Source organism: Thamnophis sirtalis, unplaced genomic scaffold, assembly GCF_051295495.1.
Source record: "Thamnophis sirtalis isolate CommonGarterSnake01/CBP01778 unplaced genomic scaffold, rThaSir2_p1.2 scaffold_8, whole genome shotgun sequence".
Taxonomy (NCBI): domain Eukaryota; kingdom Metazoa; phylum Chordata; class Lepidosauria; order Squamata; family Natricidae; genus Thamnophis; species Thamnophis sirtalis.
In genome coordinates, this window is record NW_028261388.1 from 76,075,357 (window position 1) to 76,147,445 (window position 72,089).

Here is a 72,089-nt window from a genome sequence, read left to right on the forward strand (position 1 = left end):
ATCGTCAGATTGGCTGAAATTATTTTTGCTTCCCTTGAATTGCTCTTCTTGAAATTGAATTCCCTAATTCGATTATCCATATTGCTTTCTTTACCATCCATTAAAACCTTTCAACTTGTCCTTTTAAAATGTCTTCATAGCTTCTAAATTTTCCTAAAATACACAAGAATACTTCTAAATGCAGGTATGTGTATGTATGTAAAAAAATTGAGATAAAGATCATTTTTACAATATTGTTTTTTTCTTTCAAATCTAACCTTAATCACATTATTTTAATCTGATAGAAAGAATTTAATGTATTGACATCTATAAGCATAGAATCTCCTTGGAATAATTAACCCTAGATTTTAAGAGAATGCAAATGCTATCAACTCCAGTAGATAGACCAAACTATAAAATCAGCTTGACATTGTAGGAAGTTATCACCCAGCCCTCTCCCAGAAAAATGAAATATCCTAGGAAATATTGAAAAGGCAGAATATATCTCTGGATGTAAAAAGAAAGAAACATGTTTTAAAAGACAGAATACCTGCCTGTAGCTTCCTGCCCATCCCCACTTTATCAATGGGCCATTAAGAAGGTGAAGCTAGTCCCTTTACATAATAAAGACTTCTCCACTACAGTTGCAGGGGGATGGGATGAAAAGCATGATAATATTGGCCCTTTACTCAACTGACCACATGGCATCTGAGAACTCAACCAACTGGCTTTTCAGGAATGATTTTGTTGTAATTTAATGTATTCTTTGTAATTCTGATTTTTTTTTCCTATGCTTGATTATTATTTCACGATTGAATATAATAACAGAGCAAAGAACCTATTTGACCACTAGATGGCAGTAAACAGATTTTTGGTATCTCTGGCGCCCTTCAGTGATTACCCAGATACTTGCAACTCAGATTTGTCAAGCACATTATTAGAATGGGCATCTTCCCTGGACCCAGTGGTGGGCTTCTGCCGGTTCAGACCGGTTCATCCGAACTGGTAGTTCCAAGCACTGGCTGGCCCAGCCTGCCCACCCCGACGCTATCCAGTCCTAGATACCTCACTTTGTGACTTGCTCACCCTTCCCTGCAGCCCAGCTGATTTGTACGCCTCTTCCATTCTACTCACCATAGTTGACCTAGCAGGTGTGCAGGAAGCCGCATCTCCCCCCCCCCAATTGAAAAGCCTTGTTTTAGGTGTTGCGTGCAAAGCAGGCATGCATGTATGCTCACATTTTCGGCAGACTGGTTGTTAAAGTATGCGCAACCCACTTCTGCCTGGATCTCATCATATGTTATCTTTAAAAAAAGGGGGGCTGAAACATTTTTAAATCCAGAAGAAAGAGATAATATTTGGAGGTGTCTCATGTAGAAACCACCCTAATTTACTGAAGTATAGGAAGGAGAAGGAGGTATTACATGATCAGATTTACAAGATTCTGTTATTATCGCCAATATCAATAAACATTTTAGCCTTCATACTGATGAAAGAAATGTCCTTCTGGGTTCGGCTCCCAGTGGGGAAAAAAACACTGGAGACATGGAGGCGGCTTGGAAAGGTGGTTTATTGGTGGACGGGACCACATGGCTTGAGCCCTGAACAGAAAAGGTGATCACATGCTTCAATGTTGGTGGAGAAGAAGAGAAGGGCTGAGGGAGGAGCTTGCTAGGCTTTTTATAACCTGTTCAGTCCCACCTCTCTGTTTCCTGTTCCTGTGTAAGGAAATGTATTATGATTGGTTGTCAGGCTCCCATGGAGCCATGCAGGGGCAACTCTCTAGGCTGCGTTTTGAATCCAGGTTTGGTTAAGTTCTCAGATGCCATGTGGTCAGTTGAGTAAAGGGCCAATATTATCATGCTTTTCATCCCATCCCCCTGCAACTGTAGTGGAGAAGTCTTTATTATGTAAAGGGACTAGCTTGGCCTTCTTAATGGCCCATTGATAAAGTGGGGATGGGCAGGAAGCTACAGGCAGGTATTCTGTCTTTTAAAACATGTTTCTTTCTTTTCACATCCAGAGATATATTCTGCCTTTTCAATATTTCCTAGGATATTTTATTTTTCTGGGAGAGGGCTGGGTGATAACTTCCTACAATGTCAAGCTGATTTTATAGTTTGGTCTATCTACGGGGGTTGATAGCATTTGCATTCTCTTAAAATCTAGGGTTAATTATTCCAAGGAAATTCTATGCTTATAGATGTCAATACATTAAATTCTTTCTATCAGATTAAAATAATGTGATTAGGGTTAGATTTGAAAGGAAAAAAACAATATTGTAAAAATGATCTTTATCTCAATTTTTTTACATACATACACATACCTGCATTTAGAAGTATTCTTGTGTATTTTAGGAAAATTTAGAAGCTATGAAGACATTTTAAAAGGACAAGTTGAAAGCCCAGGTTTTAATTTTTATACTGTATGTTGATTGGGAAAAGGATCACTGACCCTTCAAATCCAAAGCCATTTGGAAATTTATTAAATGACCCTTTGGTAGCAGGAAGAAAATGTGGCTCCCTCTTCACTTAAAATCATTGTGTTTCTAACATTAAAATAGGCAGAACAGATTTGTTGGGAAAGAAGCATAATTTTAACCTTTAAGCACATGATACATTTATATATTTGGATAATTTCAATTTAATAATTGATGGTAAATGCTTTTTGAGATAGGGACATTCATGGGCTAATAAGATATTAATGCTTCAGACAGCTTTTTGCTGATCAAATCTTTCAACCATATCAATAAGCATACAGTGAGTGGAATTTGAATTGTCTACAATTGCAATATGGCTGAATATTCAATTAAATATGCACATTATCAGGATTAAAAATTGTCAGATTGTTCTGAATCCATAATTTATTTTACAGACAATTAAAAGGCGTTTTAAAGTGGATATTAACTTTTTGAAAGAACTTTCAAGGAAAGAGTAGGAACATACCATGGTAATAAATCAATGAGTAGGGGTTTTCAATGCTAATGTTACTAATACTATGTTATTATAACTAAGTATAACAGTGACTCAGTTAAGGTTGTCGAATGGATTAAACCCTTTCTTCCAATAACATTTTTTCTTAGGGCTATCAGATTTGGTTGGCAAATGTCTAGACCAGTATTTCTTAAGTTTTTTATTCTCGAGACCCATCAGAACCCCTTCCCACTTTCAAAAATTATGAAGAACACCAAAAAAGTCTTTGCTTGCTTGGGTTACATTTATCAAGGGAAATTAAAAAATTGATTGCTGCACAGTTATTGGGTCATATACAAATAGCAATATTAATACAATAGCAGAGTTGGAAGGGACCTTGGAGGTCTTCTAGTCCAACCCCCTGCCTAGGCAGGAAACCTTACACCATTTCAAACAAATGGCTATCCAGCATCTTCTTAAAGACTTCCAGTGTTGGGGCATTCACAACTTCTGGAGGCAAGCTGTTCCACTCATTAATTGTTCTGTCAGGAAATTTCTCCTCAGTTCTAAGTTGCTTCTCTCCTTGATTAGTTTCCACCCATCGCTTCTTGTCCTGCCCTCAGCTGCTTTGGAGAATAGCTTGATTCCATTTTTGTGGCAACCCCTGAGATATTGGAACACTGCTATCATGTCTGCCCTAGTCCTTCTTTTCATTAAACTAGACATACCCAGTTCCTGCAACCGTTCTTCATATGTTTTCATCTCCAGTCCCCTAATCATCTTTGTTGCTCTTCTCTGCACTCTTTCTAGAGTCTCTCAATATTGTTTAATACTAATATTAAACTCATTAGCTATTAATATAACTACAATAATTTTCATAAAAAGAACAGGGAGTGAGATTGCTTTAAATTTTTGAAAATACCTTTAAAATCTGGCATATATTTTTGATGTCATGGACCACTGAAAGGACCTTAGGGCAGTGGTGAAATTCAATTTTTTTACTACCAGCTCTATGGGTGTGGCTTGGTGGCCGTGGTTTAGTGAGTGTGGCGACAGATACTGCCAAATTCAAGGTACTAATTATGACCTTTAAAGCGCTCCATGGCTTAGGCCCAGGATACCTGCGAGACCACCTACTGCCACCAGTAGCCTCCCACCGTCCAGTGCGATCCCACAGAGTTGGCCTCCTCAGGGTGCCGTCAGCCAGACAGTGTCGGCTAGCGACCCCCAGGGGGAGAGCCTTCTCTGTGGGAGCGCCTTCCCTCTAGAATGAGCTGCCCCCCGGAGCTTCGTATAATCCATGACCTCCGGTCCTTCCGACGCACCCTAAAAAGTTGGCTTTTCCAGCAAGCCAGCCTGGCCTGAACAAAACAAAACAAATTATTGATCATTGTTAATTTTAATCGATTTTTTTTAAAAAAAATGTTATTGTTAATCCTAATTGGGTTTGTTTGGGGTATTCTATTTAATTTTTTTTAACTTTTGTATTATGTGTTTCTTTTTAATGTTGTACGCCGCCCTGAGTCCTTGGGAGAAGGGTGGCATATAAATCTAATAAACCAACCAACCAACTAAAATCTCCATTCCCACCCAACCCTGGGGCCAGCCAGAGATGGTATTTGCCGGTTCTCCAAACTACTCAACATTTCTGCTACCAGTTCTCCAGAACCTGTCAGAACCTGCTAGATTTCACCCAGAGGTGGGTTCCTACCAGTTCGCACCAGTTCGGTAGAACCGGTTCATCAAATCTACCGAACCGGTTAGAAGAGGTTCCACCAGTGGACCCGGAAAGCAGGCCACACCTACAGAAGAGGTTCCAAAAATTTTTGAAACCCACCACTCACACACACACACACACACACACACAGAGGAAGAGAAAGAAAGGAAGAAATAAATAAAAAAAGAAAAAATGAGAGAGAGATGAAAGAAAAAAAGGAAAAAGGGACAGAGAGACAAAAGGAAGGAAAGAGAGAGAGAGAGAGAGAGAAAGAAAGAAAGAAAGAAAGAAAAAAGAAAGAAAGAAAAAAGAAAGAAAAAGAAAGAAAGAAATAAAGAAAGAAGAAAGAAAGAAAGAAAGAAAGAAAGAAAAAAGAAAGAAAAAGAAAGAAAGAAAGAAAGACAGAAAGAAAGACAGAAAGAAAGAAAACACATGGCCAGCAAGCCGCTCCCACCAGGTCACATGGCCGGCAAGCCACTCCCACAAAGGAGGCCACACCCACAGAGTAGGTTCGAAATTTTTTTGAAACCCACCACTGATTTCACCCCATGTTAGGGATGCCCAGAGGGTCCTGGGACCATACTTTAAGAAACTCTAGCTTGGATTATCACTGTGGCAGCAAGGAGGTGCAAGAAAAAACAACACCCTCTCCTTTCTGCTATCTGTTAGTCACTCAGCTCTGCTCACCAAGTTCCCCATATCAGTTCTTTGCTTCCTCGTATTGCATTTCATAATGTGCCTGATGACTGACCCACTTTGTCAGTTACCTCCATGAAGAGAGATTGCTTAAACAAGCTGGCTTTCCCTAAGCTGCTTTCCTAAGCAGCATGCCATTTGTTTGCCAAGTGTGAGTCCTGAATGAACAAGCTCCCTTCTCTGACCTTAATAAGTTAATAGACATTTGTTTCGCCTTCCATGTAGTTTGCACCTCACCTCCACAAGGCTTAACGAAGCAAACAGCCTGTGCTACTATGTGGTTTTCTATGTGTATTCCCCATTGCCTGCCTACATGTCTTCTGTCGCTTCTTTAATGATAAAGACTAAATGCATCTAATGTTTAAGGACACGGAACATTTAGATCAGTGTTTCCCAACCTTGGCAACTTGAAGATGTCCGGACTTCAACTCCCAGAATTCCCCAGCCAGCGAATGCTGGCTGGGGAATTCTGGGAGTTGAAGTCCGGACATCTTCAAGTTGTCAAGGTTGGGAAACACTGATTTAGATGTTCCCTTCATGGTATTGGACCTGGGTACTTGAGAGACCGCCTGCTGCCAATTACCTCCCAAAGACCCGTTAGATCACACAGGGTCGGCCTCCTCTTGGTTCCGTCCACCAGCCAATGCCACCTGGCTACTACCCGGAGGAGGGCCTTCTCTGTGGCAGCTCCGGCCCTTTGGAACGAACTCCCCGTGGAGATTCGGACCCTCACCTCTCTCCAGGCCTTCTGGAAAGCCGTCAAAACCTGGCTGTGCCGGCAGGCCTGGGGTTGATGAGTTCCCCTCCCCTCTCAACGTGTATGGTTGTATATTCTTGCTTATTTTAATCATGTGTATTGTGTTTTATGTTTCCTTTCCCCCCCTCTGAGTTGTTCACCGCCCTGAGTCCCTCCCGGAGAAGGGCGGCATACAAATAAACTAAATCTTAATCTTAATCTTGGATCTCAAGGAGACCCTCATTCCAGTGAGCAGACCTGGAATTGAGAAGACTTACTTCTAGGGTCCTGATAGATGACATTGTGTAATCAAAGGAACTGAGTATGTGTGAAATCAAATCAGGCAGGCAGATACTATGGGAGACAGATGCCCCCTCAAGTAATCAGGCCCTATGCTATAAGAAGGGCTTCTTAGGTAACAATCAGTAATTTGAATTACCTCCAGAAACAAACTGCAACACTCAAAGCTGAAGTGTGACACAGGCACACCCATCATCGTCCACACTGCTGGATCGGTTGAAGCTTGTGGTGGTCTTTAATGTGATACATTGCAGAAGTTAAGATGTGAGCTATGGTCAGAGCATGAATGGCAGTCTGAATGACCCCTGATTTAAGAAAGATACAAGTGGTACACCACATGAAGTTGTGCAAAGGCCTTCCTGACCAAAGTTGAAGCACTATGAACAGACGCTATGAGTCTGTGAAGACACTCCGATTGTGTGCAACCCTTAAATTGGGTAAAAGATGGAGCATCCTCAAATCTGGGCATCCCAAACACCATTTGGCCTTGGTAGGACTGAGTGTGACCGTACTCAGAAATTTAATATAGATGTTGAAAATGAATGAAAAGAGACTAGAATCCTATGGCACCACATACAGGAAGGACTTAGGGAGTGATCCCTCAATTAACACCAATGGGGCCCTAGAGAAGAGTATTATTATAATAGCAATAGCAATAGCAGTTAGACTTATATACCGCTTCATAGGGCTTTCAGCCCTCTCTAAGCGGTTTACAGAGTCAGCATATTGCCCCCAACAACAATCCGGGTCCTCATTTTACCCACCTCGGAAGGATGGAAGGCTGAGTCAACCCTGAGCCAGTGAGATTTGAACAGCCGAACTGCAGAACTGCAGTCAGCTGAAGTAGCCTGCAGTGCTGCATTTAACCACTGCGCCACCTTGGCTCTCATAATGCCCCCAAGCCTCAGTCCAGAGGCCAGCTCAAAAGGATGTCATAATTGACGGTATCAAAAGCTGCTGAGAGCAAGGAGCAAAAAAAATATATGGGTTTATCACTTCCATCATGGCCCTATCAGAGATCATCAACAAGGGTAGCCAAGACTGCCTGAATCCCAACCTGACTGAAACAGGACTAGATAATCTGTTTCTTCCCGTTCAACAGCTTCCTCAAAAAGAAAAGATTGAAGACTGGTTGAGAGTTGTTGAAAACTGTTGGGCTACTGTTACAAGTCACACGGAACTCAGATAAAGGAAACAGGTGGCGGAGCTAAGATCACAGAGAAAACTGTCCGTTTCCTTAGGAGTCATTGCCTTAAACTCATCTTGGATCACATCATCAGACCTTCCCAAGTACCTTGGCCTGTCCTGCCCAGTTAGAGTCTTTGTTGGAGCCGTTTTATCCACTAGATTGCTGGAATAAACCTCACAGTGGCCCAGTAAGTGTCGTAAGTGTCCTCCCTCACCAATTGGACCAGATCACCTGGAACAGAGTCATCGTTGGCTATCCATGGACAGAATAAGGGCAGATAAAGATTGGTTGCTTACCCATGTCCAGCCAGACTTGTTTTGAATCTTCCTCCAGTGATGTTCCATGCATCCTTTCTGTTGCTTCATCTCTTGGAGCTCCTCAGTAAAACAAGGAATTTCACAGGATAAGCACACAGGGAGTGGCTGCATAGGATTGATTTGATCCAGGGCCCCAGCCACCCACCCACCTCAGATAACCTTAGCTGAACCTCCCACCAGTTAAATCCCATGTATTATTATTGTTATTGATTAATTTAAAACAAGAGAGCCGAGGTAGCGTAGTGGTTAGAGTGCAGCACTGCAGGATACTTCAGCTGACTGTTAGCTGCAGTTCGGCGGTTCAAATTTCACTGGCTCAGGGTTGACTCAGCCTTCCATCCTTCCGAGGTGGGTAAAATGAGGACCCAGAGTGTTGAGGGCGATATGCTGACTCTGTAAACCGCTTAGAGAGGGCTGAAAGCCCTATGAAGCGGTTTCCTTCCTGCCTTCCTTACAGGAATAGCCCTGTAAAGTGGGAAAAAACAAAAGGAGATTTCTTGCAACAATCGGTTCTCTGAACTACTTAGAAAGTTACCAACCGGCTCTCCCGAATAGGTGCTATATCAGTTAGTATATCTAACTGATATTGCTATTACTATTGCTATAAAAATGTGATTATTCTTATTCTTAAAAGGTGAATGAATTAGTCAACTGGATTTTGGTTGGATCATGCCATTATATTTTCTGATATTGTGACATAAATGAAATGCATGATTTGATAATAAAGTCTTTGAAGCTATATTTTGGAGTGCTAAGTTTCACGTCCATATATCCATCCATATCTCTCTGTATCAGTGGTGGGATTCAAATAATTTAACAACAGGTTCTCTGCCCTAATGACCATCTGGGTAAGTGGGGCTCGGTGGTCATGTGACTGGGTGGGTGTGGCCAACTTAAGGTTAATCAGGTTGATGGGCGCTTCACCTTAGCTGTTACAATGCAATAAGGGTTAACCGGAGAGGTAATTTCTGTAAGCAGGGCAATAAAGATGAGGCTAGAAACAACACCAGAATGTTTCCTTCCTGCCTTCCTTACAGGATTAGCCCTGTAAAGTGGAAAAAACAAAAGGAGATTTCTTCCAACAACCGGTTCTCTGAACTACTTAGAAAGTTACCAACCAGTTCTCCCGAATAGGTGCGAACTGGCTGAATCCCACCACTGCTCTGTATCTACCCTATTTAGTTACGGCAATTGAGATAAAGAATATCCTATGGAAAGTGTCCAATAGATTCATATTTTCAAGGTCACCTTTAACTCTCCTGTTGTAAGATTTCATCTGTAAAATATTATCAGTTCAACTTTTAAAATTGATGTGATTCTTTTAGAACTACGCATGTAACTCAATTTGGATTTGAGCCAGATCAAATCATCTGGAGGAAATGAATGGATGACCAAACAAACAAGCCAACCCACACATTTTAAAAAATCCGAAATTAATCCAGAGTGAAAAATGATCTTATTATTGGCCTCATTGCCATTGTTGGATTATTCATCATTTCAAATGTGTGACTGCATGCCTAAGAATTTAACACGTCTGAATAAAAAATGAATGTGGTTTAAAGAGCAGGAGCAGCCTAGGTGACACCAAATTATGAGCCTCAATTTGTATGAGCAGCTCCTGCTGAAGAAATGATAACATGAATGAGAATTGTGATATTACCTTGTAGTGTTGCAGATGTGGGCAACACCTGTTGACTCAGGCCTGGATGTGTTACAACAGGCTGTGGTTGGGGAACATGATGCATAAAATTCATACAATGTTTCAGTTGTTTACATGACCACACAATAATTGGCACTCATGCCCCACCCTGCTGGTCTAAGCAACTAGAACTAACAGCGCATTAATATCATTATTACTAGCATTTATTTTGAAATGTTCTTTTTCATGTTACAATAAAAGGCTACTCCTATTGCTACCAAACAGTACAATGCAATACAAAACAAACATAATGTTAAAATAACAAGTTTTAACTGGGAGAGACAGAGCATTCAAGGTTACTAGAAAGCATGAATACACAAAATTAAAAAAATGATTCAGTCTTTGTATGTGTATAATCGTTAAAAATATACTTTGTATTAAGGGCCAATTCAAGTATTTCTGTTTTCTTAGTGTTATTTAAAGCCTAATGGCCTGCGACATACTTCTGCCTGGACCTACATGGATCCAACACTAGCTTAAGTACAGCATTCAGTTTAGTTTAGTTTAGTTTTATTTGTTTTGTATGCCGCCCACTCCCGAAGGACTCAGGGCGGCTTACAATAAACAAGGGAGGGGATAAATAAACAAAACAATACTTTAAAATCCACAACAGTCACAGTTTCCGTGGGGCTGGATATTTCGAAAGCCCCCCGGCCTGCTGGAGCAGCCAGGACTTAACGGCTTTGCGGAAGGCCGGGAGGGTAGTAAGGGTCCGGATCTCCACAGGGAGGTCGTTCCAGAGGGCTGGAGCTGCGACAGAGAAGGCTCTCCCCCGGGGAGTCGCCAGCCGACATTGGCTGGCAGATGGAATCCGGAGGAGACCTAACCTGTGAGATCTAATCGGTCTATGGGAGGTAATCGGCAGGAGGCAGTCTCTCAGGTACCCAGGTCCGATGCCATGTAGGGCTTTATAGGTGACGACCAGCACCTTCAAGTAATGCAATACTTGTAGGTATCAAGATGCCCATCCCCAGGGGGGTGGGGTCTTCCTCGTCTTCCCGGATGGGCTCCGGAGTCATCGCCGGCCGCACAGAGCATCTTCCCGGCTCCACGCCGTGGAAAACATAGCCACAGACCTACCCTCCGTACAATTGCAACCTTGGAGACTTTGTAATGGTGGGAACTTGTTCTCACTCGTCCGTGACTCTTCAAATGATCAATTGTTTCATCCTTCTCTATTATATTTTATAAAGATGGTGTTTGCCGTTGATTTTACATGTAGCTAGTTTGCAATGCTTGTTCTTGAACCGTTAAAGTAAAGACTTCAGTTTCTTTCTTTAAGACTCCATATCTTAACCAAGACTATGTGTGGTATTTTACCACCTTTTGGTTCTATATCCTTCATGCATTGACTTGTTCTGGCAATTAACAAATCAGTTTCAACTGTTTCTTTTCTATATTCAGCCATGATATTGAACCTTTAAAAAGTTTCCCTTGATTGACTGCCTACAGCAAAATTCTTGGCTTTTCTTAATATAGTCGTTCAGAACTTTGTTTCCTTCCTCCACAATTTTTTCATCTGTGGGATCCTCTACCCCCTTCAGCTCTTGCTCAATGTAGCCAACCAATATAACTTTTTGGTACTAAGCATGCTGCACTATGATTCATTTTCTTGTATTCCAATCCAAATTATCAATTTTCATCTGGATCCCATCAACTATTTCTGCTGTACATTGAATAATAGGAACTGCCTAGGTATTAATTGCTTTAATGATGTTTCCACCATTCCACTTGAATTTCAAAAATTTTCTACAATTATTTGATATATTTGGTAGAAATATTTTTCTTTTTTTTTTAATTTTAAAATTTTTATTTCTCATATATACATTCACAATTATATAATCTCATAACTGTTGTTAATAATATGTATTTATAACAATTTTTCTCCCCTACAATTGACAATATAATTGAGATTGCTTTCTTACCATCCCATACACCCATCTTATTTTATAACAATCCTACTTCTTCTTCCTTCCCTCCCTCCTTCCTTCCTTTCTTCTCTCCTTCTCTCCTTCCTTCCCTCCTTCCTTCCCTCCTTCCTTCCCCCTTCCTTCCCTCCTTTCTTCTCTCCTTCTCTCCTTCCCTCCTTCCTTCCCTCCTTCTAAGAGTCCATTCATTTCTATGGGCATTCTTAACTGCAAACTGGCCGAACAGGAAACCAGCAGAGAAAAAATAAATCATGGTCATACAACCCAGAATGTTGCAACCAGCTGTAAAAGTGAACTAATTGTCCAATTAGTGGTCATGTGAATATGAAGAAGGTGTTGCCACTAGCATTCAAGAACTGGGTCGTAAGCAACTTTGGGAGGTAGTCTAGTGTAACTTGAATGATTGCTAAGTGAGGACTACGTATATGTATTCTCACCACATTGAATGGAAGGGCCACAGTCCAGTTGATGATTCCAGCTGAGTAGCGTATCACTGGAACTGTCCATGTATTAATGGCTTTCATTATGTTTCCAGCATTCAGCTTTGGTTTTAATATTTTGCGGACCCTCCTGATGTATTCCTTTTTCATTGCCTCTTTATAGCAATAGCAGTTAGACTTATATACCGCTTCATAGGGCTTTCAGCCCTCTCTAAGCGGTTTACAGAGTCAGCATACCGCCCCCAACAACAATCCGGGTCCTCATTTTACTCACCTCGGAAGGATGGAAGGCTGAGTCAACCTTGAACCGGTGAGATTAGAACCGCTGAACTGCAGATAACAGTCAGCTGAAGTGGCCTGCAGTACTGCACCCTAACCACTGCGCCACCTCGGCTCTCTTTGACTTTTCCATTCAAGATGTTATCTGCCTCCAATATGCCTAGGTATTTGTAATCATCATCATTTGCTAATGCTTTCAATATGCTTCCATTTCCCAGTTCTATTCGTCTATTCTTTCCATTTTTCCTCGCTTGCATGGATAATGTAGCACATTTTTCAAGTCCGAAGTTCATTTTGATGTCACTGCTGAATAGTTGAACTGTGTTGAGTATTGATTTAAGTTCAGTGGGGCTTTTCACATATATTTTTAAGTCATCCATGTATAGTAGATGGTTTATCTTGCCATGTTGGTTTGAGATTTGGTATCCCAGTTTTGTGTCTCATAGGATCATTGACAGTGGAATTAATGTGATGTTGAACAGTAGTGGTGAAAGCGAGTCCTCCTGGAAGATTCCTCGTTTGATGTTGCCTTCACCAATGTTCTCCTCATTTGCTGTTAGAACTGTTTTCCATTTTTGCATATTTGCTTTCAGAAATGCACAGATATTTTTGCTGATTCCAAAGTTTCCCACACAGGTGTTAATCCAGCTCTGGGATAATAATGCAAATGCCTTCTTGTAATCAATCCATGCCATATTTAAATTTGTTTTTCTTCATTTTGCATTTTTAGTACCATTTTGTTTATGAGCAGCTGATCTTTTGTTCCTCTTGATTTTTTTATAATTTCCTTTTTGTTCTACTGGATACAAACTGTTTTCCATCAGATAATTAAATACTGAATTTGCCAGTATTCTTGTAAAAAATTTGAATGTTGTTGGCAGACAAATAATTGGCCAATAGTTGCTTGGTTCTGTGCCCTTTTCTGGATCTTTCATTATCAAGGTTGTTGTTGTTGTTATTTAAATGTTTAGTTTGGATTTGGCATTTTATTCACCTACTGAGTGGTTAAAGTGCCAAATCTGAGATCTGGGATAGGCATATGTTATTATTTGATTGTATTAAAATATCATTGTAGGATGTAAATTGTTCTGAGTAAAGCTGCCTTTTGCAATTGTGATTTTTGTCAATGGAAATAATGTTCAAGTGATGCTCCAGCTGTTTTGGGATTGCACCAAAGGTACCTATTACTATTGATATTGGTATTGTCTTTGCTTTCTTTTGCCACAGTTGTTCTACTAATATTTACAGGTCTTTGCATTTTGTGATTTTCTCCAATTCTTTCTCTTCTCTTCTGCTGTCTCCAGGTATTGCCTCTTCCATTATTATTATTAGGCAATCTGTTTTCCATTGAGTCAGAGTTTCAGAGCTATAAAGAACAAAAACTTTAGTACTACATAAACGATTATATTATTACGCATACAATATAAAATCACAGCTTCCAGTTCTTTAGTTGCTGTTGGCTTTAATTTTCACCTAGTCCTTCTAGAATTTTGTTAAGTGTTGATGTAGCATATGTCCAAGCTGTGTAGCCTTTTCTAATTGACTGATGGAAATTTTGTCAATGTGCAGATTTTCTAAGTGTTGTCCAAGGCTTTTTGGGATGGCATCTAGAATGCCAATAACCACTGGGATTGCCACAGCTGGTGTATGCCATAATCTTTCAATTTTGATTTTCAGATCTTGATAGTTTGTGGTCCTTCCAATTTTTTTGCCTTCTGTTCTGTCATCCCCTGGCCCATCAATTATTCACACTTTGTTCTTTTCAATCACAAATCTGGCGTGTTATGTGCCAAGACATTATCAGTCTGTATTTGGAAATCCTACTATACTTTAACCTTCTCATTTTCAACTACTTTTTCAACTCTATATTCCCACCAACTTTTCATTATTGGCACATTAATTTTTATAGATGTCCCAGTGAATCATTTGACAACTGTATTATGTTGTTGTTTATAATCAGTTTGTATAATCTTCTTACACAAGCATTATTATAATTATTTTAAGTTATGACCTTGAGAATACTAAAGCTGTGAAGTAAATAGAAGTACTGATATAATGCCATGGGCATTTTACAGGTTCAGATCATTCCATTACTGTAATTAAGGATCTTATACAAAGTTATGGAAACAGTTCTGTATAGGTTTTTAGGGTATGTTTCAGAGGTGGGTTCCTCCTGGTCCTGTCCAGTATGCCAGAAGAGGTAGTGAAAATCTGGTGTACCGGACCGGGGCGGTAGTAATGGTGGCTTGGCCAGGCCCCAAAACCTCGGGCAGAAGTTTTTTTTTTTAAAGCCCTTTTTCCCTGCTGGTTCAGGCAAGGGAAAAGAGGTTTTAAAAAATAAAAGAGAAAGCGGGGGGGGGGGGGGAGAGGGAGGAAGGAAGGAAAGAGAGAAAGAAAAAAATAAAAAGAAAGAAGGAATCTCACTTTTCAACCAGGATTCAGTAAAGTAGAAAAAACATTGCTGTTGCTTTAAATTGGAACTGAGCATGCCTGGCTGTAGAATTCTGGGAGTTGAAGTCCGCAAGTCTTAATGCTGCAAATCTTAAATTGAAACCTGCTTTAAATTGAAAAAGGAAGTTTGCAACGTGACATTCAGCAGTTTGATTCTAGGGCAACTGAACAACAAATTGGATAAAAGGTAGGATTCTTATATGGTTCTATGTTTTTGAAGTTTTGGGGTTTGTGCAATATGGGCTTTGTGTTTCTAAAAAATTTTGGATCATTCCCTGCTTGTGAATGGAGCCAAACTTTCTATAGGCTCATTGTCTCATTATCTATCTGGCAGGCATGTGGAATGAGCCTTTCTGGGAGTAATATTTTATTTGGGGAGGGAGTGTTGGTTGCTTCCCACAGTGGGAAGGGAGAAAGAAAGAAGGAAGGAAGGAAGGAAGGAAGGAAGGAAGGAAGGAAGGAAGGAAGGAAGGAAAGAAAGAAAGAAAGAAAGAAAGAAAGAAAGAAAGAAAGAAAGAAAGAAAGAAAGAAAGAAAAACAACACAATAATTTAGGGCTAGAAGGCTACTCAGAGGTCATCTAGTCGAACCCCCTGCTGCAGCAGGAAACCTTACATTGTCTGGATTATTTTGGTGCCTCTAACAGAGAGGAAAATTGCTGGAAAAGAGAAGGAATTTACTAGGACAAGGCTGCCATGCAGTGGAAGGCAGAGCTAATCCTTGGCATATGACTACAATTGAGCCAAAAATTCTGGTTGCTAAGCAAGAACATTGTTAAGTGAGCTTCACCACATTTTACCCAATCCATGACATCTCCTAGTGAGTGACATCAATTTGGCCACACCCACCCAGTCACATGACCGCTAAGTCATGCCCACAAGATAGGCCACACCCACAAAATAGGTAGTAAAAGATTTTGAAACCCACCACTTGTATGTGGGTTGGGTAATACAACATGCTAGATCCCACAAGAGTGTGCCATGTATTGTGGTTACTCCTCATAAGTTCTTCCTGTGTGGTCCCATGATCTTCCAGTTACATACTGGAATCCAAAAAAACAGTCCTGAAGTCTCCCTTTCTACCAGACTAACATAAAATTCTTGTTTTAGTTCCACTGTACTATGATAATGTATCTCCACAATTTACCTTCCAACTTCTCATCCTGCAGAAGATCTAACTGCCAGTGCTAGTTCACTCCCAGTCATGTCAGTGCTCCAGTGGTGGGATTCAGCCAGTGCGCACCTATCCGGGAGAACCGGTTGGTAACTTTCTAAGCAGTTCAGAGAACCGGTTGTTGGAAGAAATCTCCTTTTGTTTCTTTCCACTTTACAGGGCTAATCCTGTAAGGAAGCAGGAAGGAAACATTCTAGTGTTGTTTCTAGCCTAATCTTTATTGCCCTGCTTACAGAAACTGCCTCTTCCGTTAATCCTTATTACATTGTAACTGCTACGGTGAAGGGCCCATTGACGTGAGTGACCTTGAGTTGGTCATGCCCACCCAGTCACATGACCACTGAGCCACGCCCACCCAGCCGTTCATTAGGGCAGAGAACCAGTTGTTAAATTGTTTGAATCCCACCACTGCAGTGCTCCTACTGAGACATGCTATGAACTTGTCATGGCTGCTTCGCTCAGTAACCAAGAAAGAAACTACTCAACTCCATTTTGCAGAATTAAGAGTACTTTTACTGGTCATGAGTAGATGGTAGCTAAGCAAAGCAGGATCTGAGGCAAAAGCGCGCGTAATCATAGATATCAATATGTGACCCAACCGCCTCCCCCTGGTAATCCAGGGGGTGCTAGTCATTACTTTTAAAGCCCTACATGGTATCGGACCTGGTTACTTGAGAGACCGCCTCCTGCCAGTCACCTCCCAAAGACCTATTAGATCCCACAGACTAGGCCTCCTCCGAATTCCATCTGCCGGCCGATGTCGGCTGGCGACTCCCTGGGGGAGGGCCTTCTCTGTGGCTGCTCCGGCCCTCTGGAACGATCTCCCCGTTGAGATCTGGACCCTTACTACCCTTCCGGCCTTCTGCAAAGCAACTAAGACCTGGCTGTTCTGGCAGGCCTGGGGCTGTTGAACTATCCAGCCCCCCTTCGAGGTTATGACTGTTGTTGTATTTTAAATTTCTGTTTTCTATTTTTATTTTTGTACCCCCTCCCCTTCTGATTGTTAGCCGCCCTGAGTCTTCCGGGAATAGGGCGGCATACAAGTCAAATAAAACCTAAACCTAAACCTAATCCCATCCCGTAGTCCAATCCAAACACTCCACAGGTGTCATGTGGAAGACATCTTCAAAAATCATCATCAGGTTGGTATGCCGGACAGTTGGCCTTGGCGGGAACTCCTCTCCCTGCCACATGCACAGTAGATGGTGAGAACCGTGACCCATCAAAACCGCGGAGGACAAAATCGCGCTCGACGAAAGCGCGCATGTGACGTCATCACAGCGCGATGAAAAAAATTAAAAATGGAAATAAAATTAAAATTAAAACAAGCCGATTCACATAAAGGTAAGGGTTAGGTTAAGGGTTAGGGTTAGGTTTAGAGCGTTAGGGTTACGTTTAGCGTTAGGTTAAGGGTTAGCGTTAGGTTTAGCATTACGTTAACGGTTAGGTTTAGGGTTAGATTTAGGGTTAGGTTAAGGGTTAGGTTTAGGGTTAGGTTTAGGGTTAGGTTTGGGGGGGTTAGGGTAAGGTTTTAGCTTTATTTTTACATTTTTCGATCACAGCGCGATGTTTTCGTCGTGCTGTGATGACGTCAAATGCGGGCTTTCGTCGAGCGCGATTTTGTCCTCCGCGATTTTGTGGTAGAACCAGTGAGAACAACTCCCTTCTTACAGTCACTCCTGCACAGAATATTTCCCTCACCCAAATACCATGCCCTCCCCTCCCTGTTTCAATGGCAGCCGAAAAGCAAGCAGCAAAACAGAGGCTGACAGGATTCTCTTAAGACCTCAGTCATTTGGGACACTCTAGTGCATTTATTGTTCCTGGGTTGCTGTAGCCCAAATTCATATCAGATAGTTTCACCTTTGAGAAACAGTAGAACACTAAAAAAAAATAAAAAAAAATTGGGTGAAATGCTGAGTTCCATTCTGTCCAAATAGTCATGTTGTTAAGTAGCGATTCAAAATATCAATCAGTGATAGGAAATATTTTAAAACTGTAGAATACACTTATCAGCTATTCAGAGAGCGTCTCATTTAGGCAAGAAAAATTAGAGAGTTGTGTGAGTACAGTTTTTCCAGCTCTAAAAAAGAAAAGGAAAAAAAAACTCAGAGAGAGAGAGGGATGAAAGGAGAGAGAGAGAGAGAGGGAGAGAGGGAGGGAGGGAGGGAGGGAGAGAGAGAGAGAGAGAGAGAGAGAGAGAGAGATTCTACTTCTGCTGTCCTTGCCACTTACGTATTTTGACCAACATACTTCAAGGAGGCCTATTAAAAATTAAAATAACTTTGGTTGCATGCTGAAGAGCTTCGGCTTAAGAGGGCTCCTTAGTGTAAATGGAGCATGCAAGCCAAAAACAATACTAATGTTTAGCTGCTGGCTCAATTCAGCCTTTTTCAACAGCAAATCGTAATTGCTTTAGGACTTCTGGAATCCACTTTTGAATTCAAAACATCAGACAAATAATTGGATTTCCTGCAAACATGCTGAGCTGTGTTCCTCTCCCTGTCTTGCTTTATGTCCTCGGGGTGGCAGCTTCTGTTTTATTTCAAGCCATACCCGGTAGGCTAATTGAAAGATGGGTAGATTGCTCTGCCTTAAAATGTCCATTCTTGTTAAGGAAGATTTCCTCCACTGTCTTTATCACCTCCCATGGAAATGATTCACATTAGAGGCCCCGAATCAAGAGATCAAGTCAAAATGATTTTGTAGTTTACCAGTCGCCCCTCGAATGTCTCCACCTCACAGCTTTGCAATCCAAGCCAATTACCTTCTGGCTGACTTATTTTTTTAACATTGTCTACTCACTCGATGTGTTGCATTGACTTCAGGGCAGCTCTAAATATGCTTTGGGCTATTTGCCTAGATTCTGCCTGCTGCAGGTTAAAGTCAAGCTGGAATACAGCTTCCCTTTGATTTGAGAGCATGTTTAAGTGTCTCGTATCAAAGACGAAGCACCAATTCCCATTCATAAACAAACAGAAACGCTCCAATAAAGAAGTATGTAGCTTTCAACAGCTGATTTAAATTAATGGGGAAGAATAGATTAAGGAAAGGAAGGGAAGGGAAGTGAAATTACCCATTATATTTACTAGTATCTGGATTATATCTTTGGTTTATATGGTTACCATTTAGCAAATATTCCCTAATTTACTGACAAAACAAAGCAACCAGATACAAATACAACATATACCGTAATTAAAAACAAACATTAAAAACATAGGGCAACAGCAAGACTGTTGGTGGCGCAATACTGGAAGAAGGAAGACTTGCCTACAACTCAAGAATGGACATTGAAAGTTACAAACTTAGCCGAGATGGCTAAAATATCGGCATATCTTAAAGATCACTCAAATGAGAGATATAAACGAGACTGGAAAAAATGGATTGACTATATACAAAATAAATACGGGACCAAGAAACTCCAGTTAGCCTATGCTTAAGATCAGAAATGATTTTAATTGTTTAAAGTTAGTTCAGCAAGAAAAAGCTAAGGTCAATGTAGAATGTCATTAATTTCTTTATTTCTTTTTTCTCAATAGATTTTAGACTGTGTTTGTTAAAAATCCATACCGTGTACGGGTTCTGGGGGGGGGGAAGGAGGAGGGGGGTTGGGGGGAGGGTGGAGGGAGGGAGGGGAATACATTAGGCTAGACAAGAATTTGGTGGTAAACTAGAACTATTTTGACACACAAAAATTGTACTTCGATGTCTTACTGATTGAGGAATGATGAAATGTTTGTTTTAAAAGAAATAAAACTTTTGAACCTAAAAATAAAATAAAATAAAAAAAACATAGGGCATTTTTTATTTTCTATGTAAAAAAAATATATTGACATCTCTGCTTAAATGATTTGTGTAGGGTTAGGTCGTTGCGTGGGTTAACAAGGGCCGCAGCGGATGTTGAGGTCCCTGGGTATCCGTCGACAAGTGGGCTACAAGTGGACCAGCCAACAAAACGACAAAAATATAGTGCAGATGAAAATCATGCCATAATGGCCTGTTATTACAACTCAGAGCCAGAAAAAAGAGGCTATTTAAGACGAATGTATGAATTGTGCAAACAACAATATCCAGATTCAAATGTTAGTGAACAATGGCTAGCAGATCAAAGGTGATTTATTATACGGAATAAAGTGTTTAGTGAAGTTGAACTTGAGAAAATTCAGGCAATTTGCAAAAATAAAAAAAACAACATCACAAGCAGAAACAACCAATACTCAAGACACAAATAAAGACATTGTAGTAGAACTCCCAGAAGAAGATGTTGGGGCAGAAATAACAACACTATCACCAGAACCAGATATCATTGAACCAACTGATGAACTAACTCAAAAACAAAAAGAATTGAAGGACAAGATCATGGAGCATTTTCTGTCTAATGAGGAAAGGCAATGTTTACCATCATTAAAAACTGTGCCTAGGAAAATTTTGGCCCCTATTATGAAAATGGTTAATGCAGTGATTTCAACAATCAAACCGGGATCCATCTTGGAAACAAATCTGTTATTGTACAGTGCAGCTGTAATAGTCACTAAATAACTAGGCATTAAAATCAAAGTACCTAGTCACACAATGGAAAAAGCATCAAAGCCAAAGTGGAAAATCCGATTAGAACAAAAAGTAAAAAAATTAAGGGCAGATGCTAGCAACTTAAAGAACATGTATTAAAAACAACAAAATCATAGATCAGCTAATCAGAAGATATAGATTGGATACAAGAAACACCAATGAAGCTGTAGAGATTGTAAAACAGAAGATAACAGCAACAGCTAGAAAAATTGAAAGATATGAGGCACGAATCATCCAATATAAACAAAATCAGCAATTTCGATCAGACCAACAGCGTTTTTATCAAAGTCTTAATGTGAATGGTGACACCAAAAGTGAAAAACCAGAAAAGCAGGCCACAGTTGAATTCTGGAAAGAACTGTGGGAAAATTCAAAAGACTACAATAAGGAAGCAAAGTGGATACATGACTTTGAGAAAAGCATTGGCAACAAGCAAATGCAAGTGTTAGAAATAACAACTGAGATGGTCAAAAATCGAGTAAAAAAAGTAAAGAATTGGACATCACCTGGAAATGACCAATTGCATGGTTTCTGGCTCAAATATCTGACCAGTTTACATGCAATATTGGCCAGGCAACTGAATGAAATTTTACAAAATGGTCAAACTGATGAATGGTTGACAACTGGAAAAACATACTTGATTCAGAAGGATGCAACTAAAGGAACAATACCTGAAAACTACAGACCAATAACATGCTTGCCAACAACCTTCAAATTACTCATAGGCATTATTGCAGATAACATGATGGATTATTTGGAAACAAAGAACATCTTTGTAAGAACAGAAAAACGAACTTGAATATGGTCTGGATTGATTACAAAAAGGCATTTGACTCACTGCCACATAGTTGGATCATAAAATGCTTAGAAACAACTGGCATTAGCAAAAATATTACATCCTTTACTGAAAAGGCGGTGAAACAATGGAGAACTGAGTTGGCAGTAGGGAATGAGATCTATGGACTGCTTAATATCAAGCGAGGAATTTTCCAGGGTGATTCACTTTCACCTCTTCTCTTCATCATCGCAATGATCCCACTATTAGTAATCTAAAAAAAAAAAAATGAAATTAGGCTACCAAACAGCCAAAGAAGCTGAAAAAATTTCGCATTTACTATATATGGATGATTTGAAACTCTATGGAAAGTCAGAAATAGAAATCCAATCATTGACAAACACAGTCCGAGTATTCAGCACCGATATTTCAATGCAGCTTGGCATTGAAAAATACGCCACTGTATCCATAAAAAGAGGCAAAAGCACTGCATGTGAGGGAATTGAAATGTCCAATGGCCAACTAATTAAATGCAGCAAAAATGAAGCCTACAAATACTTAGGCATTCTGCAGTTGGATAATATCAAGCATGGAGAAGTAAAAACTATTGTCAGGCGAGAGTACACCAACAGAGTTAGGAAAATTTTGAAATCTAAATTGAATGGTGGAAATACAATCAAGGCCATAAATATCTGGGCAATACCAGTTATAAGTTACACAGCTGGTATAGTTCACTGGACACAAGCTGATTTGGACATTTTGGACCGAAAAACCAGGAAACTAATGACAATGCACTACAGTTTACATCCACATGGTGATACTGATAGATTATACCTGCCCCGAAAATCAGGTGGCAGAGGATTATTACAAGTGAATCAAACAGTTGAAGAAGAAAAACATGCACTGGCTGATTATTTAAAAGAAAGTCAAGAACATGTATTAATCGAAGTAAAGAACAAAAATCTACTGAAGGCCCAACAGACAAAACAAGAATACAGAAAAGATGTGATAAAATCAAGAATGGAGAGTTGGCAGAACAAAGCACTGCATGGTCAATTTCTGGAAAAAATAAAAGATAAAGTGGACAGTGAACAAACTTGGTTATGGTTAAAAACAGGTACATTAAAGAAAGAAACAGAGTCACTAATCCTGGCTGCGCAAGAACAAGCTATCCGCACAAATGCCATTAAGGCCAAAATCGAAAAATCCTCTGATGATGCCAAATGCAGACTTTGCAAAGAAGCTGATGAAACTGTTGATCACATACTCAGCTGCTGTAAAAAAATCGCGCAGACTGATTATAAATTGCGGCACAATTCAGTAGCACAAATGATCCATTGGAATTTGTGCAAAAATTATAATATTAAAACAGCAACAAACTGGTGGGAACATCAGCCTGAAAAAGTCACCGAAAATCAGATGGTCAAGATCTTGTGGGATTTCCGTATACAAACCGACAAAATACTGGTGCATAATACACCAGACATCACACTGGTTGAGAAAAATAAGGTCACAATCATAGACATCGCAATACCAGGTGATAGCAGGGTCGCCGAGAAGGAACATGAAAAAATCGCAAGATACCAGGACTTAAAAATCGAAATTCAATGACTATGGCACAAACCAGCAGTGATAATTCCAGTGGTAATTGGCACACTGGGTGCTATTCCAAAAGCACTGGAATTACATTTAAAACAGTTAAAAATTGACAAAATCACCATCAGTCAAATGCAAAAAGCCGCACTGCTTGGATCTGCACGCATATTATGAAAATACGTTACGACGTCCTAGGCCCCTGGGTGAGGCCCGACTAGTAACCAATGCCAAATCCGGCGAAACAACTGGCCGCTGTGATACAATTGTATAATAATAATAATAATAATTATTATTATAATCGGAACGTCTGATTGGCAATTCCCATTGCAAGTATGTAATGTTAACCCACTATATAAAGTTTTCAAGGATCATTTGTGAAATAATGAAATAATTCAGAGGTGCTGCATTAATGCATTTTTTTTTTAAAAGAATCCTGTTATGTGAACATGTGGAATTGTTAGCTAAGCAGTTATCTACACATATAACATACACCGAGCAATGACACATGTCTCTGTGATCATTGTTACACACAAGATTCTCAATTTGGTCTCTCATAGATTACCGGTTAGTTGACCAGGAGAAATAATTTCCAGTAATGGTTCAGATGAGGGGTGGGTTCTTGCCAGTTCTAACTTCTTCTATAGAAGAGGTTCCACGAATTTACAGTGCCATTTAGAACCGATTCCAGTTCCCTCCCCCCACCCGTCCCCACATCATCAAGATGAAGAGCAAGAGGAGGAATTCTGGGAGTTGAAGTCCACAAGTCTTAAAGCTGTCAAGTTTGAACATCCCTGGGTTTTTTTTTCTAAAGGGTTAGGGGTACAAGGTTCTTGTGACTTGACAGCTTTAAGAGTTGCGTACTTCAAATGCTGAGCCAACATTTTGGTTGCTAAACAAGAGCGTTGTTAAGTGAGTTTCAGCACAGTTTACAAGTTGGCCATACCCACCTGGTCACATGGCCGGCAAGCCACTCCCACAAAGCAGGCCACCACTACAGAAGAGGTTCTAAAAAAAATTGAAACCCACCACTGGTTCAGATAGAATAAGGTAGATTCCCCCCCCCAAAAAAAAACACCCCACCAGCATCAGATGTGAATTTATCACTACTCCAAAAGTCATGTATGCCCTTGTTAGAGAAGTTCCCACTCCACTAGAAATTCGCTTCTTTCTGTGTACAGATTATTACTGTTAATTTTTTTTAAGACTAGATTTTATGATTTGTTTTAAAGCAAACAAAAACCTCATCAGGAACATCAATTGCTATTAAATATCCTGGAGCCCTTGCCATTACATCTTCCTTTGGAGCCTTCAGCCTTAATAAGTTATTTAGGAAATGATTATTGTTTTGTTTAGGTAAAAGCAACCTGTTTTTAAAATGGGTTCATTTCCAACAAAGGTGTACTTTTGTATCTCGGCTTCATTAATAAATGGACAGAGACACAGGAGAAGTTGTTGTGTTGTTTTTTTTGTAGCTGCCCCAAAGTGGATAAGAACAGCTTTTCTTATGTCATTGCATTGGGGAGGGAGAGATTCTGCTCTCAATTACATTTCACTGATAATCTGTAATTAAAAGATGATCTTGAAACAAAAGGGGCTACATCTTTTCCTTCATTCTGTTTCAAGGAATCCTTGACTGAGATGCAGCCGAATTCTCCCTATAATGACATCCTTATTCAAGTTAATGCTACTAGAAATTACCATTGAGTTATTTGTAATAAATAGCATCAAAAGATTAGGAATTAGAAGGGGAGGGGGATTAAAATGTTCCTTCTCACCTAATTCAAATATTGTTCCTGTTTCACATAGATTGCTCATGTAATGTAAATCCGTAGGCCCCCTTTAATCTGTATAAATTAGCATTACAGAGGCTAATGACAGAGTGAAAATGTTTACATATGTGTAAGCATTAATCACTTCCAAAACTCATTATCAAAAGAAATCTCCTACAAGATATTCACTGTTATTAGTCTTTTGGCAAGATAGCCAGCTTCATTTAATTAAGGTGTTAAGCAAATTAGAAATGACATATTTTGAGAGAAATTGATGTTGGGTTGGAAATGGGTCAATGGATTTTTTCCTCCCCTGTAAAATTCAAAAGAGAAGCGTAATGGAATTCTTATTGCTATATTAGTCCATGTGAATATATAATATAGTATAAAAGTTCATTTTTAATAATACATGTATATTGGTATTGAATAGCTCGAACTCTGTACATATGTGTACTTCCTTTCTGTCATTGTCAATGTATTGAAATCATAACTAATTTAAAATCCATTATTTCATTCTAAGTAAGCATAACTGGTATTTAAGTCAATGTCTGTCTGTCTGCCTGCCTGTCATCTATCTATCATGACAGATCTTGTCTAGATCTTTGCACTACTGCAATGCGCTCTACATGGGGCAGCCTTTGAAGAGTATTCGGAGACTACAACTCATCCAGAATGCAGCCGCACGAGCGATTGTGGGTGCACCTCGGTACACCCACGTTACACCTATCCTCCGCGAGCTGCACTGGCTACCAATCGGTCTCTGGATACGCTTCAAAGTGCTAGTCGTAACTTATAAAGCCCTTCATGGTACTGGACCTGGGTACTTGAGAGACCGCCTGCTGCCAATTACCTCCCATAGACCCGTTAGATCGCACAGGGTCGGCCTTCTCCGGGTTCCGTCTACCAGCCAATGCCATCTGGCTACCACCCGGGGGAGGGCCTTCTCTGTAGCAGCTCCGGCCCTTTGGAATGAACTCCCCACGGAGATTCGGACCCTCACCTCTCTCCAGGCCTTCCGGAAAGCCGTCAAAACTTGGCTGTGCCGGCAGGCCTGGGGTTGATGAGTTCCCCTCCCCTCTCGACTTGTATGGCTGTATGACTCTTGTGTATTTTAATTACGTGTATTGTGTTTGTGTCCCCTTTTCCCCTTCTGAGTTGTTCGCCGCCCTGAGTCCCTCCCGGAGAAGGGCGGCATACAAATAAACTAAATCAATCAATCAATCAATTATCAGTAAATGAATAGGAAGATTGAGTAAAAGATTCAGAAAAATTTTGTAAAGTATTGTACAGTCTTGCTGGTATTGTAGCAGTGAAATTCATTAAGGGACTCTACATGCATGTAGAAAACTAACATGCCATAGAGACAACATCTAGCCTTGTCAACTGAAATTATTTTCCATGGATAGAGAACGTTTTTTGCTTTGTTTTAAAATAATGGGGTACTTTTCAGACATGCAAACTCTTTCCTGCATACGCTGAATGTGAAAGCAGATAGTCATCTATAATTGCCTCTGAAAACAGAAGTGCTAGAGTAACAGGTGTGTAGTGTAGTGGTTACAAATAAGGTGAGCAATGAGCCAGGAAATTCGTGGTTCATATCTTGTCTTAGCCCTGAATTCATTTTTTTGTAATGTGGGTATAATACTTACTCTGTAATTTGTTGCAGGGATTTCTAAGGCTAAAACGCTCTAAACACTAATGTTGATTTTTAAAATTACTATTTGCAATAGCGGACTGAACTATAGCTTATAATAAATCAGAACCTGTAATCATGTTACCGCACATCTCTTATACTGAAACATGCTCTTCCCCTCCCTCCCCCTTAACCATGTATTTTCTTGCAAGCTTCCATCAGAGATCTAATTCACCTTGTACTTCACTTTGATATATTGATTACACCCACATTTGTTTTATCAAGTAATTGGTAAAATGGTGTTTGCCCTAACTTAAAATTTATTTATGGCATTTACATTGCAACCAGTTTCCTACAAGGAAAGAGGGAGAGGGCGCGGAGGGAGGGAGTTCAGCGACCTACCAATATGAGAATAGACAATACAGGCCATAAGTAGGGGCTGGACTAGAGGAAAGAAACTCCACCTTAATTGGCTTGCTATAAATCTACCCAGGAACTTCATTCAAGATTATGTTTTTTTTTTAGTCCGACTAGCATTACAGATCTTTTCTATCCATGTGCTTTTGAGTCTATTAAAATTAAAATCCAATCCTAAACAAAAAGTTTAGGAACCTGTTCTGACCCCCTCCTCCGTCCAGTAACGAAAGCCAAGACAAGCTTAATTAGAATGTCCTTTAATAGCAAGACCAGAATCTCGGTGGCTGAAAGCCAAGCAAACAAACAGATAAGGACTTTGGCAGCAAGTCCGACGAACTTTGGCAGCAATTCAGATAAACCTTGGCAGCAATCCAGCCTGCCAAGTTAGTTTCTCTTTAGTCAAAGTGTTGGCTTCTGCAAGAAGGGTGCGGCACAAGCAGTTTTTTTCTATAGTCTGGAGAGGAGCCTATTGACTACCAGCTGAGCGTAATTACCTCCTGTAATTACATAGTTGTTCTTGACACCGAGTAGCCCTTCGATGGCATGCATCCAGGAACAACTCACTGCTGGTTTCTGGATCACTCTCCTCCCCACTGGTCCAAGGCTCAGGCACCACCTGGTGACCAACCAGTCTCTCTGCGCCCTGCTCGGAGTCGGAACCCTGTCCAGGGTCCTCCACATCCTCCAGGGCCGACTCATAGGTCCCCTCGCTGTCGGAGTCTGGTGGCAGCTCCAACGGCTCCTGCTGGGCCACAACATGAACCCATGCTTAGTTTAGACACTGCACATTTCACTGATATAATGTGAGTCCAGCAGGCCTTTGTCAAACTATCATGGACCCATTGTAAGCAACAGCCAACATATGGAGACCTATGTCAGCCTATTTGATTTTTCATGGTGTGACTACAGTGGGTGGAGGAGGGTTTTGTCTAAATGGAAAGAGTCCCTCCATGATTCTGGTCAATTTCACCCTCTCTTCCCAGCCATAGTCCTGCCTAACTTTCTCCTTTGCATTCATTTCAGCTGCATTTCGGGACTATTTTCTACAAAGACAAAAAAAAAAGTTCCAGGAACAAAGCCTCAGCATCCCCTCTAGTCTCTTATCTGTTGGGGTCTTCAGAGCACAGACAGGTGAGTGATTGGTGGTAATACTGGGAGGAGAGGTAAAAAAAATGGGAGAGAACCATGGATAGGTTCTACAAAATAATATATAAAAGATGCTAAAGGCCTAGAAAATGTGCAGAGAAGAGCAACAGATATGATAAGGGGTCAGAAGCTAAATTGTGCAATAAACAGGTGATAGAACTACGTATGTTTAGCCTAAGGAAGAGAAATTGGATAACCATTTCTCTGGGATGGTCAGAGGTGGGTTCCTACCAGTTCGCACCTATTCAGTAGAACCGGTTCATCAAATCTACCGAACTGGTTAGAAGAGGTTCCACCAGTGGACCCGGAAAGCAGGCCACACCTACAGAAGAGGTTCCAAAATTTTGAAACCCACCACTGGTCCTTGGATATGATTATTCTACACTCTCATGCTCATATTTATAAAACTCAGTGCCTCTGTGAAAGGTAAGGATGACTACTGCGTTTGTGGTGCAATCAGAACATTGCGTGTGTTGAAGTTGTTTTAACGCAAACCAAAGATGCCTTTTAAAAAACAAGTTTACATCATATTCTTATGCATGCCAGTGCTGTGTGTGAGGTAATTTAAGGTGGTTCTGACAAGTGTTGTCGGCATCTTCATATCCGGTCACATGGGTGGCAAGCCACTCCCATCTGGTCACATGGGCAGCAAGCCACTCCCACAAAGGAGGCCACACCCACAGAGTAGGTTCAAACAATTTTTGAAACCCACCACTGGTATAAGGACTCCTGCCTTGGGCAAGATGTTGAACTGAAAGAACTCCATGGTCCTTTCCAGCCCTATGATTGCATACTTAGGAAATATGGGCAGGCACAACGTTACTAGCTTCATTGCTAAAGCATAGTAAAAACTAAGATGTTGAGTGATTGATCTGAAAAGCTGCAGCAGGTTTGATGAGTTTTTGCAACTAACTTTTTCTGCTTGCATTGCAGTTTGCATCTATCAGTATTACCACAATCCTGTTTTGTTCTATGTTTTATAAAATATATACATTTTATTAAAAAATGTTTTATAAAATGGAGCATATTTTGTAGACTTAATTACTTACATGTCATTTTTGTCTTGTACAGATTGATCTTAATCATCCTTACATTTTCAAATGCATAACCATTGGGTTGATTTTAAGACAAAGATTTTATGTTGGTTGAGATTTGTTGTTCAAGTCACTATTGTTTGCCTAAAACAACCAAAACTTGGTTAAAATGCAAATTTTGGCTAAGTGACATAGTTATTATCCTCATAGTTTTGTGTTTATATGATTAACTCTGATATGAAATAAGCTTCCAGATATGACATGGAATATTTGAATTTAGCCTTATAGCTACTATTAAGAAACCTACTTAAGAACCAGCACAATGAAACAAAGAGGTTCAAGCATAACAGTGGTGGGTTTCAAAAATTTTTGGAACCTACTCTGTGGGTGTGGCCTCCTTTGTGGGAGTGGCTTGCCGGCCATGTGTTTTCTCTCTCTCTCTCTCTTTCCTTCCTTTTGTCTCTCTGTCCCTTTTTCCTTTTTTTCTTTCATCTCTCTCTCACTCTTTTTCTTTCTTTTTTATTTATTTATTTATTTCTTCCTTTCTTTCTCTTTCTCTCTCTCTCTCTCTGTCAGTGTGTCTGTCTGTCTGTCTGTATAGAGCCGAGGTGGCGCAGTGGTTAGGGTGCAGTACTGCAGGCCACTTCAGCTGACTGTTATCTGCAGTTCAGCGGTTCAAATCTCACCGGCTCAAGGTTGACTCAGTCTTCCATCCTTCCGAGGTGGGTGAAATGAGGACCCAGACTGTGGGGGTGATATGCTGACTCTGTAAACCGCTTAGAGAGGGCTGAAAGCCCTATGAAGTGGTATATAAGTCTAACTGCTACTCTCTCTCTCTCTCTCTCTCTCTCTCTCTCTCTCTCTCTCTCTCTCTCTCTCTCTCTCTCTCTGTGTGTGTGTGTGTGTGTGTGTGACAGTGGTGGGTTTCAAAAATTTTTGGAACCTCTTCTGTAGGTGTGGCCTGCTTTCCGGGTCCACTGGTAGAACCTCTTCTAACCGGTTCGGTAGATTTGATGAACCGGTTCTACCGAACTGGTGCGAACTGGTAGGAACCCACCTCTGAAGCATAATCAAGGGTTGGGGAGAGAGAAAAACTGGAATATCATTATTCCAAAAAAACTCCACATGAACATCTATAGAACTATTTCCATTCAAAAAATGAAGAATGATTCAAGGCCTTTTAAAATGAGAGGGCACTGAGGACTGCTGACTAAAGTGTCCTTTACTAGGTAGCTCACAAATTAACCCGCTAATAGTTTGCTTGGACACAGTTAACTTCCTCAAAACTCCGTGGGGAAATGGATTGGAACGCTACCCAGACAAAGCTCCACCATTTCTCTATCAGTTGTTTGGAAAGCATGCAGCTTTCTCAGCTCAATGATTTTGTCTTGGTGTTTTTGGTCTAGAAAAAAGCTGCTACCAGGGGAGTTTGCCATGGAATCTGGGTGGGGCTAGCCCAAAGTGAACCATTTGGGGTGCCTGACATTGGTGCTCCCACAGGAATGGAAAATTAGGCAGGGAGGCCTTATGGTGAAATGCTATTTGCTATCAGTTTAAGGGAACAGCATCACTTTAACAGTTGATCTCAGTTTCAGGCTGAAGACAAGGTGAATGCAACACTGTGGGAACAGGGCCGACAATCGCAGATCTGCACTTAGTAAAACTCAAGTGGAAAAAGGCCCTAAGAGGAATGAGGCTATCAGATTTCAGTTTTGGATGGTTGCATCTTCCTGTTTGAACAATCTGTTGCTAAAAGAGCCTTTCCCAAAGTGTGTTGGGATTCCAGATGTATTGGACTTTAAATCTTGCTCTCTCCAACTAGCGCAGTCCAGCACATCTGGGGAGCACCAGCCTGGGAAGACTGAGCTGAGAACTTTCTTGCTTTTTGATGTGTGTGTGTGTGTGTTGTGTGTAGATGAGAGTAAGGAGAAGGGCAATTATCACATTGGATTCAGAATCTGACTTGGAAAAATGATCTTTACATCAGAGTGATTTGTAGATATTTTCTATAGGTCACCTTTAATAACATCTTCTTTTCTTTTATGCTTTGAATTCCTATTCTGATTTTTTAAAGAAATAAAATTATACTAATCTAGTATCTTAATTATTCTGGCTACAGGTAGTCCTCAACTTACAACCATTTGTTTAGTGTAGCTACTTCATCACTGGAAGCTTTTAAAAAGAGACTGGAGAGCCATTTGTCAGAAATGATATAGGGTCTCTTGCTTGAGCAGGGAGTAGAGAACTGCCAAGGTCCCTTCCAGAGGTGGGTTCCTACCAGTTCGCACCAGTTCGGTAGAACCGGTTCGTCAAATCTACCAATGACCACCGAGCCCCGCCTACCCAGCTGGTCATTAGGGCAGAGAACTGGTTGGTAAATTATTTGAATCCCACCACTGGACCATTCCAATACAAGAAATCCAAATCCAAAGAGAGAGACATGATGAAGGAAGTGAAGTCAGAACAATATTAAAAGAACATCCATTCTATTGTCAGTAATAGGTACATATAACTTAGATCAGTGATGTCAAATGTGTGACAAACACATTGTCACGTGATGTATCACTTTCCCCCCCTTCTTTATATTGGGGGGGGGGGCAGGCCACAAGTTTGACTGTCCTGACTTAGATGATCTGACTGGCTGGTACTCCAGTTCTCATCAAGTCATATTGTGCTAAATGACGGGGGAAGGTTTTGGGTCCCAGCTAGGCCTCTGTCCTTCAAAATAGTAATTTTCAATATTAGTTAAACCAAACTCTGGAACTGGCTATCAAACGGAAGGAGTTGATCAGAAAAGGTTACTGTTTCCTGAGTACTATGGAATATTGTCCCAAGAGTCAGAGGATTGCATTGTGAATTTAGCAATCTGTACAGTGGGTACAGTGGTGGGTTTCAAATTTTTTTAGAACCTATTCTGTAGGTGTGGCCTGCTTTGTGGGAGTGGCTTGCTGGCCATGTGACTGAATGGGAGTGGCTTGCCAGCCATGTGATTGAGTGGGAGTGGCTTGGCAGTCATGTGACTCGATGGGCATGGCCAACTTGTAAAATGTGGTGAAACTCACTTAACAACGCTCTTGCTTAGCAACCAAAATATTGGCTCAGAAACTCTGGCATTTCAAGCACGCAAGTCTTAAAGCTGTCAAGTTACAAATCCCTTGCACCCCTAACCCTTTAGAAAAAAAACTCCCAGGGGTGTTCAAACTTGACAGCTTTCAGACTTGTGGACTTCAACTCCCAGAATTCCTCCTCTCGCTCTTCATCTTGATGATGTGCGGACGGGCGGGAGGAGGGAGCTGGACCTGATTCTAAATGGCACTGTAGATTTGAGGAACCTCTTCTATAGGAGAGGTTAGAACTGGCAGGAACCCACCCCTGGTGTGCATGCACAAACACACAGACACTTCCTGTGGAATCTATTAAACTCACATTTTCTCTCCCGTGTCGGTGCTATAATATTTATGTTTCGAAGTTTTACCAGTTTTAATGGATTTTATTTGGCTGGTGATTCTTGACCTTGAAACCTGGAGAGCTGGAATATTTATTTGTAAAACCTTTGTGTAGATTCCAGATTACTTTTATAAGCATTCTTGTAAAGTTAGCTTCTGATCTTTCAGTTATGTAGACACTACACTTGGCTGCTGCCCACCAGTGGTGTATAGCAGGGAATACACGCACACACAAAAGGTGAATATAAATTTCTCTTTATTGTATCAACACTGTGATGAATGCTTTGTTCCAATTCTTTACAGGCTAATTGTCAACAGTGAAAGAAATTAATTCGGAAGATGACAGGCCTTATGGACCAGCAAATATTAAACAAACAAATGGTTTTTTTTTAAAAAAAAAATGCAATGTTGAAATTACAAATGATTTTTGTCTGTGCTTCTTAATGTGCTGTTTTCAAATTTTAATAGTCAGGCAGGTACAATGCAGCCCCCAAGATCTACAGCTTTCAGTGGGCACAGTTGCCATATGCCTAAAAATGTATATTCCATACATTCTTTCCTCTAATGTTTACTTTAGAAAATGTCTTTAAATATATTTTAAATGGAAATTAGGCACATGACAAGACCAGATCTCAGATGCCAAAGGGATAGTTAGATCTCTCCTCAGAGAAGACTCGGTGTTCAGAGAAGGAAATCTGGAAAACTTTTCTATTTCCATGTGCTAAGAAAAACAATGTTTGAAAAGCCCAAATGGAGTTGATTGCAGATTTGCCAGTGAGGCTGTGAATTAAGATTAAGCAAGTGCTGTTCTAGCTATGAAAGAGTAACAGTTATTAAGGACGGTAGAAGCAGAGCATCTATTGGAGGGGTCAAAATGTCAAGATGTTGCCCATGATATACGCCTTACCTCTTTGTACGTGTTTCATGATGCTTTTCATTCCTCCCCCCCAGAGGTGGGTTCCTACCAGTTCGTACCAATTCGGTAGAACCGGTTTGTCAAATCTACCGAACCGGTTAGAAGAGGTTCCACCAGAAAGCAGGCCACACCTACAGAAGAGGTTCCAAAATTTTTTGAAACCCACCACTGACACACAAACACACACACACACACACACACACACACACACACACACACACAGTCAGACAAACTCACACAGAGAGAGAAAGAGAAAGAGAAAGAAAGGAAGAAAGAAAAAAAGAAAAAAAGAAAAAAGAAAGAAAAAGTGAGAGAGAGATGAAAGGAAAAAAGGAAAAAGGGACAGAGAGACAAAAGGAAGGAAAGAGAGAGAGAGAGAGAGAGAGAGAGAGAGAGAGAGAGAGAAAGAAAGAAAGAAAGAAAGAAAGAAAGAAAGAAAGAAAGAAAGAAAGAAAGAAAGAAAACAAACATATGGCCAGCAAGCCACTCCCATCTGGTCACATGGGCAGCAAGCCACTCCCACAAAGGAGGCCACACCCACAGAGTAGGTTCGAAAATTTTTTGAAATGCACCACTGCTCCATCCCCATGGTCACCTCTAGGCAGAAGACAAACAGTGCCTTCTGGCCTTCCAGCTTTTCTCTGTATGGCTTTGTATGTTTTTAGAGATCTCTGCATTTTGAAGAATAGAATGATTAACCCAAGTTGTATCTGAAAGTTCCTCATTGCTGACTAAATATAGCAGGCTTAACCGGGTTAGATACAGACCCAGAATCTGCATTCTTAGAACATACTAAACTTGGATAGATTTAATATTGCCTAGCACTGGTGGGATATTAGTGCATTTCAAAAACTGAACTAATTTGATCACTATCTGGTTTTGTATAAACCCAGAAAACTGATTAATATTTTAACCAGATTAAGTGTGTGAGTGAACACAACTTCACAGTAATTGGAAGTCCTACCAGCATATCATTTTTTAAAAAAATATGTTTTCTTTCATCCATTTATTTGGCCGCTCATCTGGCAACAGTGATTCTGAGTGGTTAACAATGTTAAAAACTTAATAAAACAATAAAAGTTAACAATAAATTTACAAATAGTGGAAACTGGGGGCAGCTGCATACACAATAACGATCCATCTCACCCATTTCATAAGCCTCATTAACCTCCCACCGTGACCCGACAAATGCGCGCACGACAACAATGCGCTGCCGAAACCGCGGCGAGAAAACCGCGATGTCATAAACAACAACGCGCCGACAAAACCGCGCCCACAAAAGCGTGATTTAAGTTAAGGTAAGCGTTAGGTTCAGGGTTAGGTTTAGGGTTAGGTTCAGGGTTAGGTTCAGAGTTAGCTTTAGGGTTAGGTTCAGAGTTAGGTTTAAGATTAGGTTCAGGGTTAGGTTTAGGGTTAGGGTTAGGTTTAGGTTTAGGTTTAGGTTTAGGGTTAAGGTTAGGTTTAGGGTTAGGTTTAGGGTTAGGGTTAGGGTTAGGGTTATTAGGTTGTTATTAGTTCTTTGTGGAAGGCGCCCTTTTGTCGGTGCACTGTTGTCGGCGCGCTGTTGTCGGCGTGCTTCTGCGCTCATTCGTCGGCGCGATTTCAACCTCACGGTTTTCTTACCGCGGTTTCGTTAGCGTGCTTTTGTAGAGCGCGCATTTGTCGGTGAACCCCTCCCACTCCTCATGCCTGGCAAAAAGAGACATGTTCCGAAGACCTTCCAAATACTGGCAGAATTTGGACCAGCCAGATTTTGGGTGCGAGTGTTATGGCATTCCAGAAGTCAAGGTGACAACAGAAAAGGCCAACTTCCTTCACCTTGGTGGAATATATGAAGTTACCTTATACAAAATCCATCTAATCTGATCTATTTTCAACAACTTCAATATCATTTTTTTTTTTTTTGGTACACTGGAATAACATTTTCTTTGAAACTTAACATTCATTTATTTGAATTTTTCTTTTGCAACATGTAATCATAGAATGATATAATAATTAAATTATAATAATAATTTATAGTAAGTATTCTTTTTCTATCACGATGATTAACCAGTGCAAACTGGCATTACTTGTATATTTTGTACATTGCTTTTTCTACTAACATTTTCTTTGAAACAGACAGATGCTCCACTCTATGGAGTTTAATCACAATTCACGATAGGGATATAGAAGCAAATGACAATTATTCTAAGTGGGGAAACCACTTAGGATAAGCAATTATTGAAATGTATAGTAATATTGTTTAGTAGTGAAATGGCCATGCATTTTAGGAATACTAAATATCCACACATGGATTGGGCTAATACATTATTCATCATATAAATAATGAGGATTATTGAATTTGGGATTGGCCCAGTAGCTACTTATGTCACAATGGTTTTAAATTCCTCTTCAATTAGTTTTCAATTATTACTGTCCGTCGAGGAAGTTATGTGGAATTTCTCTACATAACTTTTAAGCTTTCAGATGGCATTCATCCTGTTCATATGGAAATGTTCTGACATGCTTTCTTGCATGTTCACACATGAGTATATAAAATGTATGTCTATGTGCATGTAGCAATTTAGACTATCAACCAGTTATAATCATTTACCTCAGGTTTTCATGTTGCTGTTTTTATAAGTAGTGGATACTTTAATTTATATCGGTTATGTTATTAAACTGTGTTTCTCAAAGTGTGAAATGAATTTCTCACAATAAGTTCAAAAAAAAAAACAAAGAAAAAAATAACATTAAGTATTGGGAGGAAAAAAAATCAATAAGGCACATTAGAACAATATTTTTTTTAATCAATCCAGCTCAGATAATAAAATATTGAGCTAGCTTTTAGAGTTTCAATAATAGGCAAGGCTTTTGTTTCCTAATGATATGCTTAAAGGAATAGTTTTTTCTCCCCCCCCCCCCCCCCTAGTATTTAGAAAGAAATAAAATTAAGTCTACAGTTCTTTCTAAGATGCCCCCTTTGAAACTATGGGCTAAAATCAGAGGTGGGTTCCTACCAGTTCACACCTATTCGGTAGAACCAGTGCGTCAAATCTACTGAACCGGTTAGAAGAGGTTCCACCAGTGGACCCGGAAAGCAGGCCACACCTACAGAAGAGGTTCCAAAAATTTTAGAAACCCACCACTGGTCCTTGGATATGATTATTCTACACTATCATGCTCATATTTATAAAACCCAGTGCCTCTGTGAAAGGTAAGGATGACTACTGCGTTTGTGGTGCAATCAGAACATTGCGTGTGTTGAAGTTGTTTTAACGCAAACCAAAGATGCCTTTTCAAAAACAAGTTTACATCATATTCTTATGCATGCCAGTGCTGTGTGTGAGGTAATTTAAGGTGGTTCTGACAAGTGTCGTCGGCATCTTCATATCCGGTCACATGGGCGGCAAGCCACTCCCATCCAGTCACATGGGCAGCAAGCCACTCCCACAAAGGAGGCCACACCCACAGAGTAGGTTCGAACAATTTTTGAAACCCACCACTGGCTAAAAACTATTGCAAAGTTATGCTTTATGTGCTGCACTAGTGATAGATCTGGCAAAAGGACTTTCCCACCGGTCCCCTTCATCATTCAGAAGAGGCCAAGTATGGACGAAGTGCCATCCTTCTGAAGGAAGGAGAAACTCTGAGTGCTTACAAAATAAATGGATGGATCCACATGGTCTGGCTCAATGGATATGATCTCTGCAAAATATAGGTTGTATCCTGGGCATACTAAAGGTTGAGGAGAAATGATTTCACATGTGAGGTTAGGAAGCTAATCCACCTTCTATATATACAGTCAGTAGTTTTACGTGAGAGGTTTCTTCATGGTATAGTTCTTACGTCTAGGTTGGGCCCAATAGAATTACAGGTAGTCCTTGACTTATGGCCACAATTGAGTCCAAAATTTGTGTTACTAAGCAAGACAGTTATGTGAGTTTTGCTCCATTTTATTACCTTTCTTGCCATGGTTGTTAAGTGAATCACTGCAGTTGTTAAGTTAGTAACAGGGAGGTTAAGTGAATCTGGCTTCTCCATTGACTTTGGTCATATATAATTGCACATATATATGCACAATCAGCCTCTTTAAACCCCTCCTATCCTTACATGAAACACAAACCCCCAAACAATCAGAACACACCTCCACTCAATCAGGACACACCTCCACCCAATCAGGACACAGCCAAGCTCCCACCCAATCAGTTCAAACCCCCACTGGCAGTTAAAAGGAAGAAACAGCCGAGATCTCACATTGCTCTTGGAAGCACCAAGCCTGAAGTAGCCTGAAGATGACGAATGAGACTTCGTCAAAACGTCGCCAAGACATCTCCAATTTTACGTGGGAGAAAACCTGAATAACTAGAGACCTACATATATATATATATATACATATATATATTCAAATAGCATTTTTTTATAAAAAATCTGCTTTCCAGTTAATAATATAAAAGTAAAGATGACTTTGAATTGTACTTGATATTCATGCAGTTTCTAGGTAAAAAGATGGAAGTGATTTGCCATTAGGTATTTTTCTTTTTTTACAATTTTCCTTTCTAGTTAGTATACAGTTATGGATTGCCAATAGTTTCCCATCCAAATACTATTAAAGTCCAATCCTTCTTGGTTTTTCATATTCAGCAAAAATGGAACCCATTTTACTTCATTGTTTAATTAATCAACTAAGTATCTCTTGTAGTCTTTATTCCAGTGTTCATGTATTTTTTTGTCTTCCTATCAGTCACCTTCAAATGAGCAGCTGCTCTTCATCCAGTTTCATTCTTTAATTAAAATATCTTACTATGCTTTTTTAGAGACTAGAGGAAGTTTTGCTAGTACCATCATTCATATTGATACACAAATTTAATAACTACAAAATTTAAGTTGTGGAGGACAAAATCCATTATTCTTTGGCAAATGGCAAAGACAATAGCTACACCATCTGGTTGATTTCCACAACTAATTCACTCTTTCTTAATGTTCAGTGCAGAAACACATGCAGTCAAAATAATTTAGATTCTGTATTAGTAAAAGACCTGCAAACTTGCTTTCTTGTATCTATCATCTATCTATCTATCTATCTATCTATCTATCTATCTATCTATCTATCTATCTATCTATCTATCTATCTATCTATCATCTATCATCAACCAAAACAACTACTGAAATCTAGGAACCAGACACTTTTTCAGCCCCAAAGTGTCTCTTGGGTGTGCATCAATGGAAGCTGGAACTGAACATTTATGCCCGTGTGTATCCTTTTACATCCCTCCACATGGCAAACTGCTACACAGCTCACAATTCAAATGCATAACCTACATCAAACTTTCTCATTCTTATAAAGCCCCCACCTCCCACTTTTCAGTGGGAGAAGAAAGCATCGAGACTTTCCTTTTCATCCCTGTGATCCTGATTCAGATTGCTAGGTTCTCATTCACAAATTGCAACAGACCCCAATGGTTTTCTTCCGAGCCATTCTTAAAAGAAGGGGTTTGCAAAAGACAGCAGAGCTCAGTCTTACAGGCGGAAGATCTGATCTGTGAGCCATATTCATACCCACTGCATAGGCATTGAGATGCAGCCAGCACACATGTGTGCAGAATGTGCACTGATACATTGTACTTGAACAGTGGTGGGTTTCAAAAATTTTTAGAACCTCTTCTTCTGTAGGTGTGGCCTGCTTTGTGGGAGTGGCTTGCTGGCCATTTGACCAGGTGGGAGTGGCTTGCTGGCCATGTGACTGGGTGAGCGTGACCAACTTGTAAAATGTGGTGAAACTCACTTAACAATGCTCTTGCTTAGCAACCAAAATGTTGGCTCAGAAACTCTGCATTTGAAGCATGCAAGTCTTAAAGCTGTCAAGTTACAAGACCCTTGTGCCCCTAACCCTTTAGAAAAAAACCCCCAGGGGTGTTCAAACTTGACAGCTTTAAGACTTGTGGACTTCAACTCCCAGAATTCCTCCTCCAGTCATGTTGGCTCAGGAACTCTGGCATTGAAGTGTGCAAGTCTTAAAGCTGTCAAGTTACAAGGCCCTTGCACCCCAACCCTTTAGAAAACAACCCAGGGGTGTTCAAACTTGACAGCTTTAAGACCTGTGGACGTCAACTCCCAGAATTCCTCCTCTTGCTCTTCATCTTGATGATGTGTGGATGGGTGGGGGAGGGAGCTGGAACCGGTTCTAAACTGCACTGTAGATTCGTGGAACCTCTTCTATAGAAGAGGTTAGAACTGGCAGGAATCCACCCCTGTACTGGAGGGAGCATAGAATGTGCCAAGCAGAGGGTAGAAGGGCTGCAAAAGAGTAAAAGAATTCTAGGATGAGAGAGAGAGAGGGATTTTACCATCAGAAGACACCAGGGTTGGATAAATGCTAGCCAATAAAGCTGGCATCCAGCCTTCCCTCAAAAATTTACACTTGGTTTGCTCTGGCATTCTTTGCACAAGGGCATCTTCAATTTTGCCATAGTTCCTGTGCAGTCCATACATTATTGCTTGATCTGATCATCATTCCTAGAAATGTCAGGTATTCTACATTGACTCTAGTTGTCTTGTAAGTCATCTGGGCTTACACAACTTTAAACAAAATTGGGTTTTTAAAAAAATATGCAGACACAATTTCTTTGTCCTTGTTACTATACCAATATTTTTTTTAATTAAAGAAATAATCCTTAGGGAAAAAAATGTCTGATCTGGATGGGAATGAACAAGCTTGTGCTCAACCCTGACAAGACTGAGTGGCTTTGGATGTTGCCTCCCAAAAATAGTCCAGATATTCCATCTTTAAACCTGGGGGGTGAAATCTTACACCCCTCAGAGAGGGCCCGCAACTTGGGTGTTCTCCTGGACTCGCAGCTGACATTAGAACATCATTTGTCAGCTGTGACCAGGGGAGCTTTTGCCCAAGTTCACCTGGTGCACCAGTTGCGGCCCTACCTGGACCGGGAGGCACTCCAAATGATCACTCATGCCCTCGTCACCTCAAGGCTCGATTACTGTAATGTGCTCTACATGGGGCTGCCCTTGAAGAGTGTTCGGAGACTACAGTTGGTCCAGAATGCAGCTGCGCGAGCGATACTGGGTGTACCTAGGTACACCCACGTTACACCTATCCTCCGCGAGCTGCACTGGCTCCCTATTGGTCTCCAAAGACGCTTCAAGGTGCTGGTTATTACCTTCAAAGCCCTACATGGCCCAGGACCTGGATATCTCCATGACCGCCTCCTGCAACATGCCTCCCAACGCCCAATAAGATCGCACAGGGCAGGCCTTCTCCGAGTACCGTCGACTATGCAGTGTCATCTGGCAGCTCCTCGGGGGAGAGCCTTCTCTGTAGCTGCCCCGGCCCTTTGGAACGATCTACCCCCTGAGATCCGGACCCTCCCCACTCTCTCGGCCTTCCATAAGTCTGGTAAAACCTGTCTGTTCCGGCAGGCCTGGGGCTGTTGATCTGGATTGACCTTCAGCCCCATTAAGATCGAGTGCATGCTGTGTCCTTCTTTTAATTTGTTTTTGTCTTGTATTTTAAACTTTTTAAAATACTTTTAAACTGTTTTTATGTAAGCCGCCCAGAGTCCTTCAGGATTGGGCAGCATACAAATCTATTAGAATTGGAAATTGGATCCCTAAATTGCCCAAATTAACAGAAAATGAAGATAATGTTGGAGAATCCACACATCCCTAAATATTTTTTTCTTTCACTCTAACTAGTCACTCGCATGGAACAAGCTTAGATACAAGTCTAATGGCTCTTCATTATAGACTTCAATCTTTTCCCATTTCTGATAATTATTTTCTACACATAAGATGCTTTGAATTGTGCACCTGGCTTAGATCCCAGAAGTTTCAGCACTTTTGCACCTCCTCCTGTCTTAAATAACCTCTTTTCAATAGGCTTATACACTATACAGTGGAACTGAAGCCTGGAGGAGATCTCAGGTGTAATAATACACTATAACCTTAATTTCCCCTCACTTCATGTTCTATTAAGTACCTGATAGGAGATGCCTAGCTACATCTCATCTTCAACATGTTTTACCTAGATTGGGTACATCAGCAAGAAGCAAATAATTGACTTCTGAATTGCTATTGATTCTAATTTCCCAGGTAATTCAGAACTTCTGTGCAAATTATCTTAAATTAACATATGATCAGAGTTAGGATTCGAATTGCCTGTTTCGATCATTACTGTTTGTAGGATGAAATTCAGACAGGTGGGCTACCTGAGGTAATAGAAATCAAAGATTTTCAAAGTTGCGTATAAATCCTCTAGGGCAAAAGCATTATTTGGAGTTAAGAGACAGTTCCTGTTTTAAAGTAAGAGTAAAGACATGTTCATAGATACTTGAAATTCTTTCTTTTAGACGGGTCTCTTGTTTTCTTGGGGAGGAATCATCTTGGAAGGAGATACCGTAAGTGATTCCTTCACAGAGTCAGTGGGTAGTCTCTTTTTGAAAGTGGGGTGCAGTGGTGGGATTCAGCCAGTTCCCACCTTTTTGGGGGAACCGGTTGTTAACTTTCTAAGCAGTTCGGAGAATGGGTTGTTGGAAGAAATCTTATTTTGGTTTTTCCCCACTTTACAGGGCTAATCCTGTAAGGAAGGCAAGAAGGAAACATTCTGGTGTTGTTTCTAGCCTAATCTTTATTGCCCTGTTTATTATTTATTATTATTATTTATTAGTTTTGTATGCCGCCCACTCTCGGAAGACTCCGGGCGGCATTACAGAAACGGCCTCTCCAGTTAACCCTTATTACCATTGTAACAGTTAAGGTGAAGAGCCCCTCAACATGAATGACATTGAGTTGGCCATAATCCCATGGTCATATGATTACCAAGCCACGCCTACACAGCTGGTCATTAAGGACAGAGAACCGGTTGTTAAATTATTTGAATCCCACCACTGGTAGGGTGGTAGTTCTATTTCTTTGCAATGGGTATCTTTGCCAAACTGTCCAGAGCTGCTGAATCTGTGACTGATAGCTCCATGTTTGAAAGCATTGATTTGTAGATGGCAAATTTCTCAGTTAAGCACCTTTAAGCTCAGGACTAATTTAATTCACCTAGACTGGTAAATGTACAGTTCTGGGAAAGATGATTGGAGTTATTAATTATTCTTCAGTCATTTATTTTGAATTGTTCTGTAGCTTTGACCCTCTGCGTAAGAGCCGAGGTGGCGCAGTGGTTAGGGTGCAGTACTGCAGGCCACTTCAGCTGACTGTTATCTGCAGTTCAGCGGTTCTAATCTCACTGGCTCAAGGTTGACTCAGCCTTCCATCCTTCCGAGGTGGGTGAAATGAGGACCCAGACTGTGGGGGCGATATGCTGATTCTGTAAACCGCTTAGAGAGGGCTGAAAGCCCTATGAAGCAGTATATAAGTCTAACCGCTATTGCTATTGCTTCAAACCACTGCCCATGATGTACCTCTGAAATGAACTGATACAGAGACGTGTAAGAACTAACCCTAATTCCATCAAAAGTTCATTGGAGGAAGGCAGATCTAGAATAGCAAAACATGCAGAGGGGAAACTCACTTTTCTAATAGATACTGTGAATTCACATAGAACTTGAGCAGTGTAATTATTTTTTCCTCAATTTCTTAGCAACTTTCCTATAGGAGTCTTTTTGGCACTGGCACATGATTATGAAAGCACTACACTAGGGAATCCTGTTCCCTTCCATAAGGTATTTGACCGAGCATTGAAGCTACAAGAATAATTTTGCTCTCTGTATCCCTATATTTTATAAAATATATAAATATAAACCTGTTGTGGCCCAGCAGGAGCCGTTGGAGCTGGCACCAGACTCCGACAACGAGGGGCCCTATGAGTTGGCTCTGGAGGAGATAGAGGACCCTGGACAGGGTTTTGACTCCGAGCAGGGTGCAGAGAGACTGGTTGGCCATTAGAAGGCGCCTGAGCCTTGGACCAGTGGGGAGGAGACAAGGGAGAGTGATCCAGAAGCCAGCAGTGAGTTGTTTCTGGATGCCCAGAATTGAAGAGCTAATAGGCATCAGGAACAGTTACGCAAGTACAGAAGGTAATTGCGCTCAGCTGGTGGTCATTAGGCTCCTCTCCAGACTATAAAAAAGACTGCTTCTGCAGACACCCCTTTTGCAAAAGTCAACCCATTGACTAAAGAGAACTGTTGTAACTAACTTGGCAGGCTGGATTGCTGCCAAAGTTTGTCTGAGTTGCTGCCAAGGTCCTTATCTGTTTGTTTGCTTGGCTTTCAGCCACCAAGATGTTGGTATCTTGCTATTAAAGTACATTCTAGTTAAGCTTTTCTCGGCAGTCATTACTGGACGGAGGAGGGGGTCAGAACATAAACCTATGTGCAGAAAGCCTAAATTTACATGCATTTTCAAATCGACCTGGAATCACCAAAGTCTGATTCCTGTCAGGAGACACCAAGTTCCATGTTTAAAATAAAAATTGCCAGAAATGCTGCCGAGTGTTTGCTAGAGTTGCTATACTACTGGAAGGTAACAGTGAATTAGAAGTCCTTATTCAACATCAGACAGAATACAATGTTTCTACATCTCTGGATGGGAATTCTTGACGGTGGCCTTGTACCACATGTTTAGGTGCAGAAGATCCTAAATCATGCCCTTAGCTTCTACACATTGCAGTGGTGTGAGGGTTAAGGATACAGTCTTCTCTCGGTTAAGACAGTATGTGGAAACAGATTCTCCTACTTCCATATTTCTAAGGTTGAAAACCACATATGAAATAACCAACAGGATCTGTAGTGTGAACATTTTTGAGGGAGGCCCGAAGCCCTAAAACTTCATATACAAAGGTATGGTATCGACAGGGGTGGGTTCCTGTCAGTTCTAACCTCTTCTATAGAAGAGGTTCCACAAATCTACAGTGCCGTTTAGAACCGGTTCCAGCTCCCTCCCCCTGCCCGTCCACAAATCATCAAGATGAAGAGCGAGAGGAGGAATTCTGGGAGTTGAAGTCCACAAGTCTTAAAGCTGTCAAGTTTGAACACTCCTGGCTTTTGTTTTTTTTCTAAAGGGTTAGGGATGCAAGGGTCTTATAACTTGACAGCTTTAAGACTTGGGTGCTTCAAATGCCAGAGTTCCTGAGCCAACATTTTGGTTGCTAAGCAAGAGCATTGTTCAGTGAGTTTCACCAAATTTTACAAGTTGGCCACGCCCACCCAGTCACATGACTGCCAAGCAATTCCCACTCGGTCACATTACCTCCACTAGACCGATTAGATCCCACAGATTAGGCCTCCTCTGAATTCCATCTGCCGGCCAATATTGACTGGCGACTACCCGGAGGAGAGCCTTCTCTGTGGCTGCTCCGACCCTCTGGAACGAACTCCCCGTGGAGATTCGAACCCTCACCACCCTCCAGGCCTTCTGCAAAGCCCTTAAAACCTGGCTGTTCCGACAGGCCTGGGGCTAAAGAACTGCTGCCCCCGTCTCGAATTGGTATGACTGTTGTGTTTTAATTTTGCATTGTTTTTTATGTTGTTTTAAATTCTGTTTGTATCCCCTTCCCTGTTGAGTTGTGAGCCGCCCTGAGTCCCCTTCGGGGGAAAAGGGTGGCATATAAATAAAATCAACATAACATAACATAACATAACACATGGCCGGCAAGCCACTCCCACAAATCAGGCCACACCTACAGAAGAGGTTCCAAAAAATTTTGAAACCCACCACTGGTTATTGAGCAAAATGAGTGAATAAAGCCAGATAATATGGTGCAAGATTTGGAGACTTGTGTCCTTTCCCAAAAACGTGACCTTTCTAAGATTCTGCTTCTTTATTGCTTTTATTTGTAAAAAGGAAATCCTTACAATAACTTTTGTGAGTGTAAACCCCCAACAGGAAGAACTTCTTGCAAAGCTTGATGTCATTTCTTTATAATGGTTTTTTACCAGGGAAAGAAAAAAAAGAGAGAGAAAAAAATATAAACAAAACATAAGATCAATTTTTAAGCCTTGGGGTTATATTGCTGATGCTTGATTCTCCTGCAGATTGAAAAGGTAACGAATAGCACAAGGCCGAAATGAGTTACCAGATTAATGGCAAGGGATACATATTAAGTTACAACTTTGCAGTTCACCTCTTGAACTCATTGTTTTCAAAGTCTGAACTGATTCACAGTTTCTAGAATGATGGAAGGTAGAACTGGGAAAGAGCTCCATTTTGTTTCTTACGACGCTATCATAATGACCCAGCAGGAGAGTAACTGCTTAGAAAACCAAAGCACAATCTAAAAAGAACCAACTCTATGACTCTATAATATTATAGGAATGCCCTGGGAGACAGGAGGAAGACAGGAGAAAGGCTAGGCAATGGTCAGATAAGAAGTGTGTGTGTATGTGTGTGTCAGTGGTGGGTTTCAAAAATTGTTCGAACCTACTCTGTGGGTGTGGCCTCCTTTGTGGGAGTGGCTTGCCACCCATGTGACCGGATGGGAGTGGCTTGCCGCCCATGTGACCGGATATGAAGATGCCGACGACACTTGTCAGAACCACCTTAAATTACCTCACACACAGCACTGGCATGCATAAGAATAGGATGTCAACTTGTTTTTTAAAAGGCATCTTTGGTTTGCGTTAAAACAACTTCAACACACGCAATGTTCTGATTGCACCACAAACGCAGTAGTCATCCTTACCTTTCACAGAGGCACTGAGTTTTAGAAATATGAGCATGATAGTGTAGAATAATCATATCAAAGGACCAGTGGTGGGTTTCAAATTTTTTTGGAGCCTCTTCTGTAGGTGTGGCCTGCTTTCCGGGTCCACTGGTGGAACCTCTTCTAACCGGTTCGGTAGATTTGATGAACCGGTTCTACCGAATAGGTTCCAACTGGTAGGAACCCACCTCTGGAAGCAAGGGTTGTGTGACAAATATATCAGAGAGGATCCTCCCCACTGTAAAGATGAGGGGAGAGAGATGTACTTTCAGACTTCCAACATTCTTTTAATATAATTTTACAATAAATGTAGAGCTAGTACTTCTGGGTGCTAATCTTGTTCAGACTGTCTTGCAAGATCAACAGACTTGATTATATAGCCAGGAAGCCCTCTTGTGCTCTTTAGTCAAGAAAAAGGCTAGGTTCTTATGTCTATATCAAGCAAGACAAAAGGGGGCTGTTCTGTGATACAAGCTAGGGTTACGGTACTGTTCTGACCCCCCCTCATCCCACACCAACACACTCCGAGCCAAAGATACTTTACGGAATTTATTAACAGACAGACAGGTCCTTGGCAGCAAACCGGCACAGATAAGCCTTGGCAGCAATCCAGCCTGCCAAGCTCATAATACTGTTCTCCAACATTCGTTAATGCGTTGACTTCTGCAAAAGGGGCGTGTGCACAAGCATTCCTTTTATACTCTGGAGAGGAGCCTAATTACCACCAGCTGAGTACAATTACCTCCTGTAACTGTGCAACTGTTCCTTACGCCAATTAGCTCTCCGGTGCTGGGCATCCGGGAACAACTCACTGCTGATTTCAGGATCACACTCCCTTGTCTCCTCCCCTCTGGTCCAAGGCTCAGGCGCCTCCTGCTGGCCAACCAGCCTCTCTGCACCCTGCTCGGAGTCGGAACCTTGTCCAGGGTCCTCCACATCCTCCAGAGCCGACTCATTGGGCCCCTCGCTGTCGGAGTCTGGTGGCAGCTCCAACGGCTCCTGCTGGGCCACAACAGGGTACCATATACCAGAATTCCAGATACAATTGGGGAAAAAAGTTCTAAAAGAACACTTGTTCCAAGTCCTAAGCAGCTGGTGATTGGATATTGCATTTACCCATGGATTGGCAGAACCACAATATTTATCATGTTGAGTAAAGAGGAACAGCCAATATACAATGATAAAAAAAGAATAAAGCCCCCCATCTGGGTGACAGTAATCAGTCAAACAAACCACTTGATGGGCTCTACCCCACTCTAGGTTCCCTGGCCCTGTTGGCAACACCAAGTCTTCAGGGCCTTGCAAAAAAAGTGTTAAAGTGGGGGCCAGTCTAATCTCTGCAGGGAAGATATTCTAAAGGAAGGGAGCCACCACAGAGAAGGTCCTTCTTCTAGGTCCTACCAGATATATGAGGCTGACTTCATTGGGCAAGTTCGTACATTTTCTTCACCAAAACTTCTATTATGGTGTGGTGGTACATTGGTTAGAATGCAGCATTGCAAGCTAACTTTGCCCACAGCCAGGAGTTCAATCCTGACTGGCTCAAGGTGGACTCAGCCTTTCATCCTTCCAAGGTTGGTAAAATGAGGAACCAGATTGTTGGTGAAAATATGCTGACTCTGTAAACTGCTTAGCCTTAGAGAGTACTGTAAAGCAGTATGAATATGTATATAAGTCTGTGCTAAAATAGCTTCGTGCTATTTTAAATCGGAAAAGATGGAAACAGCAGAGGCGCCTATGTGTGATCATGCAGTTAATTATTTCATCCACAAAAGCAATTAGAAACTGAGGTTTTTTTCCCCTAGGAATAACCTATGTAACATTTTTGAAAATAGGTTTGATTATTATAATTGTATTTAGCATGAACTATACAGCAGAAGTTATTTGCTGATTTCTCTGGTTCCACCACAAAACCGCATTCGACTAAAGGGTGCTCGACGAAACCGCATAGCTGACGTCATCACAGCGTGACAACAGCGCGGAGAAAAAAGCACGCTGTAAACGCTAAACCTAAAATTAACCCCTAAACCTAAACCTAACCCCCCTAAACCTAACCCTTAACCTAACCCTAAACCTAACCCTAAACCTTAACCTAACCCTAACCCTAACCCTAACCCTAACCCTAACCCTAACCCTAACCCTAACCCTAACCCTAACCCTAACCCTAACCCTAACCCTAACCCTAACCCTAACCCTAACCCTAACCCTAACCCTAACCCTTAACCTAACCCTAACCCTAACCCTAACCCTAACCCTAACCCTAACCCTAACCCTAACCCTAACCCTAACCCTAACCCTAACCCTTAACCTAACCCTTAACCTAACCCTAAAGCTAACCCTAAACCTAACCCTAAACCTAACCCTTACCTTAAGTTGAATCAGCTTGCTTTCAAAGCGCTATTTAAAGCGCCCTTCTTTCTCCACGCTCGCTGTTGTCGCCCTGTTGATGACGTCAGCGATGCGGTTTAATCGGGCGCGTTTTAGTCGAGCGCGGTTTTGTCGTGCCATGGATTTCTCTAGAACATAAAGGATAGTTATTGAGCAATATTTAACTGCATGTTTACTGCATGCAGTTTCACAACACAAAGGCATTTTTTTTATTAAAATGGAAACCACCATCCAAATCTGCAATTTCTAAATCAGTTGGGAGGCACTTGCTTAACCTGATGAGATTTAGATTCATCCAGTGAGCCATGTTACAATTATTAAAATAGGTTGTGCATGGGACACACAATAAATTTTAAAGTTCTCTTGATGCTACGTATTATCATACATGGTGGACCTGCCAAAAGGTTAAGGCATTCTGGATAAAAATATGGTGGGTTATGCAAAATATCTTTAAAAGAAGGATAAAGTTTACTCCTCAGTTATTCTTACTAGGTATATGTACTGACTTTACAGTGGTAGAGACTAACTTGATTATGCACCTAATAACGGCAGCAAGACTGTTGGTGGAGCAATACTGGAAGAAGGAAGACCTGCCTACAATCCAAGAATGGACATTGAAAGTCACAAACTTAGCCGAGATGGCTAAAATATCGGCATATCTTAAAGATCACTCAAATGAGAGATATAAACGAGACTGGAAAAAATGGATTGACTATATACAAAATAAATACGGGACCAAGAAATTCCAGTTAGCCTATGATTTGATTTAAATTGTTTAAAGTTAGTTCAGCAAGAAGAAGCTAAGGTCAATGTAGAATGTCATTAATTTCTTTATTTCTTTTTTCTCCATAGATTTTAGACTGTGTTTGTTAAAAATCCATACCGTGTACAGGTTCTGGGAAGTCGGGGGGGGGAAGGAGGAGGGGGGTAGGGGGGGTGGAGGGTGGGAGGGGCATACAAAAAAATTGTACTTCGATGTTTTAATGATTGACGAATGATGAAATATTTGGGTTTTAAAAGAAATAAAACCTTTGAAAAGAAAAAAAATTTTTAAAGATGCTCTGGTCTTAGTATATGTCATTAACTTGAGTAATAAACTAATCCGAGAAAATTATGTCAAAATATATCGTCAGTAAAAAGTGAAGGAGCTAGATTGTTTCTTTGTTGTATTTTGAATGAACTGATAAAAGCTCCAGTAGGGAGACAGGTGTGTTATTCTCCAATGTTCCTAATGGTACTGTCACTAACACTTGCCAACTAACACATCTGGAGGACAAATGGTGCAGAAGTCTGATTTCTGGGTACCAAAACATATGGGAAATGTATCCAAATTCCTCCGAGATTTGGCAAATAGACTCTGTGGTTCATCGTCTTTCTTTTCAAACAGGAGAACGATTTGAGGTTTCGGAAATATCAACATTCTTATTTAGTTTTAAAAACCACTCGTTCAAGAAGGTTGAAACTAGACAGAGTCCCATATTGACCTTGTTAATATGGAGAGAGTGAATCTGTAGGGAACAGTCCAAACACAGCAAGGGGAGTTGAATCCCTTCCCAATTAGGTGAATAGTCGAGCCGAGGTGGCGCAGTGGGTAGAGGGCAGTACTGCAGCCACTTCAGCTGACTGCTAGCTGCAGTTCGGCGGTTCAAATCTCACCGGCTCAAGGTTGACTCAGCCTTCCATCCTTCCGAGGTGGATAAAATGAGGACCCAGACTGTGGGGGCGATATGCTGACTCTGTAAACCGCTTAGAGAGGGCTGAAAGCCCTATGAAGCGGTATATAAGTCTAACTGCTTTTGCTATTGCTAGTCCTGAGAATCTCTCATAAGCACTTTTTCATCTGATTTCCTCCAGCAAGAAATACCAGAAATTGTTCTGATTGTGCAGTTGGGAATGGCAAACCAGCTGAATTGCTAGTTCCTTTATCTCACCAAGTGCTTGTATGGACAAATGTATTTGTCGAAATAATGCGTTGCTCTGTTATAATTATTGAAATTCAAGATTGCGTGCATCTGTGGTTTGTATAAACCTGCTGATCACTAGAGATCACATAGGTGTAAAGATATGTAGCAGGCTGCACGTGTTTTATCTTCTCCTTTTCCATGTATTTTTGTATGTCATCTGTGTAAGATGCCTTTATTTACCCAGAAATTTCATCCCTCTCAGTTCAGTTCCTTTTTTTCTTGTGTCACTCATGGTCTCAGATGAATCCGCCCCCCTCTCTTTACAATGGCCCTGTTGGACATCTCACAGAGATACACCTCAGAGAAACTGAGCATTATAGTTTTGAATAGCTTGATTTGTTTGACAAACGGTATTAATCTATCCATCCTTAAGATCAGAATGCCTGAGGCATAAGTTAGGAAAGTTGGTTGTGTGTGTTTTTATGTTCTCTGTGCTTTTTCACAGATTCATAGTTTTAATTTTGACTGTTTTAGATGCATTTATTGGGTTTTCTTTCATTCAGTGTTGCACACCCACCCAGAGTCATTTTTTGTGAGATGGTAAAACAAATAAATGATAAATATGATAAAATATGATAAAACAAATAAATGATACCAAAACCTGAGGATGTTCTTCAAGTACAGTTCTATTCTATAATATTGGGATTTAAAAAAACAATGATTGTTTCAATAATTAAATTGATTGTTATAACACAACGGTTATATCAACCTTTATTTAAAGTAAAATGCATTTATTTATTGACATTATAATTATATACCTCTCCTATTCTGTGAGAAGGCAACATAGGAAATAGTTTTCACTACCTCATTTTATAGTAATGTTAAAGTTTAATGTGTTTATCCCTTTATTTTCCCACCAAAATAGATGGGAAACTGCATAATTATATTGCCAGTGGATAACTAACTTGGAAGATACTAGACTTGTGAAACATAGTTGTCATGGATGATGCAGTCCATGAGTTACATGTGAAGGCAAAACAACAAATCCATTGAAAACTACAGAGAGAGAATCTATAGAGAGATGTCATAGGTGGCAGTTCAGTGCACACATGGTAAAGATGACTTCACTTTCCTTCTGAAAGAATTCCTCTTTCTGTTCATCAGTATAATATTCATTCAATTCAATTCATTCATTCAAATATTCATTTGGGGATGATGTAACACCATACTAAATGGAAATGTCAGTTCATGGATGCAAAGGTAAGGTTTGATGCATATTATAAAAGGGATAAGGACTGTAAGGAAGAGAATGTCCTTCAGAAAATGTGACCAACCATATCCCTGAGATGCCATTGAGAATGAATCCTTGGATCTACTCAGATCTGGAACCCATCTTTTGCACAAAGAAGCATTTTGTGATCCACTTCTAATTATTTCTCTCTGTCACACACTCATAAATCTATATGTTGATCATTCACAGAGGTGGGTTCCTACCAGTTCGCATCTATTCGGTAGAACCGGTTCGTCAAATCTACCGAACCGGTTAGAAGAGGTTCCACCAGTGGACCCGGAAAGCAGGCCACACCTACAGAAGAGGTTCCAAAAATTTTTGAAACCCACCACTGGTCCTTGGATATGATTATTCTACACTATGATGCTCATGTTTATAAAACTCAGTGCCTCTGTGAAAGGTAAGGATGACTACTGCGTTTGTGGTGCAATTAGAACATTGCGTGTGTTGAAGTTGTTTTAACGCAAACCAAAGATGCCTTTTAAAAAACAAGTTGACATCATATTCTTATGCCAGTGCTATGTGTGAAGTAATTTAAGGTGGTTCTGACAAGCGTCGTTGGCATCTTCATATCCGGTCACATGGGTGGCAAGCCACTCCCATCCGGTCACATAGGCAGCAAGCCACCCCCACAAAGGAGGCAACTGTAAGTGTGGCCTGCTTTCCGGGTCCACTGGTGGAACCTCTTCTAACCGGTTCGGTAGATTTGACGAACTGGTTCTACTGAATAGGTGCGAACTGGTAGGAACCCATCTCTGGTTGAGTCCCACTTTATGAAAAAGTCAAAATAATTATTGCAATGATCAAATTTACCTTCTTGGGAGTGAACTGTGTGGCAGAAAATGAAAATGTGATGTTCCCAAGGCTGCTTGGTAAAAAAGATTGTGCTTCTGACTGCATTCAGAGCAAAATAAAAAGATTAAAAACAAATTCCACCCACAGAATGACTAGTTATTTAAATTTTGATTCACACCAGGACAACTTTTGTACTCTTGCCAAAATAGCCCTTTTTTTCTGGCTGCAAGAGACAGGAGATTGACCTCCACTTAAACACCCTGAGGTAAGAGGAGTAGCCAGTGGAAATTATTTATAACCTGACCAGCTCATTTAATTTCATTCTCTGAAGCCGACAGTGCTTGACTGACATAGCAATAATGGACAGCGAACTTTTGTGCCAATTAATTGTTAATGAGAGGTTTGATTAGCAAATAAAGTGCCTATTAGGTAACTGATTGTCTTTCTTTTATAATACCAGAGGTCAACTTTTTAAAACAACTGAAAAGCCATACTATAGCTAGGGAGGGGGTGGGTGGGCAGGAAGCTATTTAAAATTTAACCCTAACTTTCTTGAGGTTGAATAACATTGCTTCAGTGCAGTTGGAAAAAGGGAAACTGATCTACAAGAATAATCAATCAGACCATAATTAATGAATCAGCAATTTCTGGTTTCCTTCAGAAAAGCAAATCATTTCTATTTCACTTAGTTTGGCTGTTGCCATGTTACACAGCCAGATGGGAAAAAATATCCCACTGTATAAAGTGAAGCAGCAACTCAATTCAAGTGCAGCCAGCAGATGCTTTAAGTAGTCTACTCGCTATAGAAAGATACATTTTCTCAAAAAAGGTGCTGCTTTTTGCAAAGGGCATTAGTCTCACTAAACCTTTAGATATCATCAATAATGTCCGCAAGCTTGCAGATGGAATGGATTTGCAAAAATCTTTTGAGAAAGATTCTCAGCAAAAGGGCTAAGCCAATAATATCTGTCCATCCCCAGGTAAGAAAATTGCTCCTGTTATGCATCAGTTACTGGTTAAATGACCGAAAGCAAAGAATGCAGACAAAAAGTAAGAAGAATAGAGCAAAATTACTTCAAAAAATAGCTTCCTGAAAAGATCTGTGCTGTATTGAAATTGATGCTTTTTAAACCTGTTCATTAACAATGGTTTGCTACTCTTCTCCTTAATATGGTGTTGGAACTATTGGCCCACCTTGGACATAACAGTGGCTGAACGCAAACTGTTTTATACTGATATTATTTATTTCTATTATACATTTTTGTGTAAAGTAATACAGGTGATGAAAGAAATGTCCTTCTGGGTTCGGCTCCAAGTGGGGAAAAAGACACCATGGAGGCTGCTTGGAAAGATGGTTTATTGGTGGACAGGGCCATATGCCTTGAGCTCTGAACAGAAAAGGTGATCACATGCTTCAATGTTGCTGGAGAAGAAGAGAAGAGCTGAGGGAGGGGCTTGCTAGGCTTTTTATAACCTGTTCAGTCCCACCTCTCTGTTTCCTGTTCCTGTGTAAGAAATGTATTCTGATTGGTTGTCAGACTCCCATAGACCCATGCAGGGGCAACTCTCTAGGCTGTGTTTTGAATTCAGGTTTGGTTGAGTTCTCAGATGCCATGTGGGGAGTTGGGGCCAATATTATCATGCTTTCCTGTAGCTGAAGTGGAGAACTCTTTATTATGTAAAGTGGACTACCTTGGCCTTCTTAATGGCCCATTAACACAGTGGGGATGGGCAGGAAGCTACAGGGAGCTATTCTGTCTTTAAAAACATGTTTCTTCCTTTTCATATCCAGAGAAATATTCTGCCTTTTCAATATTTCCTAGGATATTTCATTTTTCTGGGAGAGGGCTGGGTGATAACTTCCTACAATACAGGTTTTTAATTGCTCACTTTAGCAAACATGGGGCCGGTTTTTTTGAGGGCTGGCCTCTCCTCAGTTATATTTACCTGTCCCATCAGTGAAGCTGAAGCTGTTCCCAACCCAGCTGGCCTTCCAGAAAGGCCTTTAAAACTTGGTCCTCTCATAGCAGTTATAGCAGTTAGACCTATATACCGCTTCATAGGGCTTTCAGCCCTCTCTAAGCGGTTTACAGGGTCAGCATATTGCCCCCAACAACAATCCGGGTCCTCATTTTACCCACCTCGGAAGGATGGAAGGCTGAGTCAACCTTGAGCCGGTGAGATTTGAACAGCCGAACTGCAGAACTGCAGTCAGCTGAAGTAGCCTGCAGTGCTGCACTCTAACTACTGCGCCACCTCGGCTCTACCTGAGGTTCCCATAATAGAGTGAAATCTGCTAGATGTTTGTCAGGGGGCAAGTAAAGAGGACTCCAGTTAATAGACTAACCTGTTAGTCCATCATCAAATTGTTAGCCCTGTATCAATACATTTTGGTACAACATATTCACAATTAGTAATAACATGTAATGTAACATTAGCATATAATATTGATTGTGCTAAACCCCAGCCCCTTTCATACCTGTAATGTTCTTTGATTACAAGATAAGACAGACTGAATGCTTCCAATATCTTCTTTTAATATGACATTAGAAGCATCGGTATGTCTTATCTTGCAATCAAAGCAGACTTCTTAGAAGCATTTTTATGTTAATATTTTTAAGTTACTATAACAAATTGATAGGATACTACAAAATTGGTGAGATAATAAATGTTTGACTTTTATCTACATTACAAATATCATGGAGGTTTTTTTAACTTTATCACTAGACATATATTTTGACTTTTTTATGGAATACAAATAAAAATCTCTACAAACACAATTATCAAGTGTTTATGTAAAGACCCTGATTTAATGCAATGAGCTGAACAGCATTTATGGGAAATTCCATTTTTCCTTTATTCACATGACAAATTTATAATTTCAGTGTAAAAAATGCAGATTAATTTTTTTAAAGCCAGGGACCAAGTCTGCATAGTAATATCCTAATATCTTAAATTAGTGATTGCAAATCATTTTTCTTATGTCTAAAGGACATAGGAAAAGTATAACATGCTACATGGGGGAAAAAATAACCTTCTTAGGTTTTAATTACCCAAGGAGAAAAATGTATATTTGATGTAGTATATTAGCTCTTAATTTCATAATCAGTTTCTATCTTCATTAAGCCTCAGAGCTTGAATATAATCTTATATTTCTACTGATTTTGAGTGTTGTCCTTTAATTTCCCATGAATGCTGAAGATCTATCCAATAAAATAATATTAGTTTCATAGAATCATCTGCTGCTGAAACAGTAGAATTATCTGGCCAAGTGAATGGACTGCTTCATGTGGAGTTGAAGGGTGTATTAAACTAATAATAACAACTAACAAGTAATTTACAGTGTCTTTTGGTTTTCCTGCTTTTCATGCAATATTAGCTGGTTTCAAATGAAACTATTTTCTCCTCCAAAGTAGGGGTCTTGGATGCAAAATGTTGTGCTGTTCAAGATGATCTACATTTTTTCAGTTTGTTCTTGCTTACTTGTCCTAGGGACCTGGAATGATGGGAAAATACTGGAGATTGACTGTATAATCAATTATTAGTATGTCAGGGGCTCTGCTCCTATGTCTTCTGGGGTAGCCAGTTTATTGTTGCTGAATAATGAGGTTCTTATTTTCCTGCATTCTCATCTGGAATTATGAATCTGTGCCGTGACTCGTCAAAACCGCGGTCCACAAAAGTGCGCTCGTCGAAAGCGCGCATTTGACGTCATCACAGCGTGACGAAAAAATTTAAAAATTGAAATAAAAATAAAAATAAAGCAAGCCGATTCACATAAAGGTAAGAGTTAGGTTTAGGGTTAGGGTTAGGGTTAGGGTTAGGTTAAGGGTTAGGGTTAGGTTTAGAGCGTTAGGGTTACGTTTAGCATTAAGTTAAGGGTTATCGTTAGGTTTAGCGTTAGGTTAAGGGTTAGGTTTAGGGTTAGATTTAGGGTTAGGTTAAGGGTTAGGTTAAGGGTTAGGTTTAGGGTTAGGTTTAGGGTTAGGTTTGGGGGGGTTAGGGTAAGGTTTTCGCTTTATTTTTACATTTATCGATCACAGCGCGATGTTTTCGTCGCACTGTGATGACGTCACGTACGCCCTTTTGTCGAGCGCGCTTTTGTCTACCGCGGTTTTGTGGTGGAACCATCTGTGCATGATATAATATATCGGCCTATATTTTAGTAATAGAATGACTTACCTGCTAGTTTTTTCAAAAGTGCTTTTACAGAGTAATCTATTCTTCCACTATAATTATGGATGTCAAGTAAAAGATGGAACGAGTTCCTTTCTGGCAGGCAAAGAAGCAGTTTAAACCAGAAAACCAGAGAGGAATAAGCTTATCAGCTGGATAGGTTTATTTGCAAGGATATTAAAGTTCCTGAGTCAATTGAGGACAATGAAATGTAGCATAGATATAGAGACCCTGACAATCAGAAATTGAGTCAATTCTGGGGAAAAAATGCAAGCATACATGCAGGAAGAGTAATATATACCAGAATCAGTCAAAGATAGGAGGTAGAACAGGATATTTGTAATTGTGAGAATTGAAGGTCTTCCAATGTATGTTGATGTGTTCAGTTAAACAAACAAGATAAAAACAGTTGCTTAACTGTCACCTGCGATGGTTGACAACACGTTTGTTTCAAAACATTGGAACAAAAAGACATTGTTAGCTATTTTGTATAACTAGTAGGCTGTGTCTGTGCATAAACAGAAAATTGATCTTAGCTTAGTTCCAACAAATGTCCAGAATATATTAGTCTTAAACTGAGATTATATACCTGTTGTGGCCCAGCAGGAGCTGTTGGAGCTGCCAGACTCCGACAGCGAGGGGCCCTATGAGTTGGCTTTGGAGGATGTGGAGGACCCTGGACAGGGTTCCGACTCCGAGCAGGGCACAGAGAGGCTGGTTGGCCACCAGGAGGCGCCTGAGCCTCGGAGCAGTGGGGAGGAGACAAGGGAGTGTGATCCGGACCTCAGCAGTGAGTTGTTCCTGGATGCCCGGCACCCGAGAGCTAATAGGCATAAGGAACAGTTGCGCAGTTACAGGAGGTAATTGCACTCAGCTGGTGGTAATTAGGCTCCTCTCCAGACTATAAAAGGAATGCTTGTGCACGCGCCCCTTTTGCAGAAGTCAACACATTAACTAATGTTGGAGAACAGTATTGTGAGCTTGGCAGGCTGGATTGCTGCCAAGTCTTATCTGTGCTGAATTGCTGCCCAGGCTTGTCTGTGCCAGTTTGCTGCCAAGGACCTGTCTGTGAATAAATTCCGTAAAGTATCTTTGGCGTGGAATGTTTTGGTGTGGGATGAGGGGGGTCAGAACATACACCCATAGCAGGGGTGGGCTTCAAAAATTTCAGCAATGGGTTTTCTGCTCAGTTGCTAGGTGGACGTGGCCTAGTCGGCCTCCTGCATCATGGCGGGGGGGAGTTTTTACCATCCCCAGACTCCAGAGGCTTTTCTCGAGCCTCTGGGAGGGCGAAAACTCCCTCCTCTGGACTCCGGAGGCCTTCCAGGAGGCCCATTTCCCCCCTCCCTGAACCTCTGGCGGGCCCTGCATTTACCTCACATCCAAAACGGGCCACATGGAAACTCCTGGGAGCGGTGTGGTTGGGTGGAAGGGGTGGGGCAGGACCAGTGGTGGGTTCCTACCAGTTCAGCCTGGTTCAGCCGAACCGGTAGTAACTGTGTGACCTGGGTTGCTGGAACCGGCAGCAACTCAGGCCTGCCACACCCCCGAACTGGTTCTCCCAGCGGTGCCTATGGCTATATTTTGTTTTTTGCTTTTGTGCGTGCGCAGAGCAATTTTAGTTGTACAGCGCATGTACCCACAGGGTGCATGAAGTGCACCTGGCGCATCGTCAAGCAAACCGGCAGTAGTCTCTGCTGGAATCCACCCCTGGCCAGCCAGGAGTGGAGTTTTCCAAACCCGCCATAACATTAGCTAAGGGTTCTCCCAAACCCGGGCGAACCCATAGCATCCCACCCCTGACTCATAGGTAGATTACAATTCACCTATTGGCACAGATGCAGTGGCCAGACTGCTACTGGGGAAAACCATCACTGCAGAATTACAGCAATCTTAAGTTCTCAGCATTGGATACCAAAAGGCATAAGTGCTGGTGATAACCAATAAGGTCTTTATGGTATGGCACTGAAATATATTAGAGACCCTGCTTGCCAAGTAATACTCTGCTCTTCCTGTCTGAACATCAGGGCAAAACCTGCTAGGGATCCACCTCCAATCCCCGGCCCTTGAAATAAAGGGGGTGTAACACACAGGGGTGAAAGAATCTGACAGGTTCTGGAAAACTGGAAGCAGAAATTTTGAGTTGTTCAGAGAACCGACAAGTGCCACCTCTGGATGGCCTCAGAGTGGGGAGGGAATGGGGATTTTGCAGTGTCCTTCCTTACCACGCCCACCAAGCCACGCCCACAGAACTGGTAGCAAGAAAATTTGAATTTCACCACTGGTAACACACTATCCCTGAATGTGAAATTAACCTCTTCCTTCTACTAAAACCTATTTTGTTTCAATTGGTCTTTGGACCCAGAAGCCATTTAGGATCTATTATTACATATTAAGATTGTTAGATAAGACTTTGTGTTGCTTCTAAGTTATTGAGTTAACTCTTATGCTTATACTTGTGTGCATCACACAGAGTTGGTCAGATGGGACAGGTTATAAATGCTGTAAAATAATAAATACATAAGTAAAGGCTACCCAGCCAGAATTCCATTGGGAAAGAGAAATAAATGTAAGCAAATATTGATATTGGGAGGCAGCTGCCGAAGTTTTATATCTGTCTTTTGCCTCACCTATTGAATTATTCCATTTTAGTACTGTTTTGTCTCCTCTCTGTTGAATTTTTATAACACACGCACCCAAACTCATACATTCACACATCATTTATTGTGTATATTCAACAGATAAATATTAGAAATGGGAAATGGGAAACTGAGTGTGCCTGTGCGTTAATCATTAGTTTGAAAGCATCCAAGCCACTTCAAAATGAATCTGGGGAAAAAGCCGTTTACTGGGTGTTTGTTTTGCTCTAAATTAGCAATTTCCTTATTGACCATTATGAGCAAGCATCTCAGCTGGAACTATATTGGAATCCGAGCTGCCAAAAAAAGATCATGAAATGAGAAATAAAAAGCATATGGAGGGGAGAACCTTCAAAGTTTGCCTTGCTGGTCTGGTGGAAAGCATTCTGGCGGGTAGCCATCTGCACCCGCTGAAGAGTGGGATCCAGGGATGACACTGATCGATTTAACAGTAGGAAAGTATTAATGATATGCAGCTCTGATGGCTGAGCCACTTCACACTCATTTGCATTTCCATTCATCATCTCAGCATTTATCATTATGAGGCGAATGCCAGAACTAATTAAAGTCTGGGCTAACAGGGTGACATGAGGGACCCAGCCACCACTTCTATGGAGGAAAATGAGGGAAACATTCCAGCAGGAACCATACCAACTTTACACCAAACCTAATTAACTTAATTCCTAACTAAACTGTTAGAAGCTCCTTCATTTGGACAATCTAACAAGGCTGGATTTAAGTTACATGAGTGATTCCCTCCTCTGTGATTTTGTAACACTGCTTTATGCAACCTTTTTCAGGTAGGCTAGGTTTCTCTAATTTCTTGGCAATCGTTTTACCTCTGGCTGTGAACAATTGACAAAAAATATACACCGAGTATAAAAATAAAAAGAACGTTTTAAAGAATGATGCCTAGGATATGAATTTATTCTCTTTTTTTATTCTTTTTTTCCCCTTTAGTATATTTTATTTTCATTTTCATACACTCACATGTATACACCATACAGTATTAAACAGTAATTGCATCAATTCCTCTTGTCAACAATGCCCCAGAAAATAAAAGCCCAATATACCTCTTCCATTCTCCATACACCACTTTCTTCCACCACCCTCCAACTTTCTATCTTCCCTCCATCATCCCCCTCTACCCTACTTCCCCTCGCCCTCTACCACTCCTCTCTCCAGATCCGCTTCCCCCCTTCCTTTTCACCTTCCCGCCCACCCTCTCTCCCATCCCTCTCTACCCATCTTTCTTCTTTCCTACTCCTCCTCCCCTTGGTGTATTTCCACTATATGTTAATGTACTTGGCTTATCCTATTTTTAAAGAAAAATTAGAGAAAAACAGTATACATGTGAAGTCACATTGCATTGAGATCTAACACATTGTGTCTAGCCTAATGTATATACAAGAGCCGAGGTGGCGCAGTAGTTAAATGCAGCACTGCAGGCTACTTCAGCTGACTGCAGTTCTGCAGTTCGGCTGTTCAAATCTCACCGGCTCAAGGTTGACTCAGCCTTCCATCCTTCCGAGGTGGGTAAAATGAGGACCCGGATTGTTGTTGGGGGCAATATGCTGACTCTGTAAACTGCTTAGAGAGGGCTGAAAGCCCTATGAAGCGGTATATAAGTCTAACTGCTATTGCTATTGCTATATCCCTCCCTCCACCTTCCCCCCCCCCCCGACTTCCCAGAACCCGTACACGGTATAGATTTTTAACAAACACAGTCTAAAATCTATTGAGAAACAAGAAATAAAGAAATTAATAACATCTCTACATTGATCTTAGCTTAAGTTAAGGCGGTGAATGTCTGATTCAGCCAGGAATCTTAAGGTGGAAAGATATAAACGATGTGGTGAAATGTCTTTGCAAATTCAAATTTATTGTCCAGGTAGCACAAACACAAACAAGAGATGAAACTCCTGTGGTGTGAGACAAATGTTGAGAATAATAGAGCCTTCCCTTCCCCCAAAAGAAAATAGCAACAAAAAAAATCTACTTCCTAAGGTCATTTCACTTAACAGGATTTGTTTCTGTGTAAACATGCATAAACTTTTACCAAAAAAAAAAGAAGAGGAAGAAGATTCAATTTTAAAACGCATTAGATTTTTTTTTGTTAAAAAAATAAGTTTTTCTATTTCTGTCCAATATCCACATAAAACATTTAGCACTCTGTTTTGTAAGCTTTATGTATTTGTTTACTTGTTAGTTTGTTTGTTTTAAGGCTTAGAATCTACTGTAATCAAATCTGATTCTGAGTGGCATACAATTCCCTCTCTTTGTTCATTTAGATTTAAAAAATGCAATCAAGCATCATTAATGTAAGTAATAAACAAGAGGCCAAATCAATAGGAGGAAAAATGAAAAATTGTAAAAATAAACAAAAACCAGAATTTTTACACTCAATAAATCAGATAACAGCACCAGTAATATATCTGATCAATAATTAAAATATATGCAAATAAGTAGACAAGATAAAATATAAAATAATAATAATAATTGAGAAATCCCTTTTATATTCCCAGTGATGAGTCCCAGATTAGGCATGAAAACAGATTGCGTGATTTTATGCCAGTCACACTCTCTCACCCTAACTCACCTCACAGCGTTATTGTTGTGGGATTAATAGAAGGAGGAAGGAGTATTAGCTATGTTCGCTGCCTTGAGTAACAAAGGAAGGATAAAATTAATTTAATAAACAAATAAATATGCATAAAATATGACTTGTATTCTATTCAAAGGTTCAGTGGGGCTTATTCCTAGATATTATTTAAGTTGTGTTCTTGGAATTTAACATTGGGTCTATACTTTGATTTATATTTTTCCAAGGGTCAAAATAGAACCTGACTTTTGAAAGCAGAATAGCCATGGGTCGGAATGGGCACCAATATATATTTCTTAACACTTCTTTTTTTGTTAGTAAAAATTAGAATGTGGAAAAGCTGTTGACCTTGAAAAGTTTTGCCTTCCAAAAGGCCACTTGGATAGTGGACTGACTGTAAAACAAAACATCTGTCTTTTGTAGGTTTTTGTTCTAAAATTAGAGTAAAAACATAGTTTGTTCCAGGCATGAAACAACTCTTGACTAAGAAAGGCCATTTGAAATGATCCCATGGCAATCCAGCTGTTGTGCTGTGGCTTGCAATCAGATTACTTTTTTCGTCAACTTTTTTCAGCATAGCCAGTTCAGCAGCAGAGATAAGTCAAATCCCTGCTGCTATACTGGTTTAGAAGAAATGAAGTGATTTGACACTACTATGGTTTGTTTGTTTATTGGATTTATATGCTGCCCTTCTGCCAAGGACTCAGGGCGGCGTACAACATTTAAAAAGACACATATTGCAAAAGTTAAAAAAAGAATTAGATGAGTATCCAAAAAACAAACCCAATTAAGATTAACAATAACATTTAAAATTCAATTAAAATTAACAATGATCAATCATTTATTTTATTTTGTTCAGGCCAGGCCGGCTTGCTGGAAAAGCCAACTTTTTAGGGTGCGTCGGAAGGACCGGAGGTCGGGGATTATACGAAGCTCCGGGGGCAGCTCATTCCAGAGGGAAGGCGCTCCCACAGAGAAGGCTCTCCCCCTGGAGGTCGCTAGCCGACACTGTCTGGCCAACAGCACCCTGAGGAGGCCCACTCTGTGGGATCGTACTGGATGGTGGGAGGCTACCGGTGGCAGTAGGTGGTCTCGCAGGTATCCTGGGCCTAAGCCATGGAGCGCTTTAAAGGTCTACTATGTTGAATGACTGAGCATATGACCACATAGAAGATCAGTTTTCACAACTACATCAGAGGTGGTATTCAGCAGGTTCTGACCAGTTCTGGAGAACTGGTAGTGGAAATTTTGAGTAGTTTGGAGAACCGGTAAATACCACCTCTGACTGGTCCACCCCCATCTATTATCTACCCCCCAATGGAGATTTTACAGTATCCTTCCCCTGCCACACCCACCAAGCCACACCCACAGAACCAGAAATAATTTTTTTTAATCCTACCACTGAGCTACATGCTTGTCAGCCTGCTTAGTCTAGCAGGTGCGAAGGATGGTAAACAAAGCATTCTAAACTATACCTTATAACCTTCCAAATGGGATAATAATAATATAAGAATGGCAAAGAAAAAGAATAATTATGTGAATGTATAACTATAATCTGTATGTAAGAGAACAAATGATAGTAAAAATATTTAGCATAATATAGGTAAATAATATCTGGTCATAAGTAGCTAAGTTTAAATAGAGCCGAGGTGGTGCAGTGGGTAGAGTGCAGCACTGCAAGCTACTTCAGCTGACTGTTATCTGCAGTTCGGCAGTTCAAATCTCACCAGGCTCAGGGTTGACTCAGCCTTCCATCCTTCCGAGGTGGGTAAAATGAGGACCCAGACTGTTGGAGGCGATATGCTGACTCTGTAAACCGCTTAGAGAGGGCTGAAAGCCCTATGAAGCAGTATATAAGTCTAACTGCTATTGCTATTGCTAAATAAATAAAGAAATGTACATACAAATGGATAACGAATAAGGAGATTATGAATGAAAGATAGAAATGTATAGTAGGGAAAACACTAACTGCAAAGAAACCGATTCCAAACTGCTGTATGATATACGATGGAACTTATTGTTCCTATGTTGTTTTTAATATTATGTGTTTGTTTTTGTTGATGTGCTTATGTGTTTAAAATAAAAAATTTATCCACAGCAAAAAATGTAAAAAATAAATAAAACAAAAATAAAACAATAACAATAAAAAAGTTAGTGCCATTTTAGATGTAATTGCTATGGTGAAGTTAGAGTTTATGGGGATGGATGAGTGGATGTCTTACATGTTTCTTCCACTATGTTTTATTTTCCAGCAAATAACACAAATATGTATGTGCCTGCATATACATGAATATGAGTGTTATTAATATTGCTGAGATTATGCCAGTGTAAAGACTAATATAGGTGGTTCTCAAGTTACACAATTGGTCCTCAAGACCACAATTGAGCCCAAAGTTTATGTTGTTAAGGAAACATTTAAGTGAGTTTGCCCGATTTTACAACTTTTCTTGCCACAGTTGTTAAGTAAATCATTGCATTTGTTAAGTTAGTAACATGGTCGTTAAGTGAATCTGGCTTCCCCATTGACTTTGCTTCTTTGCATGTCAGAAAGTTGCAAAAGCTGATCAGATACTGCAACAATCATAAATGAGTCAATTGCCAAGCATCTGAATTTTGATCATGAGACCATGCTGTAACGATCATTCCCCTATAAAACAATAACAATCTTTTTTTTTAAATGCAAGGATTTGGATTTTTCAGACGAGAGGAAAAATAAATAAGGGAGATATAATAGGCAACATCAAACGTTTATGAAATTATGTAAGGGGTAGAGATGAATGATGAAGAAAAAATGTTCTCATCCCTCAAATCATTGGCAGTTCGGCTCATCTAATGAAATCTCAGAGATGAAGTTAATTCACCACCTAGATTTAATTTATGGAACCAGGCTACCATGAAATATGATGATGGCCACTAGCTTTAATGGCTTGAAAGTGGGAATGAACAAATTTAAGGAGAACAGAGAGCCTTCTCTGTGGCTGCTCCGACCCTCTGGAATGAGCTCCCCGTGGAGATTCGAACCCTCACCACCCTCCAGGCCTTCCGCAAAGCCCTTAAAACCTTGCTGTTCCAACAGGCCTGGGGCTAAAGAGCTTTTGCCCCCCCCCCTCGAATGGTATGGTTGTTGTGTGCTTTTAAATTGTGTATTGTTTTGTTTGTCTTTTTATCCCTTATCTGTATCCCCTTCCCTGACTTGGATTGTGAGCCACCCTGAGTCCCCTCCGGGGAAAAGGGCGGCATATAAGTGCAATAAATTCAAATTCAATTCAAATTCAACAGCCTTGTCAGATACTGCTGATTATGACACTGTGGAATTTGTAAATATCAGTGGCAATCAGAATAATTTTTTTAAGGGTTCCGGGAAGTCCATTATGTGATATATGGGCTACTGGACTTAATGAAGTTTTAATCTGATCTAGCAGAGTCCTTAAATTATTATGCACGCAACTAAATAACCATTTTTTTTTTTGTGACTCTCTTCATTTTCATTCTCTCAGACATGCAACTCAAATTTAACATCTGTTATATTAAGTTTCTCCTCTTTGGCTAGTAAGTAAATTTATAATTGTAATGGTTAGTGAGCTGATAGGCTATGTTTAATATAAAATTTTATCTAAGTTTCATTCATTCATTTATAGAATTGGGAATTTTATAATCCCAGAGAAGTTTAGATATAATTTAAATAGCGTCCAAAACCTATCATAGCCAAAGCACAATTACTAGCTTTTAGCTGAATACTTTTCTGACATCTTAATCTTTTAAAATCATTTTGTCTATCCATGGTTATTTTATTTTAATTGTATTGATATAGAATCTAAAATATTTTTTTTTTGGATATACTTTTTTTATTTTCCATTTTCATTACATATAATCACATGTATACTATTACATAGCCAATATCCTATTGTATTAAGTAATAATTACATCAGTTCCTCTTGTCATCAACGCCCAGAAAGATAAAAATCCATTATTAGCTCTTCTGCTCTCCATACACCTCTTTCTTCTACCTCTCTCCTACCTCCTTTCTTCCCTCCATCATCCTTTTCTACTCTGCTTCCCCTTCCTTTCTCCTTCTCCTCTCTCTTCATTCCACTCCTCCTTATCCTCCTCATCTTCCCCCCTTACCCTCTCTCCTATCCCTCTCTTCCTAACTTTCTTCTCTCCTTTGTTTCCCACTCTTCCTCTCATTGGTGTATTTCAGATTCTGAGCAAACTCCATTCTATGTTGATGGTATTTATGCTTCCATATCAATATACTTATCTTAATTTTAAAGAAAAAAATCTAAAATATTTTATTGAAAATAAAATAGGTTTCTTATAAGGGGAAATACTATGAATTCTTGAAGAAAAAGCTTGCTCTCAGCACTGATTTTAAAAAAAATCATACAAAAGTCCAGCAATTTAGTGAAAAGTTAGTGATAGCATAGACACATATTTCACTCTAGTTAGAAATGATCTGTGTAAAGAACCCCTGAATCTGTATAGAAGTCATTGTTCCCAATATGCTTTGTATATTAAAGATAACCTCTTCAGAACCGTGACCCGTCAAAACCGCGGAGGACAAAATCGTGCTCGACGAAAGCGCGCATTTGACGTCATCACAGCGCAACGAAAAAAATTAAAAATTGAAATAAAATTAAAATTAAAGCAAGCTGATTCACATAAAGGTAAGGGTTAGGTTTAGGGTTAGGGTTAGGGTTAGGTTAAGGGTTAGAGTTAGGTTTAGAGCGTTAGGGTTACGTTTAGCGTTAGGTTAAGGGTTAGCGTTAGGTTTAGCTTTAGGTTAAGGGTTACGTTTAGGGTTAGATTTAGGGTTAGGTTAAGGGTTAGGTTTAGGGTTAGGTTTAGGGTTAGGTTTGGGGGGGTTAGGGTAAGGTTTTTGCTTTATTTTTACATTTTTCGATCACAGCGCGATGTTTTCATCGCGCTGTGATGACGTCAAATGCGCGCTTTCGTTGAGCGCGATTTTGTCCTCCGCGGTTTTGTTGTGGAACCCTTCAGAACAGAAGCTCAGCCTGCAATCTCAGAATTTGGAGAAGGATGACTCAATTGCACCAATAGAAAGGCATTAAAACACCCTCCACTTTTGGTAGAAGCTAACTGAAATGAGGCAAAGAGAGGGCAGGGAATGCAAGTGCTAGACAATTTCCTCTGTAAATGGTAATTTATACTCACAATCTTTTGACAAATCATTTTGCAGCATAGAACTCCCCATAAAGAGGCACTGACTGCTGATAATTCCTATCATCTGTTCTCCACATTCTAATCATTATGTCCCACTTGTGTGTGTGTGTTCTTTAAAAGCAAAAGGAAACAACAAGTAAGTATGCGCTGAAGATTTTCCTAGCGGTTCCATCCTACTGTTTTATACTTTCCAAAACGGTACTCTTTAATCAGTGAGTCTGCACACTGAGCAGAGAGATGCTAATATATTAATGTTTGCACCATTGGGCAGCTTAAGAGGGCTCAGTGGAGATGAAATCAAAGTCTCCTGTATCGTGGCATTTATTATTTATGATCATACTATAGCAATATAATAGCTAATAAAACAATCTTAGACAAAGAAATAGGAGACTTCCTGGCTAGGCGGCTCTTAGACTGCTGTCAGAATTTTATCCATTCATTCTGTTTCAAGGGAACCCAGCATCCATAGAGAAGAATTGATCAATTTATTTTCATCCCTTAATTTTCTGATTTTATGGCTGTAAATGTGCATACACTCAGTACATATGCATGGACATTTATATAGATATACAAATGAATGCACATACTGTGTCAATACACACCCAGTATGTATTTGTGTGTGTGTGTTTATATGTGTAACTTTGTACTCCTATATAAGCAAAGTGAATATCTAAAACTCTTCAGAAAATATATTAACATTGACATGTCAACACAAAGAAAATGTAGCTATAGTGGTGATTTGTAAATCACGGAGGAGGAGAGCCTTTTCAGTAGTAGCTCCGACCCTTTGGAACGATCTCCCCGTGGAGATTCGTACCCTCACCACCCTCCAGACCTTCCGCACAGCCCTCAAGACCTGGCTATCCCGTCAGGCCTGGGGATAAAGATCGTAATCTGTCCCCACCCGAATGATGAATGTTGTGTTTTATTTTTACTTGCACTGTTTTCATGTTTATCGTTTTATTGTCTTGTATCCCCCTCCCTATAAATTGTAAGCCGCCCTGAGTCCCCTCAGGGAAAAGGGTGGCCTATAAATAAAGCTAAACAAACAAACAAACAAACAAATGTGGAATACATTGGTATTTGTCTAAAAAGACATAAATATTCATAAGTATCACGTATTTATTCCATTTTTTCACAACTCTTTTATGAACACACCGTAGCTTTGGAAGCTACATATCCATATTACAATCTTCCCCTCGCAAGAAAAATGATCCTCCCACCAATTCATTTCTTGTCATGTCCACACAAATATAGAGAGGGCTAAAATGAAACAATTAACAGCAGGCTACTACGGAAGGAAGCACACCTACTGAATAGACAGTATGGATAACACAAAAAGCAGCGAAATGTTGCTTCGCTAAATGCCATTTTTGTCCCAAGCACACAATTGTAAGTATGTGCATCCCCGTGCATTTCTCTGTGGGGATTCTGCTTCTAAATTCATTAAATATAGAAAACAGAAGTAGAGGAGGAAAGCACATAAAGAGAAAAAGAAAACAAGGAAGAAGAAAAACGAAGAAACTTTAAACAACTTCTTTTTTTAAAAAAAACCCGATTGCTTCCATTGTAAGGGAATAGTCTCACGAACAGTGTCAGCATTCTGCCATATGTTCAAGAAAACCAGGGGCCCTTGAAGAAGAAGAGACTTCTGAATTATTGATCAATGATTAGCAAATGCAATCGAAATTGTAGACTTGATGTTGTGCAGAGATTCATAATTTATGAGTGGACAAAATAGGAGGTAACAGAGGTAGCAGTAGGTGATTTCAGCCCCCATATTGATTACTTAAAACAACAGGAGGTATGTGTAGTGTGACAGATGGAACAAAAACTGACAGCTCACTGCCTGTCCATCACCACAGACAGGGAGCTCAGGGAATAAAGCATACCGTAGAAGCAAATACATTTCTATTGTATGTCTTTGATCATTATGCTGTTCGACTAGACCAAAGGGCATATTTGTTTATAATTTATGTATTCTCTTACTATAAAAGATTGATGGCTTCCTATTAGATACCATCGGATCTAAATATCCAGATTGTCCCTGAAACAGCCACAGAAGTGGGCCTGGTAAAAGTCATTGGCTTAGTCCTGTAGGTGTTTTTGCAGGCAGATGTCTCCTGGCCACCTGCTTCAGAGCTCTGGTATGAAAGCCAGTGATGACACTTGTTTCTGTTCCTTGGGTTCCACAAAAGAAGAAAGAGAATGGTGGCTTTTCAGTGGCATTTAGGAGCCAAGTTTGAAACAATTCACAATATTTGCCAATTACCTCCCAAAGACCCATTAGATCACACAGATTAGGCCTCCTCCGGGTTCCGTCTACTAGCCAATGTCATCTGGCTACTTCCCGGGGGAGGGCCTTCTCTGTGGCGGCTCCGGCCCTTTGGAACGAGCTCCCCGCAGAGATCCGGACCCTCACCTCTCTCCAGGCCTTCCGAAAAGCCGTTAAAACCTGGCTGTGTCGGCAGGCCTGGGGTCGATGAGTTCCCTTCCTCTCTCGAATCGTGTGGCTGTTGGTTATTTTTAAATGCCCTGTACTTTGTGTTGTAGTTCTTGTGTTTCCCTTCCCCTCCTTTGGGTTTGTGCGCTGCCCTGAGTCCCGCCGGGAATAGGGTGGCATATAAATAAAATGAACCTCGAACCTCGAACCTCGATTTGGATTGGAGGTCTTCTGGCTAATTATTCCTACAACGACAAGACATCAAGAATGACATGATGCAACTTCGGAAGCACTTTGTGAGGTACAAAGTTTTCTTTGACCACAGTGGTGAAAAAATAGGTGTGCTGGTTTCCTCCCATTTTGCAGATTAATTTCACTAGATTAAAAGAAGAAAAGGAAAGGAAAAAAGGAAAAAAAGGGGGAGGAAAAGGGGGGAAAGACAAAGGAAAAAGTATATTCCAAACTACTCCAGAATCTAAACCTCACCCAGGGTTGTAGCACAGCTTCCCTCAAATTGTGCCATATTGTTGCTCACTGCACCTCCAAGCCCTGTGAAGATTAATAAATGCAGCTTCCAGCCCCAAAAAGGATCTTCATTTGTACCCTTAAAGGTGGGAAGGGATAACAGAGCGACTTGGGTTTAAGTCAGGGGTGGGTTTCAACCGGTTCACGGCGGTCCCTGCGAACCGGTTGGTCGCCGAACCCGGAAGTAAGTAACTTCCGGGAACGGCGAAGGGCGCGCCCGCCCGCCCACGGTCCTTACCTGGTTTTGACGAGTTCTGCGCTTCCATGCATGCGCAGGATGCATACAGCGCCTGCGCGATCGTCCAGGAGCAGCTGGAGCGTCGCGCAGACGCTAGTACGCATGCGTGCACCGCACACGTGCATGAGGACGCCACCGGCCTTGTTCCAACCGAACCGGTTGGAACGGGGCGAGAAACCCACCCCTGGTTTAAGTCCAACCTCAGTCATGGATGCTTACAAGGTGATTTTGGCCAGAAAGGTGATTTTGGCCAGTTACTATCTCTCAGCTTGTTGCTGAGAAGATAAAAAATTGGGAAAGGGAATACTATATACACTTTATCTTCAGGTCCCGGATGTAAAACAAATTATATACTGAATTTTAAAAAAATTAAATCTCATATTAGAAACTGTAAAAGATGCAATTGGCTTGAGTTCTATCAATTTGACAAGGAAACAAAATTGTAACCAACAACACAGGAGGATGCAAAATATTTAGTCCCAATCCACACTTCAGAATACCTCTTGAAGCTCTGCTTTTGTCCAAAAGTCTTCTTTGTCTTCTAACAGAAGATCCTTCACCAGGATTTGCCTCATTAACAGTTTTTTGGAATTGTCTTCAGAAGACACAGAAGGAAGACTCTGAAGATGTGCTAAGGTTTTTTTAAAAATTCAGCCCCAAACCATAACATAGCCTCTAAACACCAGGTTTGGAAAGTTGCTTTGTGAAGCACCTCTCTAAATATATTGCATACCAGGGATGTGCAGTCAGGGGAGGCAGAGCCTCACCATTGTCATCATGAAAAGAAAAAAAAATGTAAAAGGAAAAAGGCTGAGCTAGTTGCTGCCAGAGTCACAGTGGATGACTCTGCTTAGAGCTTAACTGTTTAAAAAAGCCTGTAAAAAAGCACCCTCTACAGGAGGAGGCAGGAGACCGACATGCCTCATCTAGTCTGACTTTTGATGATCACTCGAGCAGAGTTAAGCAAGGGTTAAAAGCCGAAAAATTCCTGACGTAGACAAGGCACGTCGTTCTCCTGCCTCCTCCTGTAGAGGGCGCTTTTTTAGAGGCTTTTTTAAACAGTTAAGCAGAGTCATCCACACGGTGACTCTGGAAGCAACTAGCCCAGCCTGACCTCAGCTCTTGCCTTTTTCCTTTTACATTTTTTTTCTTTTCATGATGGCAGGCAAGAGCAGAGTTGAAATCCTCTCTGAAACAGCTGGAAAAGGTACGTGTGGGTTGGAGGGAGGGGGAGGAATTCAAACTTCATCCTCCTGGTGCAACTTTGTGTGTGTGTGTGTGTGTGTGTGTGTGTGTGCAAAGGCTGGAGGGAAGTGATCTGCCTCCCCAAGTGTAGTTTGATTGCAGGCAGAGCCACATTGTCTTTTCAAACCTGTAATCAGTGAAGCTGGGCTGGATCCTTCCGGGGTTGGGGGAAAGTGTTTGTGCTCCAGTATGGCTCTTTGACTGGCTTCCTGCCTTCTCCTGTGGTCTCCCTGACTCCCTCCAATCCAACTTTGTGTGTGTGTGTGTGTGTGTGTTTGAGAGAGGGGGGAGAGAGGGAGGAAAGAGGGGAAGGGAGAAGAAAAAGAAAGAAGGAAACTTATTTAGCAAAGGAGAAAAACAAATGCTGTCGCTTTAAATCGGAACTGAGCATGCCTGGCTGTGGAATTCTGGGAGTTGAAGTCCACAAGTCTAAAAAAAATTGCTGCCTCACCAGCCATAAACCTCACCGCACGTCACTGTTGCATACCCTTAATAAATTGTCTAATTGCTGAAAGGGATGCATATGCATTGCTTTTGGTACATACCTGGATTTGATTAGGGTTGATCATATATGGATGGTTGCCAATTCACTAGGCAAGTCTATATGACACATGAATGGAGTTCTAGGTTAAGCAATCATCTTTCACATTTAAAGTTTAAAAGATACGGTATTTCTTATAGAAGGTGTAAAATGTATGTTTATTAACACCATTATTGCTGTATAACTGTTCCAATAATTATACTGCTCACAAAAGTGAAACCAGATTTTTAAGTAGCTAAAGCTTTGCTCTTAGTAATTTGACACAATTCAAATCAATTGTATAGGCACTACTGAAAGATGTGTTTTCATAACTGTTGACAATTTCCTACATATTGTTGACATGCACTTGCACATTTATT

General features: G+C 40.6%; 1 pseudogene; it reads right to left on the reverse strand.

Annotated features, from left to right (window-relative positions):
• Positions 1–13,674: 13,674 nt before the first annotated feature.
• On the reverse strand, positions 13,675–59,491 carry LOC148044498 (uncharacterized; annotated as a pseudogene).
• Between the last annotated feature and the right edge of the window lie 12,598 nt (positions 59,492–72,089).